Raw genomic sequence first — 69,596 nt, 5'->3', positions numbered from 1 at the left:
GCAACCACGAGTTCAACCCCATTCATCCCAATTTCACACTCATTTTCACACACTTAACCTAGGGATTCTCGCCAAGTACGTTCCGAGGTGCCGAGGGCTGTTTTCGCAAAGAAACGAGGTGTTGTTACGCTGCAGAACGAGCTGCCAATCTTGTAAACGAAACACGAACTGAAGTGCTGCTAATTTCTTAAGTTCTTAAGTTCCGCCTAGCCGATTAAGGTAGGATTAAGGTTAAGTTACTTTACTAGTTACTTTAAATACATAGATATCACTTAGTTACGGGTATAGTCGTTAAACTATTAATATTTTCCAAGTAATGTTTTATAAAGCAAAAACGTTGCTTACACATGAAGTAATGTTACCAAAACTATTATTTTGACGGGAACGTAGTAACTGGAAGGGGGGGTATCATTAGTAGACTCTTCTTGCCTAAGAAAAGCAATTCGTATACATCCCAATCAACCGCAGGACCCGTTTGTTTACCTGGAGAAGTTAACCAACATGATATCCTTTATTAGGCCAAAGCATGCTATTCCAAACGTCATATGTAAATCCAAAGTATTTTCATAAAACGACTATAACTATACTAAGGTTAGGCCAGACCTAAGAGTCTACTGATCAGACCCCGAGTTTGCTGAAACTGAAACAGACTTAAAGTCTGATGAATAATACCAACTAGGTACTTATGCAAACCTATTATGATATATAGGTTAATAGCATACTGAAGCCAAGGAGGTTGATATTTCCAACTGATAATATAAGGTGAACACGTTACCCTTTTAACTGTCTAAACTGATTTTACTCTTGTAATAGACTGGTTGTTTATTACAAAGAGTCTGATAAATGTATGCATGAGATATAATCTCTAAAATCGTTATAATACAAAATAGATAATAAAAAGCAACTCAGACCGAATACACATGTGTCTGGATCCAAACATAACTGATAATTGGCATACAAAACCAAGTCAGTCATAACCACTTCTCCATAAGGGTTACATAGCCTAGGGGAAGGTTGTCTCCGAACAGGGGCTATGTACTCGGGGAACCTTTGAATTGTGTGTGTAGGGCAGTGGTACAAATCCCGAGAATGGACAGGCATTCCTGCTGAGTTTGTAAAACAAAAAACTATGTTTGTATTTAACGACTGTTATAAATGTTTTATCGAGTCAACGTTTCACCAGCATATAGCTGACGTGTTTTTCCCACCCTTGCAGGTAATTAGATGATAATAGATGGTATACAAGGATTGGAGTCATAGAAGATCGCTCGAGATAGCTCGTTTTTGAATAATATAAATCCTTGTATTATTAATATCACTGTTTTGTAAAACTGACACTCGGGTGTTTAATTTCCGAGTAATTTTGATAATGTAAATTAATATTTTAATATTTAAAGACTTCCGCTAAAATGAACCCGCTACTCTGATATATTTACAAAACAGGTACCAACTGTTGGTCACACCTCTAGGCCCTGGACCGGGGTGTAACACGAACAAATCGGGCTGGAACTTATATAGGGGAAAGCAACTACCTAGGCAAGGAATCCTACTAGTAAACTCGTAAAATCTTGGAATTGGATTTATGATTGGTAACCGGGTTCTAAAAATATGAAACTTAAGGAATACCTAAAATATGCTAGATCACCTCCCTGTCTCACCAACAGTACCTAAGAACCCTAAATATCATGTAAAGCTCAACGGTTTAATGGTTCTGATCACCTCCCGGTCTCACCTAACCTAACTTTACTAAGGTACCCAAAGATTAAATCACCTCCTGGTCTCTCTAATCACAAAACACCCTAAGGCGTAAGGGGGTATTCTTATTAAATTCGATTACAATTCTGATCTGTAAGAATTTAAAGAAGTCTAGGGTAACCCACTCCCGTGCAATCACTACCCAAACCCGCAAAAGACCAAAACATACGACACTCAATTACCTCCCGGTCTCTCAAATGGCAGAATATAAGGTATCTCTAAACTCTCAATAACCATTCCTATGGAATATGTTAACAATAAGACCACAAACTAGTTGTAAACACACAGTAAACAACCTAATATACATCCATACATGAAAGAGGTTCACAAAGACGTATATGGAACAAAAAATTAATCATAAATTAATATCAAATACGCATGCGCATCATAACCAACGACAATAAAAACTTTTACAAAAGCAAAAAACCAATCAATAAACAATCCAAACCGAAAATAAAACGAGCCTAAAAGGTATTCATCCAAACCCAGGTAGTTTCACAGTCTAGCCGCTCATAATATATTAATGAAACAAAATTAAAATATAAGTCACAGTTCATCGTAAAATAAATAAATATAGTTGAGCTACTAGCCTGTGAGCTTAAATTAATTCAGCTGTGTGTCTGGTAGCTTAAATTAATTCACGTGCCTAGTAGCCTGCTTCTTTAACTCCTTCCGTCCACTTTTAACTTTGAGTTCTCTTCCTTCTTGCTTCCTTAAATCTTCGGCCGTGGACTACTTATGTGTCACACCCCATCCAGGATGGGGCCCTTAGAGTGAACGGTCAGTACAGACTTACAGCAGAAACATAATCTTATATAAAAACTAAAACATTTGTTACATGTCTAACGATTATAATACAACAAAAAGTAAAACATTCAACTCGTCCAACACTTAGCAGCTAACCTCCCATCCTTACTTGTCAACCTGTAATACATGCTCAGGATAAAAATACGTCAGCACACAGCTGGTGAGTCACATAAACCGACACATTTAATAAACTGATACTAAAACAATTTTATTGATCAAGTATGAGCTCATTGCATGTCATGCCATAATTATAACCCGCCCGCTTCACGTTAAAGTCGGGTCAGCATTATATATTTGCACATACAGACTTTACGCACGTCTTCTGCTGTATTAAGTGCATGTCCCCTCGGAAAAATATAATGATCATTATAATATATATATATATATATAACACCTTGGGTGCCACACCATATGCGCCATGCAAATACATGATCAATCACAGTCCAAATAATTTTATAAGCATGTATCAAAGATTTGAAAATAGTTTAAGTAACTCACCTGAACAGACTTTCTTTAGTTATTTTGGGTTTTCCCCACTTCCACTGGAGTCTAGAATTTGATATTCCAGGTTACTTATTTGTATTTATGAAGTAATATTCTAATAGTCGTAGGCCATTCACATAACAACTGCCATTATCGTGCACAACCATTCAAGTCCAGACAAATTATGGTTCAACAACCATACCCAGCCATTTACATTTTGTCGTAACCATTTCTCGTCAAAGTGGTCATACCATACCACAATCTAGTTGTGCACGCACTAGACATGTTATGTTTAAGGGCATATGCCCTACTCTAATGGGTTGATACCCTAAGGGCTCCAAAATATTATTAAAGGAGTACAATTTCTACCCCCAAGGATCAACCCCATCCCTAAATTATTCCTACTAATTAAATATTTGTTTTGTATTAATAGTAAAATTAAAAATACAAAATAATTTATTAATTAACTAATTAAAGTACACCTTATGGCCACGAAACCAGAGAAGGTTGAAGAAAATTCTTTTGAGCACATGTGTAAACTCAAAATGCTATTTTATAGATGAACCAGAGAGTGTTCACTTGAGTCGGTTAATTATCAATTGATTTAAAAATAATAATAAATTTATTCTAAATTTTGAATTTCTATGCACATACGTGTGCTACACTTCAACATTATAATAATACTAATAATAATAATAATAATATTATTATTATTATTGTAAGCACTCACAAATTAGACACGTAAACTTTAATATGTACAAATTTATCATCGTATTATTATATTATTGTGAGTAATTTAGCTCAAATCTTGTTTTCTATTATGCTCATTTTTAAAAATCGGTAAGTTGTAATCACTATTATGCTCACCCTAGGGTTCAAAACCGTTTTATAGAGACCTAGACGCGAAATGATCGTTCTGCCCTTTTTTCACCTGTCAAACAAACAGGCAAACTAACAGAAAACCCAAATTACAAAAAAAATGACCACGACAGAGGCCTTATCTACAAAATGGTCACAATGGGGTTGAAAGCTGCGTTTTGGGTTTCACCATAAGGACCATAACTGCAATTAAGTCTATTTGAAATGATAATCTCATGAATATGGCAGATTACTATATAATTAAAGCATCACCAATAGATGGATTCTTAGATGATGTATTTGAATGCTTGTGTGGTACTTGGCCCACCAAAATACCATCTCTCTCTTCTCTTCTCTCTCATCTCTCTTCAATCTTCTCTCACAAACACAAATTTAGAGATTCTTTCACAAGAATCTTACCTCACATTCTTTCCTCTACCTCATTATCTCTCTCTTTCACATCCTTTTCTCTCTCTTCAAAAATCACATAATAATCTCCTATTAGAGAGGGTCTTACATTTTCAAATATTGAAAAAATAAAATAAAATACGGTTAAATGACTTATTCGGTTTACATTGCCGATTTCAAGTTTCAAACCGTTGGTTTGACTGTTAAACTAGAGAACCCTCAAAATTGAACAACATAATCTTAGACTGATCGACTTGCTTAAGCTTAAATGGTTCGATCACCTATCTTGTTTATAAAAATAGTAAGAGCAGCCATAATCGTTTTGTAAGAAGAGGATGAACAACCTTTGTAATCTTTATAAAGTAGTCAGAGTTTTAACATGTACACGAACTCGATTTAAAAGCTGTTCATTATATCATACTTAATATTGAGGAGTTCAATAAATGATTTAATTAGGATAACGAGGTACTCTATAATGGACCACCTAAAGGTTGGGAAATGTAGCGTTTAATTTGTTTGTTTGTTAACATTTGATCCTAAATTTATGAGACCACATGTAGTGGAGCGCCATCTTCAACCATGGCGTCCCATAAGGGCTCCATCCATTACACACGATCTGAACAACAAAATTGAACTATTTACGAGAAGACAAACTTAAGTTGTACTGATAGATTCAATAACATTATTACTAGTTTTAAATCCCTTGAAACCACTTACCCCGAAGAACCCATATGCAATAAAACTTATTTGGGCATTGCAACAAGATGTAGTGTCCAGCTGGCCGAGACCTAAACTTTCTTCAAATAGATTTTAAGACATCGACAAAGTAAAAACTTATAAAAATAGCATCCATCACAAACACAGACTATTTTCTCGAGTATAAGAAAACATTCAACAAACAAAGACTTAAACAATCATTGTCTACACTCTCACATTCAACAAACAAGAGTTAAACAAGCATTGTCTTTAATCACACATCTTGACTTAGCATTGGTGCACCTTGTGTTGATGATTGTGTCCCCCCCCCCCCCCCCCCCCGTCATTTTACCTCCTTTATCAAATTAATATTCTAACTCATCTAATGACCTCTGGCTCTTATTTTCCGACCTTCCAATCTATTCAATTGACAAACAATTAACATTATAAATCTAAATTGTATAAAAAAGAAAATCCTGATTTATTGCCTGTTTATGATGCTTTGGAGAAGTTTAAATGGAGTATTACCGCGAGCCCAATTACCTGGTCCATTGACTGGTTCTATCACATTCTTGTACACCTCTTTCCATCTGCTTAGATAGTAACATGGATCTACCTATTTTTCAAGTTCACCTGCTACAATATCATTGTCTATCATGTTTAAGATTGTCACACCCCAACCTACGGCGGAATATGCCGGGGCGCGACGTAATTTTATCATAGCTCAAAGACACTAATAATAATAAGTGTCAATATGTAAATTTATTTATTCATATCAATCATACATAAACAATTCAAAATTTAAAAGAACATTTAAACTTTATAAATTTTAGCATAAAGTCCAAGTCTATATCTTCACTTCAGATAACTTCTTATAACAACCTGCATTATGCGTTAAAATAATTTGTCAGCAACACTTGTTAAGCGAGTAATTCACAGTTTGGTGTAAGTATAATAATATTAATATGAGAAATAAACAATTCCTTGTTTATGTGAATAGCATCAATTAATATAAACAAGTATAAGTGTCTTTTCAATCATGCCACTAGAATACGGACATGTCTATTCGGACAAATTCGCAACCAATAACAACATAAAATAAAAGTAACAAAAGTGTCTTTTCGAACATGCCACTAGATTCGGACATGTCTACTCGGACGGCGTATGATCATACTATGAGGATGAGGATGAGATACCAACCAACCATAAAGCAGTAAATAATTAATCAAGCATCATCACAACCACGCAATTAATGGAATCGTGTTTGAGTGAAATAATATTATAATAATAGTTTCTAGTACGCATAATGCCCCCAAAACAAAAATAGAGAAAAAGGAGGAGTGATTACTCACCTTTAAAATAAGATAGACGATAATGGCTACGGCGAAGATATGTAAGTTAGCTCCACAAGGAACCTCGACGATAAGTCCTAATTATAACATATACAACTAAATAAATATTCTAACGATATAACAAGTATGACATGATAGTATGGGTTTATAACGGATTTGGGGTTGATAAGGCGTTGAATAAAATAATAAAAAAATAATTGTATTAATTTTTATACAAGTGTAATAAGGTCGTAATCAATTCAAATGTTATTATAAATAATAAAAAGCTAGTTTAAATATTATATATATATATATATATATATATATATATATATATATATGGGTGTGTTCTAGTGAAAACTCCTCTTAAAAAGAAAACTCCTAAAAACTTCTAAAAAACTATTTTTAACTTTTTTTTTAATTTTTTTTTTTGAAGTTTCTTTTTTTTCCATTATTCTTATATATTGTTATTGGTTCCAAAAAAAACAAAGACAAAAAAAACTTGTCAGTCGTAATAGTGTGCATTGTATATATGCAAAAGTGTTTGTATTGCATAGAATACAACACTATTGCACATATTTGATACACACCATTGTATGTATGTAATATAAGACTAATACACACATCGAATACACATTAGTACGTATGTGTAATACAACATCAACGCACATGTGAACCACATCAACTTTTATTTTATTATTTTTTTTTTCAAATAATACAGCACTACTACACATATACAATACACAAATATTGAATATATGCAATAAAACACTATTAAACTCAAAAATACATAGTAATACACATGTGTAGTACAACGGTATCGCACAGTAATACGTATGTGCATTATAATGGCTTTTTTTATTTTTTTATTTTTGTATATTTTTTGAGTGAAATATAAGAAAATATAAGAATAATGGATAAAACAGAATTTTGAAAATATTTTTTATTTTTAATTAAAAATAATTCTTTATGAGTTTTTAAAAGTTTTTAAGTTTTCTCTCTAAAGATGAGTTTTCTCTTGATTCTCTCCCTATATATATATAGAATTAGTATCATTTGAGAACTCTTAAAACTAACGTTTTTTATAAAAAATTTTGAATGTTAATGTTATTTAAGTGTAGTTTTATCACTTTTGACATCTATATTTACGATTACAATTACGAAAATTAATTTTTTTACGCATATCTATGTTTTTTTTACACATATGTAAATTTTTATCACGTAAATTTTACACATGTGTAACTTGTGATTTATATATGTAATCAAATTTTTTTTTATAAATATGATAAAACAAGTCTCAAATAATGTTAATATATAAAAAAAGTTAAAAAAATATTTGGTTTTTAAGAGTTTCTAAAAGTTCTTTAACTTTTTTTGAGTTCTCAAATGAAACTAACCCATATATATATATATATATATATATATATATATATATATATATATATATATATATATATATATTTGTGAATTAAACAGAAACTTGTTTTGAAACTTAACGGTGATAGGTTTGTTTAAACGAGTAAAACCATTTTTTTTAGTTTAATTTCAATAAATATTAACTTAGCGTTTTAAGCATATAGACTTACAAACATGCGATAACTTAGTTCATGGGGAAAAAAAGAGCATTTAACGAAAATTAAAGAGATTAATGGGGTTCGGTCCGTGAAACGAGTGACACCTATATTGATTAAATAAAACAAATAATAATAATAATTTAGCAGGACATAATTAAAAGGAGGAAAACAAAATAAAACCCAAAACTAGGCTGGCTGGGGCTCGAACTCGCACCCTGACCGGTTTAAAGTGTTACCAGTACGTGCACCAACCACCAGGGTAAGTGACTCACTAGGTGGTTAATTGCGAAAAACTTTTATTATACAGTGTTTGAAATCAATCCCCAAATCCTATTAAACCCTAGATTTCAATTGATCACCATCAATTGAAATTGACAGAGGGCTTTCGTTCCCACATTAAATCCGACCACAAAACATAAAACAATTACCGTTTAAGAGGATGAATTGAAGGAGAACCGTGACCAAGGGTTTCCGGCTAGAACTTCAACTCAAAAACGATTTAGGACAACTTATGAGGTTAAATTGATATGGGGCTTTTGTTCGCAATGATGAGAGGATGTTGCGCGTCCAGTTAATTGAGTTTTGGTAACGTATTTATAAGGGTTTAGAATAGAAAATTATTAGGCTGCGGTTCGTAAATTGATTAATTTGCTGTTAATTGGTCATAGTTTTCCAATATTAAGGTGTCGGTTAACTTGTTTAAGGTATGGGTATGATTTGGTAGCGTCAATTACGTGATTTCAGGGCCGAAAATTGGGGAGTAAGCAAAGGTTTGTGAGTGTGTCGGCCGACAATGGTGGAAGGGAGAGGAGGGAAAAAAATTGGTATTTTAAATTTGCATTGAGGTCCTCATCTTTTGTGGTGGGTGCAAGAGTGATTAAAAGTTAGTTACGGGTTGTTTTGGCATATCTTTGATAGTTAGATATCAATTAACAATTAAATAAATAATCATTTTTTAAAAAATGGGTCGGGTTTTAAGGTCCGAAATTTAACAAATGTTACAAAGATTGCTGCCACAACATGCCATACCTTTAAATCCCATCTCATGCAAGCACAAGTTTTCTGTTGGACATTTACCATACACTGGGATCTTGGGACACTAACATGATATTTTGTAGAATCCACAACTAAAGCATTCATCTGGGTGGCTTTTGTTTTTATTTGGTCAAAGTGTGAATGAGGGTACTGGTGTTAATGGACCAGAAGCCTTTGCCTGAACTTTCCTCACCCATCCTCTTGGTCATGTATTCTCTTATGTACTATAAGCAGGTGATTGTAGGCTTGTCTCTAACACCCACTAACTGCTTGTAAAACACTTCACATTTGTTTTCGATAGTATGTCACACTTGGGCCTACCAGTAAAATAGGCTTTTGACAAGCTGGTTGGAGGAATATCTAGAAACCATTGTGCCAAAATTGGATCTTCTTTCTTTATGTCTTCCATAGCACTGTTGAAATAGCGTATGCTAGTAACACGAGCTACCCTCTATGTCAGCCCTTTAAGGAGATATCCACACCACTTCTTCTTTATGTTTTGTAAATATGTCTAAAACAAACCCTGTGCTCAACTCTGAGGAACATTTTAGCTAAAGTTGGTTCAATTCCCTACATAAATGGACCAAACAAGATAAATATATTAATGCAACAAAAACCTTACGGATGAATGATTCAATTAAATGTCAATGTACCTTTTGTCTATCACTTATAAAAATGAAACAAGATTCCTCTGTTAACTCAAGACCATTTCTTAGGATATATAAAAACCATGACCAGGATTTATAACATTCAGATTCCACAATTGCATATGTAAATGGAAATGTACCATTATTACCATCCACACCAACATCAGTCAAGATCTAGCTAGGAGTGGTCCTTTCATGAAACACCCATCTAACCAACTATATCTCTTCCACACATCTTAAACCCTTTTTTCATTGAGGCAAAAACATATGTATATTCTTCTGAATTGCCTAGTAGTACTTTCAAAGGGAGCATTCTCCACATCTATTTTTATAGTGCTACCAGGATTAGCTCTCAATAGTTCATCACAATAGTCTCTCAGCTAATCATACTGATCCATCTAATTTCCTTCCTTCTTCTTTGTAGCCATCTGCCTTGCTCTATGGATATTTTGTGGATTGAAACATGCACTCGGAGTTTTTCTTAACTAGGCTTTGTAGATCGAGCATCTCTAGATATGGATTGTCTTTAAGAATCGGCTCAATCTCCCGGGCAAGGGTACTCATTGTTAATGAACAAAGTTCTCTTGTTTGTACACAGTGATAAGTTTTGTTTAGATAGAATTACAAAGATTGTCTTTTATGTTTGTACCAAATTTCAGTGATTGTCCTTTATCTTTAAAATTGATCTGATTTGTACTTTACATTTTCAAATGCTACATCATTTGTCCTTCGACCCTAGTCCAGTTAGTTTTTCTCGTTAAATCATAGACTTGTAAGTTAAGGAGTTGTTTTGTGTTTTTCTGCAAAGCAAAAAGGGCAAAGTAGAAATCAAATAATGAAAATTTTAAGAAAAAAGAAAAATCTTTCATGCCTTTGAGACTCTCATCCTAAGTCATTTGTTTTATAAACGAAGTGAGTTACCAAAAGGGCTGGTTATACACTTTGTTCCAGAGTTTCATTTAAAGAGTGAAAAGAAAAGATAGGAAAATAGGAGAGAAAGGAAAGAAAAATATATGATTTTGTTTCGTGTTCCCTAGATTAATGAAAGGAAAGGAAAGTCTACATTTTATGTGTTCCCTAGTTAGGAGAAAAAGAAAGAAAAGTTACAATTTTACCATTATATCCTTAGGCTACTTCCTAGTGGCCATTACTCATTATAAGCCATAAAATTAACAAACTGAACTCGAAATATAGCTCAAAACAGCCAAACTCTTGATTACAAATATGTGAATTTGCTAAACAGGGAGGTTTAAAAAACAAAATTTCAAAATAGAAAGTAGCAATTTCAAATGTACGACCAAACATGAACCAGTTTAGGGATTCATGAAATCAGAATCAAATCCATCATAACTTCAACTACAAAAGCAACATCAAAACATGTATTATACCCTAATTGAATCAAATGAAGAAATTTAACAAAATCCTCTGATCAACAAGTGTAAGCTTCATAAAGTTTACATGATCAGTTTCCTATTCTGCAATCAACAACTTACAAGCAATTGGAAACAAAATCAAATAGCTGATTCGGTCGTGATCTTGTACGCTTGAAGCCTTGAACAAACGAATAATTAACAGAACAAGATGAAGAACTAACTTACCTCAGGTTGTCAGGGATTGAATTGCACGAAAAATATAGTCAATTAGAGATGATAAATTGCTATTGAGGTAGAGGGAAGGTATCTCGTGTACTCATCTCGCCAATCCCTCCTCTAGTCTCTCCTCTTCTTCCTTATCTATGGAGTACTCTGACGACGACGACGACATTTCCAAATATTGAAAAATAAAATAAATATGGTTAAATGACTTATTCGGTTTGCAGGCCGATTTCAAGTTTCGAACCGTTGGTTTGACTGTTAAACTAGCAAACCCTCAAAATTGAACAACATAATCTAGACTGATCGACTTGTTTCGGCCTAAACGGTTCGATCGACTATCTTGGTTATCAAAATAGTAAGAGCAACCATAATCGTTTTGTAAGAAGAGGATGAACAACCTTGGTAATCTTTATAAAGTTGCCGGAGTTTTAACATGTACACGAACTCGATTTACAAGCTGTTCATTATATCATACTTAATATTAAGGAGTGCAATAAATGATTTAATTAGGATAACGAGGTACTCTATAATTGACCACCTAAAGGTTGGGAAATGTAGCGTCTAATTTGTTTGTTTGTTAACATTTGATCCTAAATTTATAAGACCACATGTAGTGGGGCGCCATCTTCAATCATGGCGTCCCATAAGGGCTCCATCCATTACACACGATCTGAACAACAAAGTAGAACTACTTACGAGAAGACAAACTTAAGTTGTACTGATAGATTCAATAACATTATTACTAGTTTTAAATCCCTTGAAACTACTTACCCCGAAGAACCCATATGCAATAAAACTTATTTGGGCATTGCAACAAGATGTAGTGTCTGTCCAGCTGGCCGAGACCTAAACTTTCTTCAAATAGATTTAAGACATCAAAAAAGTAAAAACTTATAAAAATAGCATCCATCACAAACTACCTGCGGCAAGCAGCATATCTTTCTCAAGTGAGAAAAATTCAAAAAACACAATGAAACCCTTTATTTCCCTCATTGAGATTTCTTATTTCTAAACCTCGAAAATCTCATTTCGCAAGCATCAGCACGAAGAGTTGGCTACCACCCATTCGACCAAAGTAGGAACAGCAAACCCTGTAGCAGATTTCTTTTTATCGTTCCAGACGGGGCCCGCCATGTCAATATGCAACCACTGTACTTTCTCATCAACAAATTGCTGTAAGAAAAGAGCCGCAAGAATAGAACCACCCTGCCGCCTCCACTATTTGCCATATCCGCCACACCTGATTTCATCTTCTCCCAGTAACTCTCCTCCATTGGCATCCTCCAAAGCTTTTCTCCCGCTGATTCTGAGGCTGCAACTACCTCCTTTGACAGCTCATCACTCGGTGTGAACACCCATGTTTTAGAGAGTTCATCATCAATATTACACCCTTACCATCAATAAATAATGATAATAATAATTTCTTTATGGTACATACCTGCAATTGACGGCCCAAGAGCAATTATGCATGCCCCAGTCAGCGTCGCCAAATCAACTATCTGCCAAAAAAATGTTAACAAGACAAGTTAATGGATTTATAAAAAATACATGCGAATAATAAATAAAAATAATAATAAAAGACAAACTAAAAAATTATACCTTGTCCACACCTTGGTTACAAGCATATACTAATGCATCCGCTAGTGTAAGCCTTCCTCAGCATCGGTGTTGTTTACCTAAAACAAATATTAACATTGATTATATAAAGTTCTTCATTTATGAATATTTAATGGCTTGCATACATAAACAAGGGAATTACCTCAATCGTCTTTCCATTTGAGGCTGTCACTATATCTCCAGGCCTCATTCCTGTTCCACTTATCATGTTTTCACAAGCTGCCACAATAAAATGAACCTGCAATCAAGTACATGTATGCTATAAATCACTCTTCAGCTTAAATAAATTTCAAACGTTCATATATTAGTGTAAACCCTCACTGTTGAGGGGAAGAGGAGTAGAGACAACCCAAACTCACTTGGGATGAGTGGATCGGGCAAGATTGAGCAACCTGCATATTTCTTAGAATAAGGTCGAGAATAGGAGTTCGTGGAGACATAGGATTAAGGTTAACAGCAAACGGCGTTTAGGGGAGGGGTGCACTTTGGACCAAGCTTTCTTTTAGGGGCTTAATTTTCCCTTTAACTTTTGGTGGCCCTTTCATTTCTTATTGTTTCTAATTTTATATTATACTTTTACGTCAATATTGGAAGCAACCTCTCTATCCGATGGGATAGAGGCATGGTTTGCCTACATTTCACCCTCCGAAGACCAACCAATAGCTTAGCTACGGGTGGGGGTATGGTTGTACTTTAGTGTAAATAACTAGAAAATCACGTGAAAACAGAAAGTTATTTAAAAAAAAAGAACAAAAAAATTACCTCTACACCAGGTGGTTTAATTTGACCAAGAGCTTTTGCTGCACCCAAAACTGCAGCTGAGCCTCCCATATCAAATTTCATAAGCTCTATTGAGCAACCTGGTCCTGTTTTAATATTGTAGCCACCACTGCAAGCAAAAAAGATCAATATGGCACGCCAAAAACAATCTCTTACTAACTAATTAACTAACTAACGATAGCATCGAAGGTACTGATTTACTAAAAAAAATAACAGAATTACTACCTGTCAAAAGTGAGTCCCTTCCCTACCAAAGCCAACTTCTTTTTAATGGTCCCACTTGTCGGTTTATAACATAAATGAATAAATTTAGGAGGATTTGCAGAAGCAGCAGCCACACCAAGATACGAACCCATCTTCAATTCTTTACGTTGTTCGGTGTCCAATATTTTCACACTGAAAACATCACGATAAGTCGAAGCAATCTTTTCAGCCTCTTGTGCTAGTGCCCCTGAAGTTTATTATGTTCAATCACAAATAAATTGTTTGCACAATGTTTATAACAAACTAGCTAGTGGGAAGAAAGGATGACTAACCAGGGGTGAGAACATTGGCCGGTGAATTTACAAGCTCTTTTCCCAAAACTACCCCTGTGAAAACCTGCTCGGTGTAGTTAAATTTCTTTTCTAGCTCGGGTCCAACTCCAAGTCCAAGAATGTCAACGGATTTCAAACTAGGCTTCTTGGATTAGGATCTAAATCTGTTATCTTCATAAGTTCCATGTAATACCCCTAACACCATAACACAACACAGCAATCAAACTCCAAAAGCACTGAACTTCATAAGGGCAAAACAGTAAAAAAAAAAACACCAAAAATACCAGTTGCGATGCAGCAGTGAGCTTGGATACCGAACTTAAGTCATCAGAATTCACAAGCACAATGGCAACATTGTTCGCTTGATAAGCCTTTGCTGACGTGGCAACAGACTTGCCAAGAGCCCGGTAAGCTGAGGTGGACAAACCGGTTGTGCATTTCCCAAGGCCAAATAAACCGACCCGTTTGGGGCCGTGACCTGAAAGCCTAAGAAGAACGGATTGGCCGGGTTTCGCTGTGAAATCTTCTTCGGTGGATACTTTGGAATAGTAATCCACCGTGTTGCGAGTCGATGTTATTCAAGATGGGGTTCTGAAACTTAGAATCATTGGCTTTGGTGAAGTCCTTTTGGGTGAGAGCAAGTGCAAGCATGTCCCCTTCCATTCTGTTGCTATATTGATGTCTTTTGCAGCAAATGAGATCTTCATGTATAAAATGTATTACTATAATCATAACTAGAAATCTAGGTTTAATTAATATTGAGAAGAGATTTGGATTCAAGATATACCTTGGGTGGATCGATTTGAAGAGGAACGGTGAGGCCGAGGGTGGCCTTAGCAAGATCAGGCGCCATGCGAAGTAAACAAGGGAGGTTTGATAGGGATGGCAAAATAAAAGTCGAGTGAAGAAGATGATCGCTGAGGTGGGTTTGAAATGTGGGAAATTTGTATTCCATGTAACTCCAATTTTATTTACAAAGAATAGCTTACTTTATAGTTTTTGTCACCAGCGAAAGAACGGAATATACTACATACTTCATGTTTTAAATCCCTTTCACATTAAGTTTTTTAGATAAAACCTGGTTAAAATTTTCCATTAAATTTGATCATGTACAAAACACATGAGAGTAGTTTTGTAAATTTACCTGTTGATTTAATATATAAAACCAAAAAAAACATCCATCTTCTCATAACCTCTAGACCAACACCACAACACCATGTTCCATTCTTCCTAACTAAATTAGGTCCTATACTCCTTTCCTTTTCTCAATAACCACCACCACCAACCTAACAACACCTCTAGTTGCCGACTGGACCACCACCGCCGCACATCTGGACAATCACTATCGCACCACCACTAGTGGTTCGTACGATTCCATCTACTTGGTTATACTCCAACCTGATATGTTCTGTACAAGAACAATTGCTACAAACCCTAGGGTTAATCATATGAATAGTTTGAAGAAATTTGATGTTGAATCAAAAGAAAAAGATCATGCATATTTTTGAAACCCTAGATCCCTAAAGAAATTGGAAGGTCTGAGAGCATGTTTGGGATTGAGTTTGAAAAATGCTTATTGGCTTTTTCAAAAAGCCATTTTGAAAACCCAGGATTTGGGCTTTTGAAAAACTGTTTTTTAACCCTTTCAAAAAGCTAAAATAAGAAAGATTTTTGTGATTGCCAAACACATTTTAATTTATTGGCTTTTTGAAAACACCAATAAGCCGATAAACATTTTTCAAATTCAATCCCAAACATGCTCTGAAGGTTAATAATGTTAGATCTCGGTCGTTTCCTTCTTCAATCCTTTAAAACCTAAATTCGATTTATGCCCCAAATTTGTGTTAATGGTGGTGATTGGAGGAGTGGCGATGTTGTTGGTGGCGATTGAAGGAGCGAAGGTACCGTGGTTGGTGGCTATTGGAGAAGTGGCGGTACTGGAGTTGATGGCGGTGCATCTACCGGTGGCTGGGAGGGCATTGCGGTGGTGGTTTCTGGTGCATCTAGAGGTGGCTGGTAAAGATGGTTGCATATTGTAAGTGGAGGCATGTCGCAGTTTGTGTGGTGGTTATGTGGTATGGTGTTGGTTTGATAGTGGTGTTAGCCCGCTAGGTATGTAGAGAGACAAAAAATAATAGGAGGTGGGTGACGGTGATAAAGGTTGTGGAGATGCGGTAGTTGGTTTAGTGTGGTGGTAGCAACGGGTGGTTGATATAATGCTAAATATATATAAATCTCGTGTGTATTTTAATTAATATTTTATTAGTTCCTGTTCGATTTTTATTAGGATTTGTATACTACTAATATATTTGTATATTGTAGGTCCTTAGACTTGTTTATGGTTGAAAAGAGTGAAAAACAAGCTAAAACAAACCAAACCGAAGAACCGGAGGATCAGGAAACGAACCGGACCGGACCAGCAACCACCCCCCCCCCCCACCCCCCACCTAGCACGCTGTGTCGCGCAGCTAGGAGAGAGGAAGGCCGCCGCGCGGCGCCCCGGGCCTTTAGTTTCTAGAAAATTCGATTTTATCAGTTTTGGGACTTGAAAAGTCTATATAAACACCTTTAAACTTAACCCTAATCATACCCTGAAGAACCATCCGAATTTTGGGAGTTCCAAGGCTTAGGATTGCAACTTTTGACGGCTTTGGAGGGGAAGAATCATTCGGTGAAGCGCTCATTGTTTGAAGACGAAGAACACGGGTTCTATCTTTTATTTTCTTTTGACTTTCATTATTTTCACCATGAATTCTTCTAAGTTTCTTTTGTTTAAATTCACGATGCTTGGCTAAATTTTATGAACTACTTAGGCATAAGATGAACCTATTTTGACGTTGTGATTGATTTGGGAGTTGTTTATCATTATGGTTTTATTAATTAGTAAAAGATACAATCATAATAAATTGATGCATATGGATACTTAGGGTTGTTTGATGAGTTTTATTCCATAACTGCCTTGATTATTGTTTGTCATATGATAGGTCTCTATTAGGTCAATTACTTTGTGTTCTTGATTATTTTATGATTGATTTGCAATAAGATCATAGGAATAATATTATCAAATAAACCTAAGTGTGCTGCTAACCTAAATAGCTGTAAGGTGCTAGGTTATAGATGTAACATTTCGGATTTTCCAAACCCGTATTCGTTTACGAACGAAACATTTTTAGACCTTTATTATTATTGAAAATCAAGTGTTTATAAATAATTAAGTTTATAATTTTCACTTTAGGCCCCTTATACTTTATATGTCGTTCAAATCTTAAACTATGCATAAAAAGTTCGTTAAATGACCTAAATCCAAACTATAGGGACTAAAGTTGACAAATGATGATATTTTCCTCCTTTTGGCTGGAACACCACGTGGTGGGGTGGCCTAGGCCCACCACGCTGCTCTATGGGCTACTTGCACAACTCGTTACGTTTACTATTGTTTCCTAGTTCGTTTTTGGCCCGAAATCGCTTATTTTAGGACATAATCGAGTGTTTTAAGACCCAAGAAGACTAATATAGCTTAGATACATGTCCATACTCATTAACCCTTGATCAAGAACAAAATTTACTGGTTATAATGTTGATTTGATCATTAAAGGCCCATCTAGTTCTAAAACAAGTAAGTTACCATATTTAGTTCAATTTAGTGTATCCTATATAAACATATCATTATTTCTCTATCACAAATCATCCCTAAACCCTAATTCACAATTCCTAGCCGTCACCTACCTTCAACCTTCATCATCTTCTTCGGTTTTTGCATTATTGTTGAAGATACACTCATAAACGATTGACTTTGCTTATGCACCGACCTTTGACTTCCGTTTCTCATCGATCCTTTCACTTTCCGGGTAAGTTGTAAACATAAGAAACATTCATATATATTTCCTAGTCAATAACCTTCAATCAATTTCGGTGGTTGAAGGGTATTGACTGGTCAATTCGTTTAAAACTCGTTAAAGGGCAAAATAGTCAACAAGTTTGACTATCCGTTTTCTCATACTTCTGGTCGGATTCAACGTTCGGTCCAGAAGACTTTTATTCTCGTAACGTGATTTTAAGGCTACTGACCAAAACCCGACTTCCAACTCGTTGTTTGGATTCTGGTCAGTACCAGCTCGCTTAAACGTTTAATTCAACATAACTAGAGTTATACTCATCCGTTTGGATTGATTCCAGCGGCATTAAGTTCGTTTTTATTTATAGTTTCGTATCACAAAGTTTCAGGTTCTAATTTGTTATCTTGTTTGACGCGTATTGAACGACTCGCTTATCAGTCTACTTGTTTATTCTTCATTATATTCACTTGACTTCCATCTAAGGTGAGTTTATCATTCCCCTATTTTACTCAATTTTCACAAATGTCTTGGGGACATATGCGTACGTATTCATATATTCATATATATATATATATATATATGTATATATTCAAACAAATGCATACGTGTTATTGTGAAGTGATTTAATCAAACATACGTGTTACTTGCTTACTTGTATTGCCATTCAATCAATCATATGTTGGAATTACTATTCAATCAATCATATAGCGGGTGTTCCTGTTGGTGACCAATGCCCGATTCGCTTGGCAACGGTCCACATACTTGTTTACGGTTTGATTTTATTTACTGCACTTATCACGTTATGCTTATTTATTGTATTGTGTCAAAACTGGTGATATTCTCACTCAACTTTATGTTGACAAAAACTCCATTTTATACGCATATACAGGTTGATTGTATTGAAGATCGAAGTTTGGACACTTAGACGAGACTTTAGGATATAATCAAGTTAACATTTATTTGGGTTTATATTTGTATGTTTAAATTGTTTATTGTATTTGGTTGTTGTCTGTATAATTGTAATAAAATAATTAATTAGATGTTTTCACCTTTACTTTGATAGTATCTTCGAGCTGTGAGCAATCGGATCACGCCTCGACATTTCCGCATTAGGTTGGGGTGTGACAATTGATAGGTCTTTATTAATTAATCTTGCTAGATTTAGTTCTTCGTAAAGAATCCGTCTAGTGTTGATTATTTAATATTGTCTATTGAATCAATTAAATATATTAATTTGCCTTTGATTTCTGCGCTGTAAGGTAGGATTTCATTATAAAAGAACTGATTCATAAATAATTGTGTGACCGTAAGGAAATTTGATTTTTAATAATGGTGTGCGCTAAAACTTATTAGAAACACATAGGTGTCTTCTTAAGAAGGGTCAGGGATCCTGTTCAGGTTTTCTCTTAAGCGTCTATTTTACGATCCCAGTTCCATAACTAAATATTTTCCCGGTTAATTAAGCTGAAACGTAGGGGATTCTAACCTAGATAGTTTTTCATCATCATTTGATTTAATCAATAAACTTGTGTTTTCATTTAATTTACGTGTTTTCTTAAATTAGTTTTAATAATAGTTTGAATTTAGCATTTTAATTACCCCCCCCCCCTCCTTAAACAAATATAAACAAACAAGTCGTGTCTATAGTTTAGTCTAATTAGCTAGTTAACATAATTTAAAGGTTCGATATTCGGACTTACTTAGCTTTACTAGAATCGATCGGTTCACTCGCCGGTTAATATTTTAGTCAATTTTTGAGAGTTTAGAGTATTACTTAGTGTATGCATTGGCATAATTTAGTTAATAATTATTTGACTACTTTTAGCACATCAGTGACAGAGGTGAGTGACGTTGATGAAGGCGGTGGTGGTGGTGGTGGCAGCAGAATGTTTAGAGAGAGGCGAGAGAAGGAAGATGGTGGATGTCTGATGGATATAAAGATTTTTTTAATATAGTTATTCTTTTATTTTTAAATATTAAATAATAAACGATGTGTAAAGATACAAAACTAATCTCATGTGCCTTGCACATGATAAGATTTTTAACGGGAAATTTTAACTAGGTTAGGCTAAAAGGACTTAACGCGGAAGAGATTTAAAACATGAAGTGCGTTTTTTGTTATTTCTTTTGCTAAAGGACGTCTATTGAAAAAATGATCAAATATAAAGGACGTCTTTTGCTATTTTGTCATTTATTTATTATTATTCCTTCTACTAATAAAATTTAATGTACATATCCCTAAACTTAAAAAAACATGTTTTTAATCGTATTGCAAGACAGAGTGTTATAGTGAGAATGTTGGTGTCCTCCACCCTCTATATGGGTCGAAAAATGGGGCTTTGGTCAGTGAGAGAGGGAGAAGAAGGGTGGTGTGGCGCTATGCTATGGGTGTGTTGGTTGAAGGATGGGTGAGGTGGTAAGGAGTGACGCCCCCACCCACCATAACACTTGGTCTAAGTATTGTAATGCATATCCTATTTTTCTAGAAGCACTCCCCATCCTCTTCTCCGTATACACAATCATTCGGTTTCTACTACTATAGATGTAATCCTGATTATCAAACTAGCGTTGCAGAAAAGGGGGGGGGGGGATCCACCCGCCACATTATCCAACATTCAACCTTAAAACCAGTCCACCTCCATGGCGCCATTCTTCTGCCCCTCTCTCTCGCCAACCCACTAGCGTCCAAAAGGGCTTCTTTTGTGAGTTCAACCCATTTCAGCCAATCACCCTTCTTTTTATTTGGTTTAGACTCTGGTTTTGGTGTTCGGTTTTGCATTTATATTTTCATGTTTTGATTTTCTCTTGGTATTATTCTAGCTTCTTAGCTAGTTTTTAGTGGATTTACTTTGTTTTGCTGTTAAAAAAAATGTTCACCTTCCTGTTAAATTTGGAATAAGTATGTTATCTCCTTTTTCCCTGGCTTTGACTAGTCCATCAAATTAGACAAAATAGCAAAAGACGTCCTTTATGTTTGAACGTTTTTTCGATAGACGTCCTATAGCGAAACAAATGGCAGAATACATACTTCACGTTTCGAATCCCTTTCACGTTAAGTCCTTTAGCCCTAACCCAGTTAAATTTTTTCGTTAAATCTGATCATGTGCAAAGCACATGAGGATAGTTATGTAATTTTACAATTACTTTAATAGTTAAAACTGAAAATTAAAAATATTTAAATATCTCTCTCTCTCTCTCTCTCTCTCTCTCTGCCATTACTTTGAACATACATTAATCATCAAAATAAAATCCTCTTCCACTGCCGGATTCCATCCAAAGTTCCGTTGTCTCCAGCATGCCTAAACTCTCAACAGCAACCCTTATTTTTTTTAAAAAAAATTTGTATTATAATTAACAGAATATTAAGAAGAATTGTGTTATACGACAAAGATGATGAACCATAATCATAATCGATGGCTTTATACATCGCCGATCGTGGTTGCTGGTTGAGGCGGAGCCGACGTTGGTTGCAAAGGGAGCCGGAGCCAGAGGTGGTTGCAGGTGTGTATCTTGCAAAAGTCCTAATTTTGGGGATCTAGGGTTTCAAAATACTCATCACCCTCTCCTCGATTTCATCCCCTATATAACCTAATCGATCTTCTTGGATTTGGAGAAGATGGGTGGTGGTAGCTGAAGATGGGATGGCTGGTGGCGGCGTAAGGTGACGGGTGAGGAAGGTGTGGACGGCGTACGGCAATGGTGTAGCGGTTGTGATGGTGTGGACGGGTGGTGGCGGCGTAAGGCGATGAGTGGTGGTAGCTGAAGGTGGCAGGTTGGCTGGTTGTTGTTAAAAGGGATGAAGAGGATGATGAGAGAGAGAGAGAGAGAGTGAGTGAGTGTGTGTGTTTATATATTTTTTAAATGTTTTTAAATATTCTATAAATACAATGATAGAATGACTTATATACCGTGCTTTGCACAAGATCAGATTTAACGATAAAATTTAACTGGGTTAAGGCTAAAGGACTTAACACGAAAGAGATTCGAAACGTGAAGTATGTATTCTGCCATTTGTTTCGCTAAAGTACATCTATCGAAAAAACGTTCAAACATAAAGGATGTCTTTTGCTATTTTGTCGTCAAATTAAAAAATATATTTTAAACAATCAAGATTATAGCACCTTTTATTCAGAAGCTTAAATTCTTATTTTCATAAAATTCATAATGTTACACGAAAAAAAAGGTCAAAATGGAGCCACAACACTCAATTGAATGAAACTTTTAAGAATGTAGTGATGCTTGCTTAGCAAGAGACCTTAAAAAACACAAAACAGACAACTTAACATGTAAAACAATCATCAAGAAACTGTGGAAGGTGTTGTTCCATCTTCAACAGGTGGTGGATCAAGCGGACGTACAGTTCTTGGAAGCACGAATTCAGCAAAAACTGGATAATGTGAAGACGGGTATGGCCGTCAATGTTATCATTCACTACTTCACATAAAACGGGCACCAATGATCGCCCTCTGAACAGAATCCAGTCAATGTGTAAATCTTGAGTTTGCCGATCCCAGCACAAGCAAAGGGCCCGAAATATTAATTTTAGAAACTCCATAGCTCCTTGTTTGTTACCTAAAAGGGTCAAAAAAAGGCAGGTTGGATAACATGTCAGGGCCAAAAGAGGTGATTTGTTGCGGGTCAAAAGGGTCGAGTTGACCCAAAACCGTTTAGTTTCATCTATTTTACTTTTCTGTTAATAACTAGTGTGGCAAATAAGATTACATTATGTATTAAATAAATAAAATGATTTATAAGGTTTTGTGCCGAGTCAAGCCCAATCTCAACTAGGCTTGAGCTCTGCTTGTTTCAAGCTCTATTTCAAAAGCTCGAGGTCATTCGTGAGTAGTTTTTAAGCTTGAGCTCAGCTCGGCTCAAGTTGTTTATTATTTGTTAATTAATTTATCTATATTCATAATTATTTTTATATATATTTAAGTACAATTTTTACATGACACAAAATATAGATTATTTAGTTATGCTATCATAATATTATTATTATTATTATTATATACATTTAATCTCTCTAATAAAAATTATATAAGGCTCGTATAGGCTCACGAGCGGCTTGAGCTCGATAAGTGAAGTTGTGCCCTGGCTCAATTTAAGCTCGGCTCGATTTGAGATTTAGGCGAGCTGATTTAAAAAGGGCTCACAAGCGGTTTGGCTCGTTTACACCCCTGACTAAAAATACCCTTTTGGTTTTAAGAATAGTCTTTACTATTTTACCCATTTGGCCCATAAGAAGCTAAAAACATAATCCAAATTGAGAACGGTTCAAATTCAAATTTTCACCTATACTTCAATAGTTCAATGTAAAAACTAAAAATGATACCTTCAAATCCATGATACGTGCGTATTAGCGACATATTTTTTCTCAGCCGAGCATTAGGCCACGCATCTCTCATATCACCTACAGCACCATGTTCTCTGAAAACGGAGTGTGTACTAAATAAGAATTAGTACTTAGTCACAACATTGACTTGACTTTTAAGTCAAGTTGTATCTCTACTTTTATGATTACCTTGATCTCCCAAGAAGAAAGCGTCCTGTGGTTGACTCTTTTTGTGTATTAAAACCTCCACAATATACAACTGGCAAGCTAGGAGGCAATGATGCGATATGCTGTCACGTCAGCAACGCACTTCGTCTACGAGCGCGAGGACTAAACTCGTCCATATTTGTGTTCACTATTTGGAACGAAAAACCAGGAGGTTCAACTCCTTTTAGTTGAAACGTGTAGATTTTATGTTAAGAAACAGCATTATTGAGCAACAAAACGTCACAAGAAAATTATATTAATGCGTTTAAAGATTATAATGATAAACCACATATATGCTAGAAAAGGATATTGCCCATGTTGCAATGCAGGGGGATACGCTTCCCCATGACATGCTTCCGGGGACCGAAGGTGATTCTGACAACCAAAATGTCCCGCCTTCTAATAACTCCACCTTTTATAAAGGAAAATATAAGATAAAAATCAAATGATTGTAATCAATATTAAAGATTTAAGTTTTTTTTTGGTAACATGATGCATTTATTACCTTTTCCTTGTCATAGAAAATGGTGCAGCATTGATCTGCAACATCTTCGGATCCTTTCCTTGAAATACCGAATTGATCATAACCTTGTATGTTTAACAAAAATAATCCCGATTTTAGTATCGTTTAAGATATCATTTGCAATATTTTCATCACGGTTTCAGTAATATATAGACTGGGATCCATATTACATCAATCTCTTCACACTCCTTTGTCCTCCTAGAAAAGACATTACTTTCTATTTTGGGTTGTCTCAAGCATACACAAGTTTCTTTGCTATTTACAATAAAATATTATTAATTTCTTAATTTACCTATTTGTCAAGAGTTGTTTTAAATATTCAATTAATAAACAAAGTGATGGGGAAATTGATAGTTATGTAGAAGTTCAGGTTCGTGCAAGTGGAAAGTAGCCACGAGAGTTTTGTGTGACAAGAGGTACTCAACATATTAAGAGGGAATTCTATAGGGTTACAGCTCACTCAGATATGTTAAATGGAACCAATCGTTGGACCATCAAGAAGATAAAACCGCAAAAGTTGGCCGTAGCAGAGATGAAGATGTTGAGGTGGATGTGTGAGCACACAAGGATGGAAACAAAGCTATTTAATCACACAAGGCTATTAAATAGCCAAAGTACATAAGTATTTGTAGGAGTACTTGTTATATACAATCTAATATATGCATTTGAATGCATATTATGACGTGTTAATAGTATTTTTATACTGTAAAAAAAGTATTTCTTCTTTTTGGGTCTCCCTGGAAGCAGCCACTATGAAATGGAGGTAAGGTTTGTCCCCATATCACCCTCCCCAGACCATGCTTTCTACCTGAGATATTACTGGGCATATTTGTTTGTTCGTTTATCAAACAAAGGCTTTTTATCAAACTATGTGTTAAGTCAAGAGTTGCAGTTATTATGGGACATGGGAAGCGTCATATAATGGGATAGAGCCTAGAGGTGATAACTATGAGAACCCGCTACTAGTAAACTGATGGGATCTCACCAATACTCTGCTAACCACTAGGACCAGGTAAAATGCACTTGCGTATGTGTGGCCTTCAATGATGTTAAAGGCTTAAAACTAGTGGACGATGGATTTGACCTTGATACCTCTAACAGACTCGGGCTTACCACTTTTCCGCAATCCACCCCTTAAGGTTACTCCAAAAGATTTCATAGCACCTAATTTACTCGAATCAAATCCTCATCCTAACATTCGCCATAACTTGTTTCGGTCCACTAGGAAAATAAGTGAACTATCAAGAAACATCTACTTCAAATACAATCTAACCACCGCCCCAATCATTTCAACATACTCTCGAACTTAATCGAGTATCATTGTCCAAACTTCACATAGACAATATTTAAGCCATATAGGGGCTTATATTAAATCATATGCAAACATAACAAAGATACACCCAGATCAGCAGAATCATAGTTATTTGCAGCAAGATCAATTTCAAGATAAAATTATAAAACAGTAAAAATAAATAAATAAATAACCTGGCAAGCATTGTTGAAGATACTCCAACTGAGACTTGACACCTATGATTATGAACACATCAAGAAAAGAGTAAAGCTTCCATTTTTAGTAGCAAAAATCCGAAATTAAATGTTTCAAATCAATAAAATCAGAAAAAGAAACAAACCCAATTTCAATAAATGAAGATGATTATGTTTATTGGAGATCTGCATACCTTGTTGAGTGCAGAGTATGATCGGTGAGTAACTGGTGATGACACTAACACACAAATCCTTCCTCTTATCCCAGCAATTTGGACCATCTTCCGGTTGATCTTCAAGAAGATTGAAGGTCATTACAGTTAAAGAAACACTCATTTTGCTTGCTAAAAACCCAAACCTAACTTTAAACCGATCCCAGATCTTTCACCCCCCTCACATGGCGTTTGATTGACAAGAGAACTAATTGGGTACTACTAGAAGAAGATGCTACAGCTGGTGTTCTTGCAGGTCTGGACTTGGATTTTTGAAATTGTTCAGGTTGAAGAATTTGTGCAAATCTTTTTAAACAGTTGGTTCTAGAAATAATTTAGGCTTGTTGGTTTTTTTATTAAGTTCAAGTATTTGTCATTAGACTATTTTCAGCACTCATAACAACAAATTTTGAAGGCACTTTTATTGGTTTTTTAATCTTTTATTATTAAATAACACCATAATAATGGTGTCATCGTTTTAATTTATTTTATCGCAGATGGGAAGCATGTTGATTATTTTTGTATAAAAACCCAAGAAATCAATTAATTAAACAAATTTGAAAAATGTATGTACTTTATGGCGTAGAAATTAAAACCTGGATTATGAAGGTAATCTATAATTCTATATATACTAAATATACAAACCTTGGTTATTACTAGATAATAAGTAAGAGATGTTAAAAAGCTATAAATAACTAAAACGTGTTTTATAAGTGCATTACATCTCGTGTAAGAAAAGCAATGCACCTTGGGTTTAGACCATATCGTCTCGGTTTGATTCTCACTTTTTAAAACCAAGTATACACGATAATAAATATTGCTTAGTTACTTTCATCATAACTTTATATACTATAGCAACTATTATGTAATTATATATATAGTATAATTAGAAGGTTAGGTGCCACAAAGATTTTTTTAATTTTTTTATTTGTTTTGTTTTGTTTTGTTTTGTTTTATGTGAATCATTTTGGTGCCTAAATGATTATGATATGTTGGTGGGTTGGTAGTTGCTAAATTTCTTAAAGTCTAGAAAAGGTAAGTTTGCAAATGCAGGTTCAAGCCTTCAGGGTTACATTAAGCAAAACTTCTAGGAAGTTAAAATTTCTTTTGCGGAGAACTTTCTTCGAACAGATTTTTTTTCTTGAACTTCTTTCTTTGAACAGATTTTTTTATTTTTTTTAGGTTATTTTTTTTCTATTTTTTTATATGTTAATTTAAATAAGACTTTTTGGTGCCGCAAGTACACAATTTGGTTAGTTGGCAACACCTTCTTGGTGCACGATATTTTTTTGTTTTATCTTAGTTCCGGTCTGTAACAAACTTAAAGAAAATCAATCGAATGCCAATTTTGTTTTTGTTTTGTATCTTTTTTGTTTTGTTTTAGTTTCGGTACCTTAATAAATGTGTCAGAAACTGACGGAATTCAAGTAGACTCACCATGTTTGTTTTTAGTTATAGTATCATAACGAACGCCCATGTTTTACCAACCGACGTCACCCCATTGGTCCGTCTCAATTTTTATATACCTTTTGTTTTAGTTCGGTTACAATAGCGAGCGAAACCAAAGCCAACTGAATTCGTGTCGACTTACCGCCTCAACGTTTGGATTTTACCACCGCCAAAACTCTAGTTATATACTAAATAAAAATTATGCAATGATACGTGCATTTAGGCTAGCGACTCAAGTCAATCTCAATAACTGAAGTTTGGACTTGGGCTCGTTTAAGTTTGGCTGGATTCAAGCTTTTAACGAACCGATATTGAGTAGCTCACAAGCAGCTTTGCTCATTTACAGGCCTAATTGCAAAGCAACTTCTACCCAATTGATCATGGAGGAGAACTGAGACGAAGAACCAGAAGAGATATAAGGACCTTGAATGGATTAGATGGTGTGAATCTCAATTTTGAGGCCTTTCAATCCTCCTCTTATATGGATTGAAGGTTTGGTGCAATACTGTAATCTATTGTACATATTTTAGTTCGTTGCTAAGGTTTTGATTAAATTGTACAAGTATTAAACGAATTTTTTCTGGTTTGATCTCGGCCACCTCTTCACTTATTTTTTGTCTCATTTTCATCTTTTCCATTTGCAACTCCTTAAACCAAGTTTGGGTTGTCGGTTGAAGACGATCTCGTTCCCTTCGCCTTGTCCCTCCCAATCGGGCGTTCCGGTTCGACCGGATCCTCATCGCTAAACTCAAAATTAAGATCTTGGTTACAACGGGCGTCAGAACCACCGGTGCTAAACTCTCCACTTTCGGCAGTTTTTGTCCGCTTCACTGACTCAACCTCATTCGATACCGAATGCCACTTCGGACACAACCGAACAATTTCCCCAACTTGTGCATAGGGAAACACATTCTTATGTTTGGCAACATATCGTTCGTTTGCCAACTTGTAATGATCGACGTCACTACTACCACTCTTTGGAATACTCTTGACGTTGAGGTGAATAGTGTTATACCATCCTACCTTTCTATTTATCTCCCTCCACTTTCCGTTTAACGAACCATGTGACAGATCCGTCGGACTTGTAAAATTTCATGATATTTCTTCGTGACTGCATTCCAAAAACTCGTTCTCGTTTGCGCGTTACCTAATAACATATTAATAAAATGTAAAACGCAAACAGATTTAAACTATTGAGATCGTTAAAAAGAATTATAAAACGAAAAATAATACCCTTTAACGCATTCTCGCTTTCGCTAACCCAAGCTCTTGCCAAAGCGACCTCTTCGGTTGCGTTCCACATGAGAACCTTTTCTCGGTGCGACGGTTCAATGGGTTGGGGTTGGGTTACATTAGTGGCTCGCTTTTTCGTCGTCTTCTTCTTCGCGGGTTCGGGTTCTGTTTGGGTTTCCGACACCAACTCTTGAACATCGTCGTCAATTTGAAGGGTTTCACTTGAAATACCTTGTTGCTAGAGGTATGCGCTATACTTGAGCCACTCGTCGTAGCTTGAACCGAAACTTGCGTTACCTCCAGGATCGCGTTAAAGTTGGGATCCATTTTGGATTGTGTAGATGGTTAGAATTATAGATGAGAATGGTTGAAATTGTTTTTTTTTTTGGTTAAAATGGGTTAGTATATATATTATTAAAAGGGAGGAAAAATTATTAATATTTTTTTTAAGACCGTTCCCAACTGTCATATACAAATGAAACTACTAATGGCCCTCATTCTCCTCACGTCACGCGTGAACCCTTTGAAGGCGGAGCGGTGTTCACTGGTGAGATCGGATGACATGGCAGCCACGTCACACCAGCAGGGTATCGCTATCGGTGTATACCCGTCCATTGGGCGCATGTTTATTTCCTCCGGTAACTTCTTGGTTTGAATGCCTTTAAAATTTTTATGAACGAAACATGCATAAAAATGGAACAAAGTTATACTCTTAATTTCCTAGGAATGTTTGCCTACTACAAAAGGTTAAATCGGGATATTGACCATCTCAAATCAGTCTGTAACACAAACTCACATCACAACAACCTTTAGCTACTGTGACTCTCGCTGGTCGCTGCCCTCCTCTAATTACGTGTATTGGTAGCTTGAGCCCAAACAATAATTTTAGTGCGTTTGATGTTCAAAAGATATTAAGGTAGCACAGTTGTATTTGTGTAATTCAGATCTTATTTTGTTTGTTTTCTAATAAGTAATGATGATATTTTTTGTATTATGATATTCTCTTTTATTATGTTCCTCGTCTCGCCTGACCCGGCCTGAAAGACAACTGACCCGAAAAATTTAAACACCGAAAAAATGAGACCCCGTTGGTAAAAGATCCCGAGTCCACCACTGCAACCGGAAACGTTTGGGTCCTCTTAACACAGCTGGATCGAGAACATTTGAGATTACATGTACCACGAGCTGATGATTGCATAGCAGTATTTAGTTTCCTGTCTAATTTTTGACAGTTATGTAACAGTTGCAGTTGCTTTGTTTCTTAGAAAACTGTTGTGGTTGCAGAGTCAAAAGAACATTATACTGTCGAAAGTCGAAACCTCCAAATATGTTTTTCCAATGGGCTTCTTGCATCTTATATTGTTACTAAACATGGATGATATTATTTGATTCCGTGGTGTTTCCTGCATCTCATATAACTTTTAATTTTGCATGTTATTATTTTATTTTATTCTTTCAAATTTTATTTTTAGTATTTAGTTTCCTGTCATGTTCTTTTCCGATTTAGGAAATATGGTGTAGTGTTTTCTTATGTGAGTTATCCCTATGCACACATTTTGTGAAGAATGAAAATGGCAAACGAATATATAAATATAATAGAGAATCAAGAATTATCAAGATGTTGGGAGTAAATTACATAAATCTTACCTTTTTTAGGTGATTTTTATCAATCGGTTATCAATAAATAAAAAAAATCATAAAAAAGTAAAAAGATCAGAAAAAATAAATCAAAAAAATCACAAAGTTCTCCTAGATTTGCGCCTCACCATTAAGAAGCGGGAAAATTGTGCCTAGGCGTACACTTTGATCGCTTCTGATAACTATGGTTAAAATTTAAAGGAATAAAAAGGTATCTTAAGAGGAAATGTCCAGCCTTTTGTTTTACCAGTCTAAGGAGGGGCGTAAATCCTTACACGAAGCTACGTGCCTCTCCTCTTCCTCATTTTTACTTTGTCCTACAGGATACTTTGGTAACTCAATATACACAAATTACACATATCATAACTTGAGAAATTACACATTATGTTGAATTTTTTTTTAATTAATTTTCTTAATGGATTTTGAGTAACGTTAATTTGTCTTTGCAAAGTTGATTTTGGCATCTCGAGTGGTGTTAGACACGGTTTCTTAGCCGGAGTGGTGAATTTGTATATCCGGTTAGTTATCGCAACCCTACGGTTTAATTAAGTGGTGTTTATTATTTGATACACATACATCACCGAAATAAATTGCGTCGAATCGAACATCTCCAGTGGTTTTATTATATTATTTTTTGTAGATTCTGGCATCCAACTGCCATCTTTTCAGAGTCTCGAGAAACAATGCAGGATTGTGAAAAGACGACTGGTAATGGCAAGAGGAGTATCCAAGGGGTTGGAGTCTAGTAAACTCTGCAACCACAACAGTTTTCTAAGAAACAAAGCAACTGCAACTTTTACATATCTGTCAAAAATTAGACAAACATATATAATATAATGATGATGATTATGATGATAATGATAATATTAATAATAATGCGTTTGGGTTAAAAGAGTTGGGAATGAAAGAATGATAAATGGAACCCTTGGGTATGGAATCTTCATTCCTCTCTGTCTATACTCACAATAACTGTACTTACCAACCTACCAAACAAACCTACTTCATTAACTTTCAGTGGCAAACATTAGATATTCAAGTCGTAAAACACATTCTTTACATGGATGGAATCTCGGCTTCTGGTTTCAAATTCTGTCATTTTAACCATCAATCAAGTTAGTCAACCACTAAACAACACCAAACAAGAATCACTCTGTAGTCTATACAACGGTCACCCGGTTGCTTCACTTTCACCGCCCACTTCTTGTCTTTGTTCATCCGGGATCACTTCTGACTGAATAGACGGCGCAATATTATTCACATGAAGCCAAGTCAGTTCCCATAAACTATCTCCACCAAGTGCACTTCTTTGAACCAAAACACCTTTCGTTTTCATCTCAATCAAAATGTTCTTCAAAATCTCGGGCACTAATTCTTGAAGCTTCTCGCTCTTCTTACCTCTAACTTTGGCTTTCGCATACTTTTCCATCCGACTAAGAACACCCAACCATAGTTTACAAAAAGTAGTTACTTGCGAAAGCTCAGGAAGTAATTGTAAAAACACTTTTGAAAGTAGTCTTAAGGCCAAAACAAGTGTTCCCTCCATGTTTCTAAAGTCTTTTTGAGTATGTCCTTGAGATATTTCTAGTAAGTCATCAAGAACCGTGAATATCACCATGTCGAAACACTGTAACCAGAGCCCGTTCTGGATGTTGACCTGGTCAACCCCGGTCAAACACATTTGCAACGATGCAAGCGCGTGGTTCCTAACATCTTCTCTTTGATCCAGACAAACTTTTCTCAACCCTTGCACAAGTCTCAACCACATCTCACCTATATCTTGACATGTTTTCGCAGCTTCGGTTTCCCCCATCGCAGCTCGGGCCTCTTGGGCCCACTGAGTTAGACACGTAACCGACCCCGACATTAAGTCAAGTGCGCGAATCGACCGGTCAGCATGCGCAACACGTGACTCGGCAAACTGCCTTGCTGCGTCTATACATGTGGTGAAATTAACCGGCATCAAGTTAATCCCATCCGACATAATAAACAAAAGTGCATCGAATCCGACCTCGGAAGCTTCCGGATACCGTGCGGTGATCGATAGCAAAGACGTGATCGTCTTCCAACCCATTTGTGAACGGATATGAGATGCATTTGCTTTAACTAAACGACTCACTTCCTGAGTTATCTGTTCACAATACGCATCTGCCACACATGCATCAAGTTTCAAAACCAACTGAAGTGACCTTAAAAGATCATCTGCTAGATTCTCTTTGTACGGAAGTAACCGTTGACAGATTCTTAAAAGTCCAAAAACTGCCTTTTCAACAAGCGCACACGGCATTGCAGTTGTCTGAACGATACTCGCTATGTGTTCATAAACACCCTGCCACAAAATTACAATTCTGTCCCTGTTGTTTAATGTAATTGCAATTAACAACTCTAAGCAGAAAACCGCGGTGTCTTCATCTTCAGGTGAACTGTTACTCTTTTGAGGCCGTCCAGCTGCCCAAGTGAGTGCCCGGGCAAGGTGTAATAACGAATCTGCTTGAAGAAACTTGCTTTCGGTGAAAATACTATCGATGTGACATTTTTGAATTGTTTGAAGAGTTCGTTGATGCGCAGCATGTTGTTGTTCAGTTGGTTGTAGTCTCGGTTCTTCTGTGTCTAAAGATAAGAGTTGACTGAACCGGCCCATTAGCCCGGATGACCGCCTAGGGGTGCTGACAGCTGTCATATGGGAATTGGATAAAGAGTTTGTTAGTGGTTTACCATGTCCTGGTTCAGATGAAAGCTCCGAATCATCAGCTGCATCACTAGCCACTCGAGCCGGAAGAAGACCGAGCTTGTGTAGCTTCAAGATGCAATCGAGAATGTTCCTCCACCCCGCCCGAATAAAATCACCATACCTATTATAATTGAATGATTATATCTTTAGCAAAAGTATTATTTATTTGAGGTTGATATTTCGACCCATTTAATTACGAACGGGTCAATTTGGGTTGTTTTATTCAAAACCGGTCAAATCGGCAAACTTAGCTAAATGGCTAATAGGCCCAAATGGGTTGAATGGATTGAAATTCATCCAAGGTCTTCTTTTTTATTGCATAAAACCTTGTATTTATGCACGTAATGTAATTAAACTGATTTTTAGGCATAATTAACATTGTTAGCTATAAAAAGAACAAAAGGGTTTCCTGTAAACATAGTTAACATTGGAATTCACTAAGAAACTTATTTTGACACATTACACAACCTAGGGGTGTGCACGAAACCGAAAAAACAATTTATAACTGAAATAACTGAACCCAAACAAAAACCGACGGTTTGTTTTTATGTTTTTGTAAAAATCGAATTTTCGGTTTGCTCTCAGGTTTGCATATAATGAAAACAGAAGGGGCCGAAATGAACCAAATCTATGCATTTTCATTTTTAGTTTTGAGTCTTTAGTAGATTAAAAGAATTTAACAATCCAACTATTTTAGCCCATGTATAATAATCAGTGAATACTCATTAACAAAGACTTGGGCCCTGATAATTTCAAGCCCAAATAACAGAGTCGTATGCATGAATTTTATTTTTTATTTTGAATGCTAAAATAATTTATAAGAAATAAATAAATAGTGTAACCCAAATATTTTAGCCTAAATGTATAACAATCAATTAATCATAATGAACAAAAAGATTTAGGCCCAAATTCATTATTTAGGGCCAATTTTTTTCAGCCCAAAAATTTCAAGCCCAAATGGTAAAACCAAGAAGACCAAGCAGTTTTAAAAAACTCAAAAACTGAATTTTCAGTCATTGGTTTGGTTTTAACCCAAAACCGACGCAAACCGAGTCATGCACACCCATTACACAACCCACATGAGAGGCCATCCTGCGATCTTTATTATCAATTTTTATCTAGAGAAAATATAAGGAATCACAGTTACCTATTGGCAATGGTGAAAACAGTTATAGTTGCCATCCGAGCCTTTGTATCATCACCAAACGCTAACACCGGTTCTTCAGCAGACGACGGGTTCAAGAGGGTGGTAAACTTGCAAAGAGAAACCACCAAATCATCCAAAACATCTTCAAGATGATGACAAGCTGAAATTTTAGCAACCGCTAAAAACCCATCGATACACGTTTGAAACACATCTTCCAGCTCAGCATGATCAAACACAACAGATATAGCAGCAATCGTTGGGCCAGACATCACAGCAAACATATCACGGTCAAGGTGACTTCTAGAATCCGACAAAATAAACGGTGCGCTTTTCTTCGACTTATGCATCAAGTCAATCCAACGGCTCGGATTCATTTCAGGAAACGCAGCACTTTGATCAGGAATTGTTCGTATCTCGTTTTTGCAAATCGAATCATAAAGCTCAGACAAGAATTCGCGAGGCAGATCATTTCCACCGTTAATGTGACGGTTATTTCTTATGAAATCCTCTTCTGTCATCTTTTTCTTAACTTGAACATTATGCTGATCTGTATTAAGCATAATTAACGAATAAGATAATAAAAGTGCAGCATCTTTGTTAGCAAGAATCTGAGGTGATTGCTCATAATATCTTTCAGAGAACGCCTCCAACACTCGCTGTATCTTTTGAGATTCTCCCGGTAACCTAAAGGTTTCTAGAAACAAGCGTAACGCGGTATCGAGATTCATATCTTGGAAATCAAATGTTCCGGCAAATTCATGAAGAACCAGAACACAAAATTCATCATGATTACCCAAAAAATCCCCAACAAGATTCTTATCTAAACCAGCAGTGTACCTGAAAAAGCAAGCCACACTTTGCGGGTCGAGTTTGACCGGTAAAAGATGTGTTCCTTGAAGAAACTCGAGCCCTTTTTTCGGGTCTCGGTTAAAATGATCGGCTCCAATCATAAGTCTCTTTTTTATATATTTTCTCCTGCGTACAAACGGGACCCAGCTATCGGGATCACTGTAATTATCACATTTAACCATCCAAAAAGGCGTATATTCTTCTAGGTTAACCGGAGCTAACTCAGAATTAACGGGTGCATTGCTGATTCTCTCAGCCATTCCTTGAATCACAGCAATTAAACCATCTAGCGCGAGAATATGCATTGAAGATAACGGGCAGTTAACTGGGAACGCACTTTTGCATAATAAACTAGCGAGATCTTCAAATATGTTGCTGCATGTTATATCACAATCCAGATTCGCGTACATCTCGACCATAAACGATTTCAGTCTACAAAAGTCAACAAGTGCCTCCATTGCAACTTCTTCTTGTTGATACGAAGCTCCGTATCGGCTTTGTGCAAGTCGTAAAATCACACACGAAAAGAACGCCTCGAGTTGGAGTTTAAGTTCGGTTCGCAAATGTTGATATAAGTTTAAAACAATGCCGCATATCATTGAGAGAATTAAAGGACTTGTTGATAAACCGAATTGCATGAGGTTACGAAAAAGCTCGTCTTGCACTAAGCTTAGTATTCTTGGATGGCGGCGTATGGCAGTTCCACCCAACTCAATTGCTGAGTTTATTAACCCTAAAGCAAAAAGAGGTACATCTTCATCATAAGCTACGGTGTTTGGCCTTTGACCAACCGCCATGTGTTCAACCGCGTTTAACAATGAACATAAGAAATGAAATATTTCCACCATGCATGGTACACCGTATGGTTCCGTCATTAAATTCAAATCATATGCAACCATATCTTTTCCAGTACTGAGAACCACCGTATTTTCATTCGTGGCAAAATTAGAGTCAAACTCAGAACCACCATTACCATTTTCCAACTGCTTACCAATATACGAACTGTCATCTGTCAACCCATTGACTTCTTGTTTGGCGACATCGGGAAGATGTGAAAAAATACACCTCACGATTTCATGCAATGTATGGCGGGCCATACGCTGCAACAACTCACCTTTATTTCCCGCTTGATGAACAACACGGAAACACGTGTTCACAATCGTACACACGTGTTGATTACTTAACATAACTGAAGCTTTACTTTTCATGCAAGCAAGTAAAACTTGTAAAATCTTCATTAAGACTACTTCTTCAGATGCGGGATCGGTTACCTCAAACCTGCAGCTTGTAACCGCATCAACTACCAAATGCATGGCATCTTCAACATTAACAGTGTTTAGATCGAGTACATCAAGGGTCAGGATCTTGTAAAGTGATGACAAGGCAACACCTGTAATCGGTGCACCGGTTTCATCGGATCGAATAACATCCAGAAACGGTTGGAGATAGACAGCTGGATTGATGCCGTGCCATGAATGCTGTATTGAGAATATTTGTCTTCTTAATGCTTTGAGAGATTGGATGAGGGTGTGCTCCAGCTGATCATCACCCGACATGTAACGGCCTCCCCATCTTGCGTTTCTTCTCATGACAGCTAATACAGCACCGATTTCAGAGTTAATCACGCATCCTAAAGCAGCTATGTCTCTATCAATGGTGTTTTCAAACTCTTCTGGTTCTTCTTCAATTGCTTTGATTCCAGGTTGCAGCTTTAATCGTCCCATTTTAAGATTATCTGGTATACGAATTCTGACCTCCAACTTTTACAACCTGCAAACAGCCCACTGGATAAACATATTAGTCAGATTAAGGGTTTACTGACACACATAAACAAAATCCAAATGAAAAGGACCAAAGATTAATATCTCATAAATGTGTTAAATTTGCCCAAGGATTTGGGGTTACAAGATTCATTAAAAGGGGCTTTAGGGTATTGGCTTTCAGCTGTGAGGTTTACATTGATTTAAAAAATAATCAAACACTTCTGCACATTTATTGTAGGTTTCACAGGACAGAAAAAGATATTTTAATATGCTCTGGTGCTGCATACTCAAGAGCTATTGTCAAAGAAATGCAAATAACAACCACTGATTTTACTTATAATAGGGAAGCTAATAGTCATGTATGTCAAGATTTTCAGCGAGAATTCGAATGATGCAAAAACACATGGTGAGTCATGAAAATGCAACCATATCGTGATTGGCAAAAGCTCGTCAATCTAAACTACAATGCGGTTTTGGTAAAGAAGGTAAATTTTTAGCCACACTAATGTGATGAGAAACTGGCATCAAAGAAAATAATCAGTTACACACCAAGTTTTGAGCTACAAAACATTTAGCACATATATTGCAAAATTGATTTAATCTTTTTGTTAGCTCAGACAGAATATTAAACATATGCTTTTGGAGCAAGTACATAGGTATTCTACTACAGCTGGTTCAGGTTTTCATCTACAAGTCAATTTGATAAGTTATACAAAGGCATTATATCCAATAAGAAAGGTGATACCAAAAATCAGAAGAAGTTCATTGGCTGCTTTAAACATGTTGCATTCGAATCTATGGGCAAATTACTTAATCATCTCTTACCCTAGTTAGATAATCACAACTCTTTGGTGATTTCCATTTACCATGAACCAATCGTTAATTGTGATGGAAATTGCATCTCAATTATCTTAGAAGAACGTTTCTTAAGTGTTAATTGGAAAGTATATCAAATATATATTATCACCGTATTGCCTGATATAGAAGGATTTAGGCTATGGCCTAATAGCCCTAAGAGTCTTAACTAACTTGATAATATATGAGGTTTCCTAGAAAGTTTATTAACTTTGATTAATTATTATATGCTTAGTACCTGCTCCGAATTGTAAAAGATCTAGAACTGTTATTTATATACTTTTGAGAGCTGCTTGGCATATTTTTATCTCTATCATGTATTCTCTTATTTATATCTCTGTTCTTGTTTACAACTATTCACAAAAAGAGCCCAAACCTAGTTTCATGGTAAACCTAACCAAATGTTAACTAAAAAGAAATGGTCAACACGTTTCATAGCAATAGAGTACTTTAAATGCCAGCATTCATAAACTGATGCGATCATAACATATATCAAAGGCACAAGTAATCAGAGATGTAAAAGCAGATCCCTTAAGGTAACAGGTTCTTGAGAGTTGATGGTGATGGAGAATATTTTTATGAAGCCTTTCACAGACCAGATAAATTGCTTAATTAAATACGAGAAAGCTTGTTTAGATAATCAACATGTCTTTCTACCATTTGCCTTTGATACATTTGGTTTTCTGGCTCCAGAGGCTGTGAAATTTTTGAGTAGGGTTCAGCGCGTCGTACACGGAACCTCTTCAGCTTCTAGGTCCCAAAGCTTCGTTTTTAGCAGGATTGGCTTTGCTGTTCAAAAGGGGGTTGCGGCGCAGTTTGTTGCCCGTTTGCCTGCCACTTTATTGTAATCGTTTTATAGTAAATTATATAAAACTTCGATTTGATTAAATACACAACACAGAGCATTACATCTGTATGTATGCATGTAATGACTCCGAACACCTTAAATGAGGGGGTGGGGCTACTAGTCACCTATCATGAAAATTGTCGGTTATTCAGCTGCACAAATGTAGAAAATCTCTGAAATGATAGTAGGTTATTTAGTTGCTTGCTTTGTTAGTTAGTCATTTAATGTTTATGATCTTCACATTTAATGTTTATTATATATATGCCAGCTTCCATGGCATCCCCCTGATAAACAGAAACGAAATGAAGTGATTATGATCTTACACGCAGACGTGTTCTTAGGCTGTCTACATGTAAATTGCACGCACATATGTATACTATACTTTAGATCCAGTCCAGCACACAAAAGAACGATGACGTAATCAAGTTAAGTATATTCGCAAGAGGATACTACTGATATATGAGCCTAATTTCACATGGATCACATCGCGAGGTGCACAAATCATAACATATGCGGCTTAGATGAAGTAGAAACCCTATATTATCTTAAACTGAGGGAAGGAGCAGCGGTTATGTGAATCATGGAACGCATAATTAGTGGTGAGAGAGAGAGATAGATAGATAGATAGTACCTTAACGTAACGGAAGTTGTTTGTTTGACGGAGATCCGGTGCCGGTGATTCAAGTCAGAGACTGAGACTTATTGGTTGGTTGGTTGGTTGGCCAAACAGAAAGAAAATGGTGGTAAATGTACCTTTACTAAACGTTAATTTCACTTTTTCCTTCCAATTTATTTTGTTCTGTTTTTCATGATACAATATCTTTTTTTTAACAGTCAACCAATATAGAATGCGGGGTAACTCAATGGTAAAAGGTCACCGTCACGTACCGAGCCCTTAAACGCCTCCAAGTTATCTCCAGTTTTGAGGAAAATCCACAGCACGAAGGCCCACTGATGGTAAAACCCGGATGCCCTCATGATCGAACTGAAAATCACAAAGATCTTAGTCTTTCTTCATAGAGCCACCCATATCCCCCCAAAGTGTTGTAAGTGAGAATTAAACTTGAGTCTCCATATCCATTGAAAACCCAAACTCCATACCACCACACCACATTTTTGTCTCTATTTGCATTTTAACTTTTCCCTTATAAACAAAAGATTAAGTTAATAAAAGAAATATAATCAATATTAGACATGTGGACTAATTTTGCATAAAACTAGTCACTTTTGCGCCGGCTTACACATTAAATAAACGTGATATCACTTTTACGATGATTAGACTAATAATAAACAACACATTGATACTTGTTATGTGACGCAAAACTTAAAGACTTTTGCACCGGTAGATGCAAATCTTGCCAACTTTAGCATCTTCTAGTGAAAATGTTATCGCGTATTTTGTTATAATTGGTTTTTCCTAATCAATAAAATATGTATAACGGTCAAAAAGATTCAAAAAAAATAAATGTGACTATTTTGGTAGCATGGCCAAATGTTATTTTCATGATTTTCAAATGGCAGATTAAAAAACATACAAATATTTTCCTATCAATTACAATAACAATAAGGTTATTGATAGCTTTTAAGTGAAAACAATACACATAACTTGATCAATGAAATCAATCTCAATTATCTGTCAGTAATCATCTTCTGATTGTGTTGAATCCCACGAAGTTCATCAGGCATTAGTCGCAAAACTTCAAGCCAAAAATGTCACCCCGGGGCTTAACAAAAACCTACACTACTAGCAATACTATTACAGGTCACTAGTCACTAGTCGCAAAACTTCAAGCCAAAAATGTCACTAGTCAACAAAATCAAAAAGTGTGTTGCCAAAGCCTGTCATTGTTATCAGCCGCGTCGCTTGACCCCTCCTCTTTTCAAATTGTATATTAGAGTAATCTCATAATAAAAATCAAAAATCCAAATTGCACTCCTTAATCACATGTAGCAAAAGTTGAAGGAGTTTGTGAAATTATAACCTTTTTCATGCCTAGGACATAAATTTCGATAGACAGAAAAAAAAATATGGTGATGATAGTAAATTGCAATCAAAACAAAATTATATTTTTTTAATCTACATCTTTTGTGTTAAACCTATTGTTTTTATTTGTAAGTGTGTTGATTCAGGTTATGCTCTAAAATCAATAAAATATAAAATAGCTAAAGAAAAGAACGGATCGTTAAAACTATTTCTCAACAAATTAGATTATTTTTGTATTAGTATAGTTTTTGTTATTGTTTTATAAACACCGTCTGATTTTTTTACACGTAAACTTTGGATGAAAAAACCAACACGGTGTAAAAAAGATCATCTTAGAGAAGAGAATGGGTTGCAAAATCATTTATCAAATAATTAGATTAGTTTTGTATGTGTAACTTTATTGTTGTATATGAACACTATCTATTTTAAGATGCCACTTTTGGATGAAAACAAAAACATATCCAATCTCTCCATTTTGCTACACTAGTTTTAAATAAATATCAGGTATTTATAATAAAATAATTCAATTATAATAGAAAGGCAGGTAAGCGAGAAACAAGCTGTGTCGTTACCCATTTTGTGGTAAAACTGATCCCACTGAAAATAAAGTTATCGTTCTTTGGCGTCGATGAGTTACTGTGCACGAGCCACTGAACTCTTTTTAGAAACCTAGCAACATCGGGGGCAAGAGACCCAAATGTATTGAAAGCAAAAGGAATGAAGGCATGCTGATTCTCGACAAACGCCTTCTAGCAATTTTTCCTGATTTTCCTTTAACACGGCCTGCCTAGCAACAAACCCGGTGTCCCTAAGCCGGACAAGAGGGGACACCCCAGTAAGGTCCACACAAGCATCCCCCCCCCCCCCCGCGCCCATCCAAACATAAGAATGTCCACTGGTCGGAGAGTAGAATTTCCTTCACGTGGATCCGACAAAGGACATCATTGACCAAATCATGTCTATATTTAAACCTCGAGAGTTCTTTGCAGTGAACCGCATATTCATCAAATTTATCTAAACAAAATTTACGACAGACCGGGCACTCATCAACTGGGAATAGGGGGATCATTAAACAATATTTAAGAATGGCCCAGTACTCCACTGCTGACATGTTCTGGCCTAACCCTTCGATGTGGATGACAGTAAAAAAGTCTTGAGCATGAGGAGCCTGAGCTCTCTGACGAGTGGACAGTCCAAACTTTTCTCCAAAACTTTGGATGATTTTACTATAAAAGGCCACTCGTCAAAGCATTTTGGGCTTATGGGGGGTGCCCTGATTAGCAAACCCGCCAAGATCAAGATCGGGAATAGAGTTGTGCAAACAATCCAACGCACACCCAAAATCGAAATCTAACCCATCAACACCACAATCTTGCAAAATGTGGTCCTGTAACTTCCAAGATTGTGCTCTCGAGGCTATGAAAACATATGTGGAAACATCCTTAGCTCAATATAATCCTAAACCACCAAAACGGATAGGGAGAGAGATTAGTCTCCATTGAAAACCCCCAAAAAACGGACCCCCACATACCACAATATCCGCAATCGCCGCTAAGAGCCCTTTGTCAAAAACAGAGACAACATCCTTAACAAACATAGGCTGGCATGTTCGAAGACCAGATATCTCATTAGGTCCACTGCTCTTGAAGCTCTGGTAATGGCCAAACTACTTATAAAACCAGCGTCCCGGCTAACAGCACCTCTAAGGAGTTTTACCCCTAACTCCGGTCTCCTAATCCCCATAGGAAATAAACCTACTTTTGCCTTTATCCCATTGCACGACGGCCAAAATTCTTTAGTTTTTATAATATTAGACTCAAGCCCCAAACTTGGCCCCTTGGATCTAATAATATCCAAGGCTTTAGCCACTTCAATGGCGTCTCCTATAAGCGTGCCATCATCTAAGTACCATGCATGGAAAAGTAGCTTGCAACCATCCCGTACCTGATGAATGAGGGGGTGTAAAGCTAATGCAAAGAGAAGGGTCCTAAAGGATTGCCTTGTTGAACCCCGGTAGTTGACTGGATACAATCATTCCCTACATATAGCCTAGCCGGTTGCCTGTAAAGAAAAATAACCTATAGGGAAATAAATGGGCACTGGCACGAACCTCATGCAAGAGTGTTGTCCTATCCACCTGGTTGAAGGCATTAGAAAAATCTGCTGTAAGCAAAGCCAGTGACCCATCATAGTGGAACATATTAAGAAATCTATTCGCACTATGAAGCGCCACCTCCGCTCCACTCAGGATCCCCACCCCGAATTATCATAGCTTCATAAATGTAAATGGTCTTTATTTATGCCTGCCTTAGATTAAGTTGCCCCTAGATCACGTTAAGTTATTTCTATCTTAGTATCTTTATATTCTCATCTAATTTCCATTAACAGCTACTAATGGTGGGATCATACCATTAACTGGTGACAACTTTGGTGCCTGGAAGGACTCTCTTATGCTTAATCTTGTCTTCCTGGATTTTAACTTTGCTCTTACAAGCAAGGAACCTGCAGAAGTAACTGACGAAAGCACTTCTGCTCAGCACTTACTATTCGAAAAATGGAAGAGCTGTAGTCGCGTGTCACTCATGCTTATGAAGAACTCCATCAGCATAGCCATAAGAGGAGCCATTCCAGACTCAGAAAATGCTAAGACCTATCTGGCTTATGTGGAGGAGCAGTTCAAAGGAACATCTAAGGCATATACTAGTACTCTTATTCTCAAGCCGGTGATGACTAAATATGATGGAAGAGGTGGCATTCGTGGGCACATTATGATGATGAACGACATGGCCCATACACTGAAGGGATTAGACTTGGAGATCAGTGATGGTTTTCTGGTACACTTCATCATGACTTCTCTTCCTGCTGCCTATGATCCTTTCAAAATCAACTACAACACTCAGAAGACAAATGAACTATGAGTGAGCTAATTGCTATGTGTGTGCAAGAGGAAGAGCGTATGAAGTTGGACAAACCTGAAGTTGCCTACATTGCCACCAGTTCCAAGAAGAGGAAGAACAATAATCCAAGAAAGGAGTTTGCTAAGGTTCAGAAGACTAACTCAGGTGCTACCTCTAGCTCTCAAGCCTTTTTGCGAGTTCTGTAAGAAGTACATTCATAAGTAGAAAGACTGCCCAGACTTTAAGGAGTGGCCGGCTAAGAAAGGTAATGATCTCGTTATGATTCTTATAAGTCTTATAATTTAAATGTTCTTGTTAATACTTGGTGGTTTGATTCTGGTTATATGGTTCATATAACCAATTCTACTCAGGGATTTCTTTCAGTCTGGAAGCTGGCAAGAAACCAAAGAACACTAAGACTAGGGAATGATAAAGAACTTGAAGTCAAGGCTGTGGGAACTTTACAATTAATAATGAAAACTGGTTTATGTATTAAACTTTATGATACCTTATATATTCCTGAGATTTCTCGGAATCTTGTATCAGGACCAAAGTTAGACGTGGAAGGTTTTGATGTTTCTCATGGTCGTGACAAACTTACTATTTCTTTTAATTCTCAAGTTTTTGGTTAGGGCTTTTTTGATGGTGGTCTCTATAGATTAGAACTAGATGATACTTTCTCTAAATATGTTATTATGTAATATTAATGAATCACTTACACATATTAAAGAGAACAAGACTTAGATCTATGTTGTGGCATCAACGTTTAGGCCACATCTCATGAGACCAGTTAGCCCGACTCGTGAAGAATGAAGTCTTACCACATCTCGATTTCACTGACTTTGAAACATCTATCAAAATGCTTAAAAGGAAAAATGACATCAACAAATAAGAAAGGTACCACTCGAAGCTCTAATTTATTAAAACTCATTCACAATGATATAAGGGGTCCTTACCCCAATGCTAGCATTACTGGACATACTTCATTTATCACTTTCATTGACGATTATTCTTGTTATATGTACATGTATCTCATTAAGGAAAAATCTGAATATGTTACAACTTTTAAAGATTATAAACCTGAAGTTGAAAAATAGCTAGATCGTCAAATAAAAGTTGTAAGATCGGATAGAAGAGGTGAATATTATGGAAGACATACTGATGTGGATCAAGCTCCCGGTCCATTTTATGAATTTTGTAAGGGCCACATAATCATGAACCAATACACTATGCTAGGTTGATGTGAGAAATTATATATATAAATAAAATAAAAGTTAATTCATAACTAAGCTTTAAAACCAAAGAACCTAACTTAGTTCACACAATCGGCAAGTGTACTGGTCGCGTGTAGCAAGAGAAAGGAAGTCCGGGTATCGAACTCAACGACACTAGTGGTGGCTCGGATACTTAACCCTAACTAAGTCCCGCCCTAAAATATTTTCAATTGATTTTAATTTAAACTAATTTAATTAACTAGATTACTAACTAAACTAACTTAAGAAAACTAACTGGAAAACTTGACGGCACTAACAAAGCTCTCATATATGATGAAGAGGAACCACCTAGGTCAGGTATTCTAATGATGATTAACGAGCCTCAGATATTAACGAACATGTGTAACCGGATTCTAAAAATAGATAAACTAAAGAGACAAAGGGCAACTAGATCTCCGGGTAGGTCACACTAATGAATCCCTAAACAAATCTGGAAAACACTTATCAAATACCGGCGAGAGTTTAACGTATCCTAACGGCACATCTTCGGGTAGGTCTTAGTGTCACAATTTCCTCTAAGACCCGTACTCATAACACATCTAGGGAATATAGGGATAATTCAATTTAAATCACGTAGTAACTCGACTTACAATTCAACCCAACCTAATAAAGATGAATCGATCGATGTCTCGCAACGGTCAACCTAAAATGACTAAGCAAAAGGACAAATCGACTATAATTATCTGGGTAGGACTAAAAAGATGTGGACTATCGGGTTAGACAAACTTGACCAAATAAACCCTATGACTAGCTAAATCATAAAACAACCGAAAACACATAGTAAATGGTAAAGCATGCAACCCTAAACCAACACGTAACTAATTCATGCAAGACAAGATCACGCGGGGTTTAATATAAGACCAAAATATTATCATACAAACTAGTATGTCAGAAACCAAACAATACAAATCAGAACTTTACATTAAAAACTCAACACTTGTTCATTAAATAAACTAAGAACTCGTCAAACAATCATAATTCAACCATAACCTAGGTGGTTCTAACAAGTTTAGCCAATAACCATCATCAAAACAAGATAAATATCAAAGCAAATCAGATTCAACATGTTTATAATTCTGTAATGATAAAAACTCGACAAAATTTTTTCACATGTGGATCTCTAGCTTGAAACTCGACAAAGATGCCCTTTATTTTTCGTGCGTCATATTTCTTCTCTGATTTTCCATTCTTCCTTTAAAAGGCTATCCATGTCGTAATGTAAGTAAATTCAGTCTTTCACACTCCCTAGATATAGTAGTTTCAAGTCTTGATTCAAGTTCAAATTCGGAGGCTCTTTCTAGTGAAAGAGTTTCAAGTCTTGATTCAAGTTAAAATTCGGAGGTTCCCTCTAGTGAAAGGGTTCAAGCCACATCAAGCCGAGATGACTTGGTTTGTTGACGACCTGAGCTCGAGATATGCAGTCATCTCGAGCTTTAATACTATACATTATGTTGAGATGGTTTTTCTAACTGCACTAAAAAATTTTAATGTATAGTAAATGGGCGTATAAACCTATGTAGTCAATCTCGGTGGTATCTCAGTTATCAGTCCTCATGTGAAATATCGGTCAGAATATCTATACTGATAATATCGGCGATATTGACCGATTTTTCACCGATATATTACTGATATTCCCGATATCAGAATTTTAAGTCTTAATTTTCAACTTTTAGTGTTTAATCTTAGTTTTTTGAGTCTTAGTAATTTTATATTTGTTACAATCTGGGTTTAAAATAGCGCGCTCGAGACAAGGTGAGGCGAGAAGCGACATAAGGCGAACACCTCAACGCTTTTGCCTACCCAAGGCGAAGCCTGTTAAAAAACGAACGGTTTTTGCGCTTTTGTGCGAGGCGAAAAAGCAAGGAGGCAAAGGCTTTATGTACAAAAAGCGACCAGTTAACCCATTTTCAACTTAACCTTTATAATTAGTCATTTCTAGACTTTTCACATTTGGTAATAAACTTTTGAAAGTTGAAACACTTTTGAGTAGTGCTCTTTTGGAAACACTTATGAGTAATTTGGTACTCGATAACTTGTTTTTATGCTACTTTGATATTTTGGGCGAGTAATGTGGTACTCGAAAAATTATAATACACTACGTTTAGAATTTTGGGATATATATGTGTTGATGTTTCAGACGTTTAATATATATTATGATGCGGTTTGTCTATAATATGTTGCTTATAAATAATTACATATTTTTTAAAATACAGTCGCCTCGTGTTCAAAAATCGTTCGCTTTTGCGCTTTTCGCTTTTCGCCTCGGATGAGGACCTCTTCGCTTTTGTTTGCCTCACGCTTTTTTAAACCAAGGTTACAATTGTAGTGTTTTGCAAGTTGTAAAAAGGATAATTTGTTAATAGTATGTGAGTATACTGAATTGTTAGTATTAAAGTGCTATATATATATAGGATTTGGTTCATTTCAGAAGTGTTTCTTAGAGCGTGAAGTGCGAGAAGACCAATCACATGATTTATTTTTTAATTTTTTATTATTTAAATAAAAAGGTATGTTAGTAAAATATAAAATGTTTATTTTGTAACTCATACTCATTAATGGTTTAATTAATGTTTAAGTTACTAACAAATGATAAGTTATTATTATTATTATTATTATTTGTTTCATCTAAAATTTGAAAAATTAAAATCCATTTGATCTAAAATCATTTTATTCTAAATGGCTAATTAATTTTTTTTATTTGATATCTAATGTGAAGTGTTTTTTTTTTTAATTTTATTTTAATCAACTAATTTAGTGTAGGCTTATCTTATGTAATGTAGATAAAGTTACGTAATCTAGTGTATGCACACTTTCAAATTTTGTATAGTCATAACTAATGTAGTGTAGACATATCATATATAGTCTTGAAAAAACTAATGTAATGTAGGCTTATTTTCAAATGTTGTGTAATCATAACAAATGTTGTGTAGATATATCAAATGTAGTGTAGGCAAAACTAATATAGGGTAGGAACACTTTCAAATATTATATAGTCATAACTAATGTGGTGTAGAAATATCATATGTAGTGTAGGCAAAACTGATGTAGCGTAGGCTTACTTTCAAATGTAGTGTATGCACACTTTCAAGTGTCGTATAGTCATAACTAATGTAGTGTAGATATATATAGTGTTGTGTAAGCAAAACTAATGTAGTGTAGTGTAGGCACACTTTCAAATGTTAGTAGTCATAACTAATGTATTTTGGACATATTTAATGTAGTGTATGGACACTTTCACATGCTGTGTTGTCATAATTAATGTCGTGTAGAAATATCTAATGTAGTGTAGTTACTTGAGACAAGTTGGAGTATGTTTTTATGTATCATGTATATGTATTAAACTAGTATTAATCATCTAATGAGCATTAATTACTAGAAAAAATAACCGACGAATTCATTAATGCATGGTTTAATTAGGCCAACACCATAAAAGACATGCATGCCCTTTTTAATTAAAAATATGTCATAAATATGTGTCTTTATTTACGATAATGTCATTTCTATTGTTGACCATTGATTAAACACAATCAATGGTCTAGATTCATTTCTCGCACTTCTCGCTATAATATCACTTCTCGCATGATCCATCCCCTATATATATATATATATATATATATATATATATATATATATATATGGGGGAAGGATGGAGAAGTATAGTTTGAAAACCCTTTTGATGAGAAAACCCGCGAAAACCCTATGTAACATCTTTTTTTTGTTACATATAATATATGTTGTTACATTTAATACAAAATATCAAAAACATAAAAAAAATGTTTTGCTATTTTTTTTATATTTTTTTAGTAATTTTTATATATGTTTTCAGGAGAGAGAAAATGTAAATAAACTTTTACATTTTTATTAACTTTAATTGAGTAGCACAAGATTTAATCTTTAATTAAAACATGTGGTTGAGAATGGGTTTCTAGAGTTTTTCACAACTCAAGTGGGTTTTTATTCTATCCTAACCCGGGGAAGGATAATTTGAGAACTTGATGATTTGTAATAACTTTAAGAACTCAATATGGACCACACAAAATTTAAATGGGTATAGAATATGTGGATGAGACTAAATCTAATTAAAAAATAAATTATGAAAGAGAATAAAGATGTGTGATAATTACAGTATTTTAAACGTTAGTTACACCTATGTAAAAAGTTGATTCGATGTGTAAAAAAATTCGGTAACTTTTTTTACGTACATGTAACCTACATATTACATATATGTAAAAAAATTTCAAAAAAAAAATTGTTACGTTGAGTTCTTTCGAGTTCTTAAAACTCAAAGTGATTCTAAAAAAATTACACACACACACACATATATAGAGTGGGGCTATAACAAAAAGTGAGGTGTGTCTAAGAGCATTCTCATCCAACCCCTCATTTTATGTGAGAGGTGTTTTTATAATTTAGAGAGTAATTCAGGGTGTTGTGAGTGAAGAGTTTTTATATTTTAGAAAAAGTGGTGATTTTTCTGTATATTTGAAAAGTTACTGTTCACCCCATTATGAAAGTGGTTGTGAGTGAATGAAAGAGAAAATGTAATGATAAAAGGTATAAAAAGTATTATTTAATTGAAATCAAAAGAGAGAAAATATAGTGAGTTTTAGTGTAATTTTTGGTTTAGGGATAGAGAGTGGGATGTGAATGGTCTAAGAAGTGTAAGAAGGGATCTGACGTGTTGGATGAAGTGATCTAGTGGTTGAGATGCTAGGTGTGTTTTTTAGTAGATGTGTCTAATTTTAAGTTCTTAATTTAAGTGTGTCAGGGGCAAAAAAAAGTCTTTTTAAAGTAGCTGAACATGCAAACCGTCAACTATATTTGTTTAGAAAGTCCGATTTTTAAGCCTATGATTTGATTTTAGTTCTTCTCTCTATAATATCTTCTAAAAAATCAAATATATTTAGACGAAAAACAGTAGACACATTGGATTCTGGATTGTTCTTCGCAGACGACGTCAATGGAATCAAAATCACAAATGAAATCGACCGATGGTTTGAGTAATGTTGAAGGTGTGTCTTTTAATAAGAATAATTATAGTTGTTAATGGGGGGAAATATCCCCAATTTCTAGGGTTTTATTGTTTAATTTGACGCTATGCGAGAATTTGATTACTGATTGTGTGTTATCGATTGATGATTGTCTATTATGCGGGTTGGTAGTGTGTTATCGATTGGTGTGTGCGTATTTTGTGGGTTTGGGGGTGGTCTGCAACAGTCAAATGTGGTGTGTGATAGTATAGTTGTAAATGGGGGATTAGATTTCGACAGTGTGTTATCAACATGGGTTTGTGTGTTATTTTTCTTGAGTTTTTTGTTCTGTGGTGTGTTATAATTTATCGATACGGTAAAGAATTTTGATGAATGTTTAGTGATCTATGGAATGTGAAGTATTGTATGCTTGTTGATTACTTTGCTTTCTAGTTCATAAGATGTTAATATTTTTGTTCTGTGGTGTGTTCAAATTTATTATTACGGTGCTGAATCCTGGTTAATGTTTAGTGTTATATGGTATGTTAAGTTTTATTTGGTTGTTCGATACTCTGTTTTATAGTTCGTTACAATTTATGAGAAGTGTGTTACAACACTAATTTTTGTAGTTGTTATGTTGAGTTCTAGGTGGGTAGATATCATGTGTGTTTGGATAGGGATGATTGCTGGATTCATGAATGACTGATGTGTTTGTGTTGATAGTCCCAGTTCGGAGAAGCCCAAGATTAGTAAACAACACAAGTGCGGGAAATATCGGGCCAAACAAAGAAGTTAACAAAGGAACGAAAATAAAAGGTAAAAAAGTAAATACTTGTGTTGATGTTAAATTGTATTGACTGAGTAATGCGTTTTCTGTTGGTTGGTGTTTTTTTTGTTTGATTGTATATGAAGAATTTGGTATGAAAACGAAGATAAGTGGATCAGCTTGTTCGGGAAAACCACATGTACATGTCGTCGTGCCTTTTTAGAAAAGTAAGTTTTACGGTTTGTGTAGTTTACTTAATTATAACACGATTGGTGTTACAAGTGTTGAGATTGATTAGGTTTGTTTAAAATATAAAATAAACAGGTTCAAGAAGCGATTCAGATGATGATTTTGCAAATCCACTTGTGAAGTTGTATCAAAGAAGTAAGGGTAAATTGTACGGACATAGTGTGTTTCACCAGTATAGTGGGGAAAAGATGAGACCCAGGGTTAAGGCAAGCTTATTTCATGAATACATTACCAAGTTGTCAAATGAACAAAAGAAAAAGGTAATGCAAATGGGTTTTGGTAGCATTCTAGATATAAACGTAGCAAACATACCAACGGGGTTAGGTTACTGGCTCGTTAAAAACTACAACCTCGACAGTAGTGTTCTAAATTTGGGAGATAAACAAATTAAAAAAAAAAAACTCCTCAACTAGTAGAACGGTTGTTAGGAATACCTAGGGGGAAGGTTGAGAGAGTTGAAACAAATAAGACAAGGATAGAAGATGAAGTTGTAAATAGGTGAAGGAATCAATTCGTTGACCCGAAGGCAAAGGTGTGCCCGCTAAAGTTTATGGAGCATGCAAAAACCCAGATAGATAGTGGGTGGCATTTCAAAATGAGCTTTCTCGTTGTGTTTGGCACATATATGGGAGATATTACTAGTAACAACACAGTGAACCAACGATTCATACCATCAGTTAAAGATATTGAAGCGATTAGGGAGATGAATTGCTGTGAATACGAGGTGACATCATTAGAAGAACCCGTAAAAAATGGAAAGAAAACAGAGAGTATAACGGGTCAATGACAATGCTTGCGGTACATTATTTGTTTTATGTTTAACTTAGTTTTAAGTAGTTAATGTTATAGTTTTAACAATTGTGATGCAGCCTGCGTACGCAAATGAACACTTTGGAAGTGTGGTGGAAAAGGGAAAAATATTGTTGCCAGTGAAAATCTTTAAAGACGATGATCTTTGTAAACTACAAGATTTATTGGAAAGTAATCGACTGGGTGATCGCGCCTCGTTAGGAAAAGTTGTAAAAAATGGAAAGAGACAGAAGGTGAAGGTTGGTGGTGGTAACGCTTTGACAAAGTTTACCAAAAAGGATCTAAAGAACATGGTGATCAGAAAACAAACATCGGGCATGAAAAGGAAAGCGTGTGAAAGAAAAGGACTGGGATGATGACATGGCAGATAAGGGTGGTGTCGTGGAGTCTAAAGACATTCAAGAGGCTGTTATAGAATTCAAAGATCCATTATATATGCCGACACAAACCGACGAGGAGGTACGTACTAGTTGCTGGTTTTTTTTTATGTCAATTGGATGTATGTATTGTCATCTAATTTTATTTTCACAGTTTGTTGATGGTGTTAAAATAATAGGAGTGGGCTGAAAGGCTAACTGACTTGATGCAACATTTTGATAACGTGTATGGCGATATATGCCGTGAGTTTGAAGAAGCACACGACATGTATTCCGGTCGCCTCTTGATAAAAGAACTTGAAGAACAGTGGAAGACGATTCTTGGTAAATACACTAGTAAGATGGAAGACGATGTGAAAAAGAATGAAGGTTTCTTGAACGTTGATACATACCGGGAAGTGAAAATAAACATTCGAAGGGCTGAATCTCCTCAAGTAGTGACAACACCCAAAAACCTGAAGGTGGTTTAATTTACCGGAAGTTAACGTCCAGCCGGCAGATAGGAAAACGGTGGACGAAACACCAAGATCTTTAAGTAAGGGAAAGCAAGTAGTATTTGAAAGTCAGGACACAACAGGTAGAGATTTACAGTTAAACGAGCAAAGGCCACGATGACATAGGTTCCAATCTGAAGCCTTTTGCTAAACGTGCGGTGAATTTGGGAGATGCAATTTCTTAGGCGGAAAGTAGCATGGCAGCTTATGTTTTCGCCGCGTACGGGGATCAGGGGTAAGTATTAATTGTTAGAAATTATTATATAGTTGTAATTTACAAATTGATAGTTTGGTCATGAAATATGTTATTCGATTTGTTGTGTAAATAGGGATGTTCTATTTAGCACGGATGAAGGCGTTTGCGTTAGATGTGTTGTTATGGAAACTTTGCACTCGGACATATGGGTTCATGTATCAGTGATGTCTGCATGGGCAAGCGTGCTAAATTATGAAGAATTGATATGAGCGAAACACAACTCGATGCATAGGCTATTCTGTTAAGCTGTCATGTTGGTAAGTGAGACTACATGTTGTAATAAAATTATAATTAGTTGTGGTATATAATAAGTGTTAACGTATGTTAATAGCTCCTGGATTATTACGAGAAAGACGTTTCCACAAGAATAAAATATTTTGCTGAGATGATGGATAAGATGCTTCAAGTTCAAAAGTTGAAAAGCATTCAAAGGGTAGAGTTGATGTTAATACCCGTAATATGCGTTAAGTACTTTTATCTGATGACTTTCAACTTGAAGACGTGCTTGATTCATATTATTGATAACATGGGGACAAGGGAGTCTTTCAAAAGCAGATACAGAGGGTGGCCTGAAAAGACGGTACGTTATTTTTATGTTCTAATCGAGTAATATATCTGGTAGTTATAAAATTTAGTTGTAATAATTGTTTTCAGCGAGAGACAATGGCGGGGTCTTTGGCATTAGTAGACCACCAGGGGGCGTCTAAATTGAAAACAACAAAGATAACGCGAGTGGATGTACCATGGAGGACAACATAAAACTATGTGGATTGCGGGGTGTTTGTGATGAGACACATGGAGACGTTTAAAGGTGGGAATACTGAAGAGTGGGTTGTTGATTGTGGTCTTGCTGATGAACTTGACAAATGTGGACGGGTGATAGGGAAACAAAAAGAAGAGCTTGAAGATCTTAGAAGGAAATACGTTGCTAAGATTCTACTTAGCGATGTGAACGTGATGAGAGAAATGGTAATACAAGATATGTTGGAATAATTGTTTTCAGCTAGAGACAATGGTGGGGTCTTTGGCATTAGTAGACCACCAGGGGGATTCAAAATTGAAAACAGCAAAGATAACGCGAGTGGATGTACCGTGGAGGACGACATACAACTATGTGGATTGGGGGTGTTTGTGATGAGACACATGGAGAGGTTTAAAGGTGGGAATACTAAAGAGTGGGTTGTTGATTGTGGTCTTGCTGATGAACTTGACAAACGTGGACGGGTGATAGGGAAACAAAAAGAAGAGCTTGAAGATCTTAGAAGGAAATACGTTGCTAAGATTCGACTTAGCGATGTGAACGTGATGAGAGAAATGATAATACAAGATATGTTGGAATATCTATGACATTTGAGACAAAACCAGTTACACCTCAGTACGTATTTACCGATTAAGCAATTACACGCTTATTACGTAATGATCGAACGATTAACCGAACGGGTCCGGTTATGACCGGATATCTCGGGGGGGCATCTATAAGTGATATACGATTAATATAAGCTAACATATTAATATTATGACTTTAGTTCGATAGCGAATCAGTTAAACGAAAACATTCTCGTTTAACTACCCGCTATAGATTTAAACGCAAAAGATAGTTACAAACCAAGCATTGTATCATCCGTTAAGCCAAAAAAGACTTACCAAACACTTACTTGAAATGTTTTAAGCAATATATTTTCGATTTTTACAAATGAATACTATGTTTTTATAAATTTACACAAAAATGGCCGAAAAATGCTCGTTTTCGCACTGTTTGTCATACCCGATATATTTTTCTCGACAAAAACCGGACCTGAAATAAATTTGGACTCCGCATTTAACGTCCGGCCACTCAGAAAGAGATTAATGGGACAAAAATTGGGCCCAAATGGGGGCCCAAAACTCACGGCCGCCAAATGGGACTAAAAGCTCCTTAAGTGTTTCTTAATATATAAGTTACTTACTAGATATTTTTTTAGATCAATATCAGCCAAAATTCTGGAAACAAGTTCTGGACATTTTCACAAACACAAAAACTCAAGGTAATCTCATAATTTCGGATCATTTAAACTTGATCCAAACATGTTTAAATTCATATAAACATAGTATGATTACCAAAAATCATTCCTAACCATGCAAAAAAATCCTAAAAATTATCCAAAAACATGTTTTGATCATATACATGGTTAGGAATCAGAATCATACTCTTTTTTGGCCATAAACACGGATTAGAGGGTTTAAACGGCATTTTTACGGTTCAAAAGTTCGTTCTTATACCCTAGCCGACACCCTAAGTTAAGGGGTTGTTGTGTTGATGAAACTTGCTTGTTTTGTGATATAGGACGTGTATCTATCTTGCATAGAAGCACAAGAACCCGAAAAATGAACCAAAACTGCTAAGGTAAGACCGAAACACTTGATTACGGGCTATTTAGGATTCGATTATGATGTGTATATTTTTAGGTCATGAAATTTGGCAGGGACATCAGAGACCATATCATTGAGTCCCTGTTCAAATTTGGTAATTTTTCGACCATCCGAGAATATTTGGCGAATTTATTACCGAAATGGGGTGTTTATTTAGGAAAAATATTTAAAATATTTGAAAAATTATTAAAATTTTTGGAGAACTCAAATTTGGTATATTTTGATCACATATAAAATTTGGGGTAATTTGGAAAAACCTAAGTATGTTTTGTGTATTTGCGTTTATTTGAATTTTCATAGTGGTTTTTGGCTCGGAAATGATATTTGGCAAGATTGTTAGAGTTTGAGATTTTCCAAGTTGTTTTTGAACATATTCTGGTCATTCAGGAATTTTGTCGGAATTTTTGGAAATCGTTTGGTATAAACGGACAATTTTCAAGCTAAATATAGCATATAAAATGAATTTTTATAAATTAATAAATCAGTAAATAATTCCCAAAATACTTTTATAAATATTTACATATTTTTATTGATAAGTGGCTAAATTTTCATAATTTAATGATTAACGGATAATTAATGGTGCTAATTTGAAAGTTAAACGAATTCGATTATGATAAAAACCGACAAGTTCGTGATTAACGAACCTGTTGGAATATCAGAACATCAAGAGTGATCAAAAACCATCTTTTTGGACTAATTAAGTAAAAATGAACTTTTTGTGAGAAATCCCGACAATTTGGGTGAATTGTGCGTGTTTTTCTCCAAACCAAACTGAATACACGGAAACAAGCCCCGTAGCGAATCCAGACCCCTTGTGATCTTTCTTTATAACTTAATCATTTTATCGACCAACACGTTTACCCAAGCTTACATCCCCATAATTGTTTTCTGAACGCATAAACGAACAACTTGGCCCAGCTGGTGAAACAGGAAACTGAGCCAAGTTCGGTTTTAAGTATTAGACAATGAACAACATCACAATCTAAACCTACTGACACTTTCTGCGTGTTCCAGCTATACCCAAATTAGGTATACAGCCCTGTTTAGTATTGAGATTATAATATTATTAAAATATTAATATTATTATAATATTGATTATAGGAACTAGTGATAGCGAATCAAACAAACCACGAGCTGACTCGGTGCTGATTATCTACTAAACCGTGAGTTTCATGACCCCACTTTAAACTATTTTTACAAACTTTTAGGGTGAAAAACATGTTGATACATATCTATATACTCTGAATTGTTTGATGATGGGAATTATCTAAGTGCTAACACACGAAAGTCCCCACGAACACAGTGATTAACTTCGAGCCGGTGGCTTGTGAATAGTACTATTGGTTTGACAAACCCAAACAGATTTGGCCTGGTTGCCGTGTCACATAGCACCGTTTGCACATGACCATATTTATACAAACAGGCTATGTAGTGTTAGACATAGTTACCGGGGCATGTTGTGGGCGGAAGGGGAGCCACAGTGGTTGATTGGGCGTGGGAAATGGATGCACGCAGCACAGACAATCAAGGCTTCATTGTAGCTTAGCATAATTACATCATAAATATACAAACAAACATACTTGTGAACGTACATACATACATACATACATACATACATACATACTTGCGTATTTACAATTGTAATTGTTATACGCACAACTGATTTATTGAAACTCGTGAAACTCACCAACTATTTGTAGTTGACCCATTTTAACATGTTTTTCAGGTACCAGACTTGAACTAGAAAGTCAATGTGCCACGTGTTTGACTTGCGATCAATGCTGGGTGAATTGATGCAACTGTGCTAGTAAGAAGTAAAGTCGCTTAATGGGCTGGATTTAGTTTGTATCACCTAGTTGTAAACAAAGTTAGGTCAATGTAAAATATTGTAAGCTAGTTTGTAATTTTCTTTATAAACAATGTGGTTAATACCAGAGGTGTTTGTTACATTTCCGTTTTACGCTTCCGCAAATCGCTCAACGGGGTGTGACAATATCACCAATTGTCTGCGACCGAGAAAGAGAATATGGACAAGACTACTCCTAAGAGAATAATGGACAGGTTAAATCTTGCTTGATTGTTGAAGGTTATGACAGTTTTATTTTGTAGTTAACGTGTTATGACAGTTCTATTTGGTCTTGTTTATTTATTTCGAAAACATTTTTGTTGAACGTGTTGACGGTTTAGTATGTTTCAAATATGGTTTGGTTTGATGCTACGGATGGTGGACTGTTTATATTATGGGTTGTTTTGTTTGTGTTGTGTGTTTTGATGTTAAATGTGATAAGTTCAATTTAGACAGTAAGTGCTCTTTAAAAAAATATTTAGTGTCGTCTGTTGTTAAAAACACATCAAGTTAATAACATTTAGTGTCATCTTTTATCTGAAGTTTTTGACATTCAGTGGATAAACCACATCAACAAATTTGGATATTATTAGATACGATTAAGTAGAGTTTGCAAAACATATGATCATGTCTAAATAATGGATATCGATTCATCATCCATCCGGTGTTGATAACAGAAGGTAGCCAATAAAATGATTCATTATCGATCAGGTGTTGATAACAAAGACATCAAATGTTATTAAACATAAAACCTTAAAGAAATAGTACTTAAGTTGTTGGTGTTTGTAATGAATAAAACAAAAACCCATCAACAAACACATTAGTAAACCTTGACAGGTGTTTTTAAACATAAACTTTAAAAATGCTAAGTTGAAATAAAAATAAAGTCTAATGGAAAATGAAGGGGAAAAAAGACAACCAGGTACTCTTCCATATTTTCTTCATGTGACGTGCTCGCTCCGTCTTCTGAAGCATTCTTGTTGATACTGTACCTGTGATGGTTGCGGGAGTCATGACCAAGTTCATGGCATATTATGCATGTCCTTAGGGGCTTATCCAGTTGACTTTGACTTATAGCTTGCTCGCGTAATGACTTATAGCGAATTGGAAGCCCACATCCTTTAGTCATAACACCAATTGGGGCACGAATATGGATTTGATCTGGTTGTGTTACACCGGTTAGTTCAGCAAACATGTCTCGCCGACTAGGTCTAGGGGCGTCAAATGTAACCTTGTCTACTATAGATTTGTACTCATTAATGTAGTCGCGGTAATGATGTAGCTTTTGCATGTTAGTAACCAGCTTGATTAAGATATGGTCATGCGCAATGTTTATGTCTCGAACAAAACGATAAAAATCAGTACTTTTGTCTATGTTGGGCTCATCAAAACCAATAGACCACATAGGGTTGTTGAAATAGCGTCTTTTGTCCACCTATGATTAATGTATTGCTTGGGGAATACCCTGATATCCAAAATATGGAGCACCTTAAAATGTGACAACATAGTAAACCGAATTGCTCGAACCTCTTACAGCTACAATACACGGTGATGTCTTCGTTGCGAATCATAACCTACCATGAAGAATAAAGTATAGTTTTATACAGTGTAGAAAATAAACACAGTAAAACTTGCCGGAATGTTGAATTCCAGAAAGCCCAAACATACTAAAACAAGACCGAATATTGAATATCCGATATACCTCGTGAAATGAAGCAGGTAAGTGTAGAAAGTCCCGAATATTGAATTTCAGAAAGTCATCGACGGGTAGGTAACTCATGAAAGTGCAATTGTGAAGAGCTGCTTGTATTTCCAATTAGACATAAAAAAATGGTTCTCATATAGATTTCAGCTGCTTGTTTCGCAATTGCAAAGTTACTCCATGTTGCGGCTCTTGTATATTTACAATCATGATCGTTCTTCCGATGTTCATGTCTCTGATGATCCAATGCAGTCTCAAAACGTGCCAGAAACTCAACTAAAGTGCAACGTGGGTTACAAAACTTGCCAAAAAAATGGTTCTCGCTCACTGATCTGGATGACGTACGCATTAGACCAGACATGGTTTCTTCACGATAGTAATCAGGAATCCATGTCTCTCTAATATGGAATATATCTTTGAGCCAATCGTGGTTATTTAAATGAAAATCATTTATTATTAAAGCCCACTCCTTTTCAAACAGTTTAGGTGTTATTGAGTCCATCCAAACAATATCACACAGTCGAGTCTTAAAATCTGTGGTGTTGCAAAGGTCGGATCCAACCTGAAAGAATATAATGGCATACAATAACACAATCAATAATCTAAAACACAAAAATATACCACATAACCAATTAAGAGTTCTCTTATACCTTCCCAGACAGCTTATCCATAATATGCCACATGCACAACCGATGCCTATCATTAGGAAAAACATATTCAATTGCACGTTTCATGGCGGGGTCTTGGTCAGTTACAACCACTGTTGGTTCATAACCAAAAGCCTTTTTAAAACACTACAGCAACCAAGTGTAAGATTTTGCGGTTTCCGAACCAACCAACGCTGCGCCAAGGGTAACATTCTTATTATGGTTGTCAATTCTAGTAAATGGAACAAAAATCAGGTTATACCTGTAAAAAAAAATGAATCAATACATAAAATACAATAAAGGAAAAAATATGCGTTGATAATTTTATTACTTGTTATGACGATATACTGCAACAAATGAAACAACATCACCAAAGACGTAGAAATTCATCTTGGCGCGCTCATCAACCTAAAATAAACTCTTTAACGCGCCATCTGTTGTAGTAGAATAATCACATGAGAAACTGGGACAGTATTCTTTCTTCGCCATAAGGCATTGAACAACCATCTCAGCATCGTAGTCTCCGATATATAAGTTGATACTTCTTTTGTAGTTTTTGCAGTTAGACTTTGTTGCGCCAACTTTATCAAAACCCCCATACATGGTCCTTATAATATTATAATGTTGAAAGCTTTAACCGGACCAATGTTAATATTAGCAAGATCATCTAACATCTTTTTGTGGGTAAACATAAGCTCGCGAGCAGAAATCAAGAAATGGATATCATCTTCATCAACAAATAGATGATTGTGTGCTTCACCAAATATTTCACCCTATACTTGTGATCTAAGCAGTTAATGCGGAAAAATATCGGGTATCGGTCAAGGACCGATATCTGAGATATCGGTTATTGCAGTGAGATATCGGTGGGATATCGGTAATTTTAATATCATGTAAAATTCATATATATATATATATATATATATATATGTATAGCAATTTAAAACTAATAATTCAGTATAGTCTTTTACCATTAGCAAATTAACCTTTTGCAATTTGCAAAACACTAACAATCGTAGCAAGTAAGAATTTATTAAGAATTAAAACAATGACATTGAACACTAAAAGTTGATAATTAAGACTTAAAACACTGATAACAGGAATATCGGTGATATATCGGTCAAATATTAATCCAATATCGGTCAAATATCGGTCAATATCGTTGATATTATCGGTACCGATATATTCTAAACCAATATTCTGACTTATATATCGTCAGGGACCGATAACCGATATATCACTGATATATCGGTGATATATCGGCGATATTGACTGCATAGCTTGTGATATAACGTTTAATATACATTAATCTCGTGTATCTTTTATATAATATTTTATTAGTTTATTCTCGGTTTTTGTTAGGATTTGGATGCTACTAACTTATTTGAATAAATGCAAATAAATGTAGGTCCCGGGACTTGTTCGTGGTTAAAGAGGGCGAAAAACGATCAAAAACAAGCTAAACCGGCGAACCGAAGCATCAGGAAACGAACCAGACCGAACCAGGAGTGAACAAAACCAAACATGACCAGGCCACCCTAACCCTAGCTGGAGCACCGCGGGGAGCGGCGACCCCTTTCCAGATGTTTCCAGCTTTTTCCTAAACCGACTTTCGTATTTTTGGGTGCCTGACATAACGTTTAATATATGTTAATCTCGTGTACATTTATTTAATATTTTAATAGTTTATGTTCGATTTCTCCTAAGATTTGTATACTACTAACATATTTTTATATTTTAGGTTTCGGGTTTGAATTCCGGTGAAAAGAGGATGAAAAAGGAGCAAAAACAAGCCGAACCGGAGAACCAAAGGATCAGGAAACGAACCGGACCGAACCAGAAGAGAAACGGACAGGCTAGGCCGGCAAGCCCCCAACCCCCCTTATCACCAGAGCACCGCGCGACGGGGAGAGAGGAGCCCGCCACGCGGCGCGGCGGCCCATGTTTCCAGAATCTTTGTTTGTGAACCGACTTAACTTATTTTTGGACCCATGTTGCCTATAAAAAGACCCCTAAACTCACCATTAAGCATACCTTGAAGTCCAGACCAATTTGGTGGGTTCCGAGGAGTCCGAGAGCAGTTTCCGACAACTTTGGAATCGGAGAATCAGCTGGTGTTGCGCGTATTAGTTGAAGGCGAAGATCACGGGTTTTATCTTTTGTTTCTTTCATTTTCATTATTTTATCACCATGAATTTTTATTTGTTTGTTTTGCTTAAACCTAAGATGCTATGCTAAATTGCATGAACTGCCTTGGTTATGATGAACTTATTTTGATGTTTTGATTTGACTTTGGGATTGTTTATCGTTATGGTTTTTATAGTTTTGTAAAAGATTTATTTATTTTTGATTGATGCGTATGAATGCTTAGGATTGTTTGATGAGTTTTATTTCATGGTTCTCCTTGATTATTGTTTGTCATATGATAGGATTGCTATTAGGTCAATTACTTTGTGTTTTTGATTATTTTATGATTGATGTCATGATAATATCATAGGAATAATATTGTCAAATAAATCTAAGTGTGCTGCTAACCTAAAATCTGAAAAGTGCTAGGTTATTGATAAGTCTTTACTATTTAATCTTGCTAGATTTAGTTCTTCGTAAGGAGTCCGTCTAGGGTTGATTATTTATTATTGTTTATCAAATCAATTAAGTATAGTAAATTACCTTTGATTTCCGCGCTGTAAGGTAGAATTTCGTACAAAGAAACTAAATTATAAACAATTTGGTGACCGTAAGCGAACTTGATTTTTAATACTGGTGTGCGTTAAAACTTTTTAGAAATCCATAGGTTTCTCTTGAGAAGGGTCAGGGGTCCTGTTCGGGTTTTCTTATAAATGTCTATTTTACGATCCCAGTCCATAACTAAATATTTTCCCAAGTTAATTCATTACTGAAATTTAGGGGAGTCTAGCCTAGGTAGTTTTCTCATCATCATCTAATTTTCATAAACAAACTTCGTTTTCGTTTAAATTACTTGTTTTCTTAATTAGTTTTTAATTATAGTATTAAATTAGTATTTTAAATAAAATACCCCAAACAAGTATAATTAATAAGTCGTGTTTTGTAGTCGAGTCTAATTAGCTAATAAACGTAATTTAAATAGTCTCGTGGGTTCGATATCCGGACTTACTTAGCTTTACTAGAGTCGATCGGTTCACTTGCCGGTTAGTAGTTTAGTCCAGTTTTAGAGAGTCTAGAGTATTACTTAGCGTTTATTTGTAGTTAATTTATTTAATAAATATTAAACTAATTCAAGCGTCATCAAGTTTTTGGTGCCGTTGCCGTGGACGTGGACCAGAGAGATTCACTGGAGTTAATATTCGGTGTTGAGGAAGAGGTTGAGAATACGTTGTGTGAGGAAGATGAGTTTTTGGATTTGGAGTTAGAAGGATTGCCTGAGTACGATGAAATAGGTGAGTTCGATTCGGAGGGTGACTTAGCATTTTTTGAATCCCTATTAAAAGATATAGAAGTGGTGGTAGTGGAAGACCTCCACAGCTGGCCCGTGGCACTTATTATAAATAATGCTCATAAATTAAAACCACGGAAGAAGGCGAAGAGAAAAGCATCTGTGAATCGGAATAATTTGCAAGTCAGAAGATGGTCTACAGTAAAGAGAAAGCCATTGAAGTCCAAGAACGACCAGTCTTCTCGATACATGTCATACATCCGGTTCATGCCAGGTAAGTTTAAATTTTGGTGGTCTGACCCATTAAGGATTTTTAAATCATTTTGCAATTCCACCGAGAAAATTTCAATGTTTAACAAGTACCGGGTGGAACTGAACGGGTTAGATAGGGTCCAGGTGAAACAGAAACCTCCTGATTAAGTTCAAGTGTGGGGAGGTTCCGCGGAGCTTGTATAATTGTCGGGTCACTAACGTAGTATTTTGTAGTTTTTTCTGTTTTTTTGTGTTTTTAAGTTTTTTTAGGATTTGAGCTAAAAATGACCCCCATGAAGTGTATTGCAAAATTCAAGTGTGGGGGCGTCCTAGCAAGCATTGGGAGTTATATCTTTTTATGTTTTATTTTTCTTGTATGATGTTTTTATTTTCGTTGGTTTGTATAATTATTTATCTGAACTTGTATGGCTGGGAGGATGAGTTGGTGTGATGTTTTTCAGGACACCTAATTAGACTTTATTTTCTAGATATTCTGCTATGTATTCACTTAGGTACGTAGAGCGGAGAGGCCGTGTCCGTTCAGAAATGAGAGAATGAGATAAATAATCATGGCGAGCGAAGTAGAGAGGAGAGAATTCATGGCGACGAGAGTGGCACTTTGACAGTCTTCCATATTACCAGCTAAGTCTTTTCTTTTTTACTTTGTTTTTAGTTCTTAATTTTGAGCTTTGTTTTATTTTTCTTTATTTCTGTATTTTTAGGTTTTGTTTTAAATTTTTGAGTCGTGTTTCCGTTCCTGCATTGAGGACAATGCAAATTTTAAATGTGGGGATGGGAATACATATGTTTTTTTTTTGTTTAGATTTTTTATAAAAAAAATTAATTTTGAAAAATGTCCATTGATTTTGTTCTTTTCGCGTATAAATGGGAGATGAGGATACTTATCGGGAATCGGTTTTACAAACTACTAATAACAAAATATAATTAAAGAACATGCACTTAACTTGAGATGTTTCGGTAGGCTCAGCCTTTAGAATGAAAGGACAGTTTGATAGTTGGTTTTTAACGATAAATATGATTTTTAGTGGGAAACATGTTAAGTCTGTATAAAATACGAGATGAAAGGTCGGGCCATACTCAAGCGTCATTTTTAGTTAGATTGTAGAAAATTATAAATTTTATAGAAATCTAAATACGCTATCATACGATGCTTGGGTAGGTTTAAACGTTAAATTATACCGTGTAGCCTGTGATATAAACTTAAAAACTTACATTTCTAGCTTTAGTGGTTAACACTTCATAGGCGTATGGTTTTATAGCCTTAAATCCTGTATTGCTGGGATGCCTCGGGTTCGGAGACCACGGGTCTTTTTACGGTTGTTCATCTGGGTATCTTCGGATATTTAAATAAATAAAAGCTTTTAAGCATAAACCCGCAGTTTACTGCCATTACACTCACTTACATCAATTACAGTGAAGTAAAATCTTGATGGTCCAGTGATCATCCCGCTGTTAGTCATACGTGGTCCTCTTACTGGCATCACATATCATTAAGAACAGGATAAACTAGAGACACGACGTATGTAAACCGACAGATGGAAACTTGTAAAATCATGTGTGGTAATGGGTCCGAGGTATTGCTTGATAACGGGGTATGTCGTGTAGTGGGGAACACTTGCTAGATAGTTGAATAATTGAACCTTAATCGTATCTAATGGCTGCTTGGGATACTTTTATGTTTAAATTTAGGTGGATAAACAATATCCTTGATCGTCTTAGCTGTTTTTGAAAAATGTGCAACAATGTTTTAATCTGCTATTATGAGGTATAAGTCAAGTTGGGGTGGTTTGATCCGGTAAAATCTAAAATAAAGCGGGTCTTGACTGTAGGTTCCGCTAGATTATTTACAAAATAATAATAAGAATAATAATAGTTGGATCTTACTTGTCCCGGTAAAGACAAAGGCATGGGTTTAAGTGGACAACAATATCGGTGATCGCAGTTTTTGCGTTGTTCTAAAAGTTTAATATAACCTATATGTTTTAGGACTGTATTTCTCCGATTCTGATCCCGTTGCAATGAGACTTTTTCAGGGACGAAAAAAGGTTAAGTGTGGGGATATTTGATATAACGTTTAATATATGTTAATCCCGTGTACATTTATTTAATATTTTATTAGTTTACGTTCGGTTTGTCGTAAGATTTGTATACTACTAACATATTTTTATATTTTAGGTTTCGCGTTTGAATTCCGGTGAAAAGAGGATGAAAAAGGAGCAAAAACAAGCCGAACCGGAGAACCGAAGGATCAGGAAACGAACCGGACCGAACAAGAAGAGAACCGGACCGGCTAGGCCGGCCAGCCCCCCCCCCCCTATCACCAAAGCGCCGCGCAATGGGGAGAGAGGAGCCCGCCGCGCGGCGCGGTGGCCCATGTTTCCAGAATCTTCGTTTGTGAACCGACTTAACTTATTTTTGGACCCCTGTTGCCTATAAAAAGACCCCTAAATTCACCATTAAGCATACCTTGAAGTCCAGACGAATTTGGTGGGTTCCGGGGAGTCCGAGAGCATTTTCCGGCAGCTTTGGAGTTGGAGAATCAGCTGGTGTTGCGCGTATTAGTTGAAGGCGAAGATCACGGGTTTTATCTTTTGTTTCTTTCGTTTTCATTATTTTATCACCATGAAATTTTGTTTGTTTGCTTTGCTTAAACCTAAGATGCTAGGCTAAATTGCATGAACTGCCTTGGTTATGATGAACTTATTTTGATGTTTTGATTTGACTTTGGGGTTGTTAATCGTTATGGTTTTTATAGTTTTGTAAAAGATTTATTTATTTTTGATTGATGCGTATGAATGCTTAGGATTTTTTTGATGAGTTTTATTTCATGGTTCTCCTTGATTATTGTTTGTCATATGATAGGATTGCTATTAGGTCAATTACTTTGTGTTTTTGATTATTTTATGATTGATGTCATGATAAGATCATAGGAATAATATTGTCAAATAAATCTAAGTGTGTTGCTAACCTAAAATCTGAAAAGTGCTAGGTTATTGATAAATCTTTACTAGTTAATCTTGCTAGATTTAGTTCTTCGTAAGGAGTCCATCTATGGTTGATTATTTATTATTGTTTATCAAATCAATTAAGTATACTAAATTACCTTTGATTTCCGCGCTGTAAGGTAGAATTTCGTACAAAGAAACTAAATTATAAACAATTGGGTGACCGTAAGCGAACTTGATTTTTAATACTGGTGTGCGTTAAAACTTTTTAGAAATCCATAGGTTTCTCTTGAGAAGGGTCAGGGGTCCTGTTCGGGTTTTCTTATAAGTGTCTATTTTACGATCCCAGTCCATAACTAAATATTTTCCCAAGTTAATTCATTACTGAAATTTAGGGGAGTCTAGTCTAGGTAGTTTTCTCATCATCATCTTATTTTCATAAACAAACTTCGTTTTCGTTTAAATTACTTATTTTCTTAATTAGTTTTTAATTATAGTATTAAATTAGTATTTTAAATAAAATACCCCAAACAAGTATAATTAATAAGTCGTGTTTTGTAGTCGAGTCTAATTAGCAAATAAACGTAATTTAAAGAGTCTCATGGGTTCGATATCGGGACTTACTTAGCTTTACTAGAGTCGATCGGTTCACTTGCCGGTTAGCAGTTTAGTCCAGTTTTAGAGAGTCTAGAGTATTAATTAGTGTTTATTTTTAGTTAATTTAGTTAATAAATATTAAACTACTTCAAGCACATCACTGCATGTTGCCTATTTAAAGACCCCTAAACTCACCCTTAAACATACCCTGAAGTTCCAGACGAATTTGGTGAGTTCCGAGGCGTCCGAGGTCAGTTTTCGGCAGCTTTGGAGTCGAGGAATCAGCCGGCGAAGTGCTTAATATTCAAGGACGAAGACTCCGGATTTTATCGCCTTTATTCTTCCGTTCTTATTTAGTTTTGCCATGATTTCGTCTATTATTATTTTGTTTGATTTTATGATGCTAGGCTAAACATTATAGACTGCCTAGGCTTATGATGAACCTACTTTGACATTGTGTTTTGATTTGGGATTTATTTATCGTTATGGTTTTATGATTTAGTAAAAGGTTTACTTATATTAAATTGATGCGTATGGATATTTAGGATTGTTAGATTAAGTGTTATTATTTCATAGTTGCCTTGACTATTGTTTGCCATTATGATAGGTTGCTATTAGGTCAATTACTTTGTGCTCTTGATTATTTTATGATTGATTTGCAATAAGATCATAGGAATAATAATTATTAATTTAATAAACCTAAGCGTACTGCTAACCTAAATCTGTAAAGTGCTAGGTTATTGATAGGTCTTTATTATTTGGTCTTGCTAGATTTAGTTCTTCGTAAGGAGTCCGTCTATGTTTGATTATTTAATTATTGTCTATTAAATCAATTAAATATTTTAAACTGCCTTTGATTTCCGCGCTGTAAGGTAGGATTTCGTATAAAAGAACTAAGTCATAAATAATTAGGTGACCGTAAGGAAACTTGATTTTTAATATTGGTGTGCGTTAAAACTTAATAGAAACCCATAGGTGCCTCTTGAGAAGGGTCAGGAGTCCTGTTCGGGTTTTCTCTTAGGTGTCTATTTTAAGATCCCAGTCCATAACTAAATATTTTCCTGATTAAGTAACAACTGAAATTTAGGGGATTCTAGCCTAGGTAGTTATTTCGTCATCATCTAAATTAAGTCTAGGGTTAAGTCGTTCTTAAGTCCTTAGTTTTATTAATTAGTTTAATTTTAGTTTTTAGTAAACCTCCCTTTTAAGAAATAATAATAAATAAATAGTCATGTTTGTAGTTGAGTCTAATTTAGCTAGTTAACGTAATTAAAATAGTCTCATGGGTTTGATATCCAGACTTACTTAGTAGAGTCGACCGGTTCACTTGCCGGTTAGTAGTTTAGTTAAGTTTAAGAGTTTAGAATTTATTACTTAGTGTCTAGATTAGCGTAATTTAGTTAGTAATTATTAGACTACTTTTAGCACATCAACTTGCCATTGTCCGTTAAAATTAATCTTATTTGTGCCTCACAATTTGTTCTTTGAGAAGGCTTCCTATGTTTTTTTTCCCTTTGAAATCTTCACTTGGCATGTCCACTTCTTAATAGTTCTTGAACCTTCCTTAGTGCAAACAAAATACTTCAAACGAACAACATTATTGTCCACCCACTGTGTTCCTTCCTAATAGAAAAACCGCCAGCTAAAACGTATCTTCTATAAAATGACTTTGCGGCTTGAATATTTTCAAAAATCATTCCTTCGTTAGGTTTGATTGAGGCAGACACTAGTGAAGTGTACGTCTTCCTACCAGAATTTGGAGATACATGTTGAATGCCAACTTCCTTGTACGCCAGTGGATCTATAATCGGATATACAACAAACTATAAAAAGATATAATTATAAGATAAAAAGATATGATATACAACACACATTGACATTTTTAACACACCAAACAAAATATAAAATCTAAAGTGTTATAACATGTTAACATAACTTTAATTTTTAAAACACATTAACTGATATACAACACATTAACTTAAACCAATTTTCTATCCTAACTTAAGATTACTTAAATTATATATATATTAAAAATCATATGTTGGTTAACTCACAAAATTTACTATTCATGAAATAAGCCAATCACTTTGAGGTAGTTATTTTGAAGTTTGATTTTTAATATTATTTTAATATTTTATATCTTTCATATTCAATGCATTTGTAAAATTAGACTTATATAATCAACATTTGACATATTTAATTTTTGAAAATATTATGTTTCTTAAATTCTGTATACACAATTGTGACGTGACTATTTATATTTACGTTTCAGTATAAATTTCAATCAAACCAATCTGGGTCAAAGACAATATATTTTTATTTCTTTTTCATGTAGTAATGCTGCTCTAAATTTTGAATACAAACGTTAATGTTTCTACGTACGCCTCAATAAAAATTTTATTCAATACCGAGCTCACGCAATGCGTGACCAAAACAAATGGTTAAATATTATATATTTTTTATGCTTTCTTCACAACAACTTAATTTTGTATAAATGCTTTCTTATTTCTATCTACGTTTTGATATAAATTTATTAAAACCAGGCATGTCATTACGCGCGTACAAACATTAGTAACTTTATGTCTTAAAACGTGTATCAACGCTCTCGCAGCAATGCGCGGGCCGTTTACTAGTTTACACAAAAAGAGAAACAAATGAATAATAAAAAACACATAGATACTGAAAATGTTATTAATCTGAAAATGTTATAAGATACATGTACAAAGAAAAACACATCTACAAACGGATAAAATCAAGATGGCTTGGTATATCACGAGCAGGGTTAACAATCTAAAACTGACACAAAAAACGCATCATTCTATATTAACCGGAAATTCAAAACGTGGTAAAAGCGATAAAATAACCATAACACCGAAAAATATGCTACATAGATTTGAACTAACGAAAAAACACATCGTAAAAAATTAACAGGTCCTCCCTTACACTATTAATGGCGGCTACAAACATATGGAGGTCTAATGAATGGGATATCGATACGAAGAAAAAAATGCTGATAATATAACAACGTGAAAAAAAAAATTAAATGCGGTTAACATATTAAAGTTTACCTAATTCATCAACATCCTTGAAATTATTCATGCTTGACTGTTGAAGATATAGAATGATGAAATAATCGGCCGATGAATGTTGAGAAAAATAAGGATGAAAGACGCCTGGGTGTTGTAGAAGACCCGCTGTTTTTGTGAATGATTTTAAAAAATAGTATGCATAATATAAAGATTATAACTGATTATGATAATTAATTTAGATAGAAATTTACAAAATTAGAAAGAGTTGATTGATTACAATCTTGCTCTTGAATGGATATTTTGATCTAATGGTCCAAAACTCTTTTTACACTTCCTAGGATAATTCTACTTCTTATTTTAATATTGCCCTCTCTCTCTCTCTCTCTCTATATATATATATATATATATATATATAAGGAGATGATCAAGA

General features: G+C 35.4%; 3 protein-coding genes and 2 pseudogenes across 4 annotated transcripts; 1 reads left to right on the top strand and 4 right to left on the bottom strand.

The window, feature by feature from the left end:
• Positions 1–12,200: 12,200 nt before the first annotated feature.
• Positions 12,201–14,975, bottom strand: LOC143587692 (leucine aminopeptidase 1-like; annotated as a pseudogene).
• Positions 14,976–22,136: 7,161 nt separating this feature from the next.
• LOC143587690 (uncharacterized) lies at positions 22,137–25,911 on the bottom strand (annotated as a pseudogene). Its single transcript, XR_013144943.1, has 7 exons — positions 25,700–25,911; positions 25,506–25,547; positions 24,003–24,085; positions 23,808–23,909; positions 23,480–23,694; positions 23,291–23,385; positions 22,137–22,530 (listed from the first exon to the last, which is right to left on the bottom strand). The product of XR_013144943.1 is annotated as an uncharacterized LOC143587690 (transcript).
• Positions 25,912–31,024: 5,113 nt separating this feature from the next.
• Positions 31,025–38,904, bottom strand: LOC143587686 (ARF guanine-nucleotide exchange factor GNOM-like). Its single transcript, XM_077068911.1, has 3 exons — positions 38,869–38,904; positions 33,913–36,545; positions 31,025–32,886 (listed from the first exon to the last, which is right to left on the bottom strand). The coding sequence occupies exons 2-3, from the start codon at positions 36,483–36,485 to the stop codon at positions 31,206–31,208; spliced, it is 4,254 nt and encodes a 1,417-aa protein (XP_076925026.1). The 5' UTR covers positions 36,486–36,545; positions 38,869–38,904; the 3' UTR covers positions 31,025–31,205.
• Positions 38,905–42,302: 3,398 nt separating this feature from the next.
• Positions 42,303–43,128, top strand: LOC143587684 (uncharacterized). The gene is made up of 2 exons (XM_077068909.1): positions 42,303–42,375; positions 42,599–43,128. Exons 1-2 carry the CDS (start codon positions 42,303–42,305, stop codon positions 43,126–43,128), a joined length of 603 nt encoding a protein of 200 aa, XP_076925024.1.
• A 15,187-nt stretch (positions 43,129–58,315) lies between these two features.
• LOC143587683 (protein FAR1-RELATED SEQUENCE 5-like) lies at positions 58,316–59,510 on the bottom strand. The gene is made up of 5 exons (XM_077068908.1): positions 59,327–59,510; positions 59,239–59,254; positions 59,097–59,169; positions 58,911–59,054; positions 58,316–58,822 (listed from the first exon to the last, which is right to left on the bottom strand). Exons 1-5 carry the CDS (start codon positions 59,508–59,510, stop codon positions 58,316–58,318), a joined length of 924 nt encoding a protein of 307 aa, XP_076925023.1.
• Positions 59,511–69,596: the final 10,086 nt, after the last annotated feature.

This window comes from Bidens hawaiensis, unplaced genomic scaffold, assembly GCF_021521415.1.
Source record: "Bidens hawaiensis isolate Kalapana, Puna unplaced genomic scaffold, B.hawaiensis_p1.1 tig00035837_1, whole genome shotgun sequence".
NCBI lineage: Eukaryota > Viridiplantae > Streptophyta > Magnoliopsida > Asterales > Asteraceae > Bidens > Bidens hawaiensis.
Note: the sequence above shows the minus strand (reverse complement) of the source record. Positions and strands in the feature narration are given on the sequence as shown.

Coding starts and splice junctions, on each gene's coding strand:
- LOC143587683 (XM_077068908.1), bottom strand. CDS start 59,510: ATGTATGGGGGTTTTGATAAAGTTGGCGCAACAAAGTCTAACTGCAAA. Junction 59,055..59,096: donor TTACCCTTGGCGCAGCGTTG/GTTGGTTCGGAA, acceptor TGGTTGCTGTAG/TGTTTTAAAAAGGCTTTTGG. Junction 58,823..58,910: donor TGGATAAGCTGTCTGGGAAG/GTATAAGAGAAC, acceptor ATATTCTTTCAG/GTTGGATCCGACCTTTGCAA.
- LOC143587684 (XM_077068909.1), top strand. CDS start 42,303: ATGGGCACTGGCACGAACCTCATGCAAGAGTGTTGTCCTATCCACCTG. Junction 42,376..42,598: donor AGGCATTAGAAAAATCTGCT/GTAAGCAAAGCC, acceptor TTCCATTAACAG/CTACTAATGGTGGGATCATA.
- LOC143587686 (XM_077068911.1), bottom strand. CDS start 36,485: ATGGGACGATTAAAGCTGCAACCTGGAATCAAAGCAATTGAAGAAGAA. Junction 32,887..33,912: donor GTTTTCACCATTGCCAATAG/GTAACTGTGATT, acceptor CAATTATAATAG/GTATGGTGATTTTATTCGGG.